Here is a 69728-nt window from a genome sequence, read left to right on the forward strand (position 1 = left end):
GCCTGCCAATACTTTTATTTCACATTTATTTTTGCACTTATAAGTACACTAAATATATTTGCATTGATAACTGTTGTGACTCAGGAGATGTCTGCTATGACTCAGCAGATGTCTGCTGTGAGTCCTTTCGGGATCAAGATTCATTATGCAGCTGGGGGTGGGTTTGAGGCAAGTTTGGAGATAAAAGGATGGATGCTGCCACGCCCTAGTGGCTGGAGTCAACGTTCCTTCGTGTGTTCCTGGTTTGGTACAACATTGCTTGAGTATTAATCGTGATTTATGCTTGTTACACTTGGATAAGTGCTTTGGTGTTTCATGTAAACCTGATTCGTGGAGATGGTGGAAGAAGTGCAGTGCTTGTAAGAGTTTTTGTTTTGAATTCTTGTCGGAGACTTGTATTTATGTTATTTCTGGGCTCGAAGCCAGTTTGAACTGAGAACTGATAAAGAAAGACTTCCTTTTAAGTTGCCTGCCTGCGTTTGTTAACAAGCCATGAAGGTGGGGACAGAACAGATAACTGTTTGCTTTGCACATAAGCCTTTACTTCTCTGAATAGTTTTTTTCTTCTCCCCCCCCTCCCTCAACAACGCTCCCCGCCCTGCCCTGCACACAGGTGAGGTCCTGAGAGGGGACCGCATTGTCAACACGCCTTTCCAGGTTTCCATGAACGTAGAAAAGAAGTGCGAAGTGTTGTGCAACCACCCAAACAAGCCCGTTGTGTTGACGAAGGAGAAAAGCCAACTGGTGGTGGAACGGATCCAGGAGGAGTATTATGTTCACCTGTGAGTCCTTTTGACCTCTAAACAAGCCAGGGTGGGTGGGTTGCTACTGCCTTGCCTTCAGTGGGGCCGCGGGGAGCTTTGGAGAGAAGGAGAGGCAGTGGGTCTGACTCCCCAGGATTTGTCCCTGCAGCATTGCCGACAACTTGCCGGTGGCCACGAGGCTGGAATTCTACTCGAACCGTGAAGAGGAAGAGAAGAACAAGGAACGAGACCTTCAGTTCGAACATGGCTACCGACTTGGGTTCATGGAGAAGAACAGGGTAGGGGTACCAGGAATCATTTTGAGGGGGGGGGAGTGGGAGCCATTAACGAATGCCGGATGTTGTCTTTCGCTCTATCCCTTGATTCTCGGTAGTCCTCGACTTAGCGACAAATTTTGGCCCCAAATTCCGAGACCAGGATTTCTGTTGCTAAGCAAGGAGGGTTTTGAGTGAACTGTGGCTGTGTCTATGGCTGTTTTGCCATGGGTTGTTGAGCGAACCGCTGCAGTCGTTAAGAGGATCGTGCGGTCGTTAACTGAATCTGGCTTTCCCCAATGCGTTTTGTCAGACGCCAGCTAGGAAGGTGACCTGCAAGTGTAGAAAGTACCTGCCAATGGCCAAGAGCCTGAATTTTGGTCACACAAAAAGAAGAGAGCTGGAAGGGACCTGCCCAGTGACTCCAGGGGGGAAAACTGCCCCACAGTCTACTCCACATGGCCTTTCTCTGGGGTTTATAACAATTTGCCATAGCCAACTCGCCGCGGGACATGAGTGACTCCATGACATTGAATTAAATTGTCTGATTGCCATGAGTTGTCCCTTTCCCCTGTTCCGGGCTCTCTAATGCGTATCTCCGTGTCGTCTGTTCCAGTTCTTCCTGCACAACCACCTGTCCTTCATCCTCTACTACCACCGAGAGGAGGTGGAGGAGAATCAGGAGCCCACCTACCGGGTGGTCCGCTTCGAGGTCATCCCACAGAGCATCGCCCTAGCAGGTAAGAGGGCTGGCGGCTCTTCTCGCTTGGGTCTGAGCTGCCCTGATCCCACGCAGGTAGTCCCCCAGCTTATGTCCACAGCTGAGCCCAAAATTTCAGCCGCTAAGTGAGGCAGGGGTTAAGCGAGTTTTCCCTCATGACCTTTCCTGCCAGGTGTCAGGCTTCCAACTAAGAACTCCATAGAAAGTGGAACTCCCGAGGCAGACAAAGAACATTTCCTATTCGAGGTATCATAGCAACAGCAATAGCAGTTAGACTTATATACTGCTTTATGGGGCTTTCAGCCCTCTCTAAGCGGTTTACAGAGTCAGCATATCGCCCCCACAGTCCGGGTCCTCATTTCACCCACCTCGGAAGGATGGAAGGCTGAGTCAACCTTGAGCCAGTGAGATTAGAACCGCTGAACTGCAGATAACAGTCAGCTGAAGCGGCCTGCAGTACTGCACCCTAACCACTGTACCACCTCGCCTCCATCATATTGGCACAAGCTGGTGAAAACCGATTCTGAGATTTCCTGTGGTTTTTCACCTGGTTAAAAAGTGAAAGTTCCCCCTTTCCCCAAACAATTGGGGAAAGGGGGAATAACGCCACATTGCCCAATCAAGGTGCTAGCTGGTTTGCCTGGAGACGGGACTCCTCCTCCTCCTTCCAGCCACCTGTGGGAATGTCCTTGGTTCCCACAGGAAACTATTTTTGTGTTTGGCTATATCTAACTACCGTCTTTTTCGGAGTATAAGACGCAACAAGATTTTGAAGAGGTACATTTAAAAAAAAAAGGTTTTGCACGCTTCAGGCCTCCCAAACCTTCTGCATGCCTCGGTTTTTTTGTGAAAAATGGGGCATGCAGAAAGTTTGAGAGGCCTGAAAAGTGCTCCTGGGGGCTGCCCCCCCCCCCAGTGAGCAAAAAATTGCCAATTTTCTGCTCATTTTTGCCCTCCCCAGCCCCCAGGAACAATCTGGAAGCCTCCTAAAGCCTCTGCACGTCCATTTTTGCGAAGAGCGCAGGGTTTCAGGAGGCCAAAAATATTGTATTCAGTGTATAAGATGCATCCAGTTTTTCGCCCTCTTTTTTTGGGGGGGGGGGGGAAGGTGCGTCTTATACTCCAAAAAATACGGTATATGCTCCTTTTCACTAGCAGAGGCATTGCGGGCCGATCCTTTGCTGTTTTCAGGCCGGTCCCACAGGCCAGATCTAAGGACCACACGGGCCGAATCCAGCCCGCAGGCTTTGAGTTTGACACCCCTGAGAACCCTAGCAGAATCAGGCATTTGCCAAAATTTGGATGCTCTGAGCCCAAGTTTTTCTCCATCACTGGCCCATCAAGGACGGGATGAGACAGCGTTGCCTGTTGGGCGAGATGCTTTGAGGAAGTCTTGGATTCCCCTGGATTGGATCCTTTGGCCATCCTGAACCCTCTTCTTTGCTCCACAGATATGAAGGCCGACGAGAAGGGCGTGTGTGTCCTGCCCGAAGCTGCCAGCGCCTCCGCTCAGGAAATTGACCCCAATAAGGCCAATGAGCTTTTCTTTACCTATTCTGTGCACTGGGAGGTGAGTATGGAAGCTGGGGAAGAGATTTTCATCCTGCCTTCATTACTCTAGAACAGTGTTTCTCAACCTTGGCCACTTGAAGATGTCCGGACTTCAACTCCCAGAATTCCCCAGCCAGCGAATAAGAGGCTCTTTTCGCCCTCCCCAGACTCCTATAAAGCCTCTGGAGCCTGGGGAGGGCAAGAAACGGCTTTAAAAAAGGCTGATCTCAGCTGGCCAGCGCGCCTCGCGTCCCCTGTCAAATGGCCACAGGTTTGCCATCCCAGGTATAGGATGTCCTGCTTGAGCAGGGGGCTGGATTGGAAGACCTCCAAGGTCCCTCCCAGCTCTATTCTAATTCAGAAATGTGTTTAATAAATAAAGCAAATGAACACACCTGAATCCCAAGCAACCCAGGGCTTAATGTCAGGGTTCCAAATAGCATCTAATCAGAGTCCGAGGCAAAGGATTCCTCAAAGTTCCCATTGATGAAGAGAGCCACGTTGGCACATCTGGGAAAACCTGAATCTGAAAGCTTCCCAGATTTTCCCAGTTAAAAGTTGAAAGATCTTAAGTTTGAGTTTAATTTTATTTATAGGCCGCCCAATCCCGGAGGACTCTGGGTGGTTTACAGCGAGGGAAAAATAATAATAAAAGAAAATAAGAATAAAAAAGACTGGTTAAAACAACACAGATACATTCATTTCGGTTGGGGCTGGACCTCAACGATGAGGTCAACAGCCCCAGGCCTGTCGGAATAGCCAGGTCTTGACAGCTTTTCTGAAGGCCATGAGGGTGGGTGAGGTCCGGATTTCTGGGGGTAGTTCGTTCCAAAGGGTCGGAGCAGCCACAGAGAAGGCTCTCCTCCGGGGAGCCGCCAGCCGGCATTGTCTGGTTGACGGCATCTGAAGGAGGCCCACCCTGTGGGATCTTACCGGCTGTTGGGAGAAGTGTGGCAGTAGGCCACACAAGATCTTTCCCCCATCCCATGGTCCAATCTCCCACTGCCACGCTGGCAGCTTCCACCCATCCAGTTCCGGCCAGGTGCAGAGACAAAGGATGACCTTGAGTTTCTAAGAAGAATGTTGTTATAGCTGCATATCATCTAGCTTCGTACAATCCCCCTCTCCCATTTTCCCACAGTGGGAAGTGTGGCAGGCCTGAACTCCAAAAGGAAATGATGGCTTGCAGGCATGACGGGGAGCCTCCCCTCAGAGGAAAAGGATGCTGGGAAGAGCTTTGCGGGCACCCGTTGAAGCAGCCGTCCCTGAATCGGGAAAGGCCGCTGGGCCAACCTGTGGCAGAGCCCCTTCCCATCCAGCTCATCCCTCCTTCCCCCCCCCCCCCCCTCTTTGTTTTGCAGGAGAGCGACGTCAAGTGGGCCTCCCGATGGGACACTTACCTCACCATGAGTGACGTGCAGATCCATTGGTTTTCCATTGTGAATTCCGTGGTGGTGGTTTTCTTCCTTTCCGGTGAGAAGGAAATCAGGCGCACTTGAACCAAGTTGATTTGACCCGGGCACCTTCATTGGGCCAAGGGAATTTGTCTCCGGTCCTAAGAACTTGTAGTGCGACGGAGAGAATAATACTGTCAAGCGTAAACGAGCAGCATTGACAAATTCTCCCATCAGTCAGTTGCCAACGGACGTTTTACTCGGAGCAGCTTCCATCCCTGATTGATTGATTGATTGATTGATTGATTGATTGATTGAGAGTTTATTTATATGCCGCCCTTTTCCCTGGGGGGACTCAGGGCGGCTTACAACTCGAAGGGGGGGGGGAACAAACATTTAACACGTAAACAGTACATAATTAAAAGCACAACATTCATACCATTTGGGTGGGTTACAGTCTTTAGCCCCAGGCCTGACGGGATAGCCAGATTCTGAGGGCTGTGCGGAAAGTCTGGAGGGTGGTGAGGGTACGAATCTCCACGGGGAGATCGTTCCATAGGGTCGGAGCTGCCACCGAGAAGGCTCTCCTCCGCGTAGTTGCCAGTCGGCATTGACCGGCTGATGGAACTCGGAGGAGGCCTAATCTATGGGATCTAATTGGTCGCGTGGAGGTGATTGGCAGTAGGCGGTCTCTCAAGTACCCAGATCCACTACCATGAAGGGCTTTATGGGTGACAAGTAGCACCTTGAAGCACACCCGGAGATCGACAGGTAGCCAGTGCAGCTCGCGGAGGATAGGTGTTATGTGGGTGAAGCGAGGTGCACCCACAATCGCTCGCGCGGCCGCATTCTGGACTAGCTGAAGTCGCCGAATACTCCAAGGGCAGCCCCATGTAGAGCACATTGCAGTATTCCAGCCTAGAGGTCACAAGGGCACGAGTGACTGTTGTGAGAGCCTCCCGGTTCAGGTAGGGGCGCAACTGGTGCACCAGGCGAACCTGGGCATTCGCTGGCTGGGGAATTCTGGGACTTGAAGTCCAGTCATCTTCAAGTTGCCAAGGTTGAGAAACACTGCGATAGGCAGACAGACATGCTAAATCCATTCCCTAAAGAACGTGTGTGAGGGAGGGGCCTTTGGGATGGACCGTTAAGCTGCAGAATTCCCCCCCCCCCCCATCACACAGACACACATGGCTGCAAAGCCACGGAAATCAAGCCGGCTTCCTCTTATCTCGGTTTCCCTTTTTTTGCAGGCATCCTCAGCATGATCATCATCCGGACTCTCCGGAAAGACATCGCCAACTACAACAAGGAAGACGATATTGTACGTTCACCTTTGATGGGGCTCCTTCTCGGGGGGTTCCAAAAGTGCTTTGAGGGAGGGGCTGGGGGGTGGTGGCCCTCCCCGGGAGAACTGGCGTCTCTTGAATCCGAGGCCATCACCTGGAGGCAGCAGCGGAAGGAAGGATTTGGTTTTAAGACTGACGTTGTGGCTCAGTGGCTAAGACGCTGAGCTTGTCGATCAGAAAGGATGGCAGTTCGTGGTTCGAATCCCTAGCACCACCGCGTAACGGAGTGAGCTCCCGTGACTTGTCCCAGCTTCTGCCAACCTAGCAGTTCGAAAGCAGGTCAAAAATGCAAGTAGAAAAATAGGCGCCACCTTTGGTGGGAAGGGAACAGCGTTCCGTGAGCCTTCGGCGTTGAGTCATGCCGGCCACATGACCACGGAGACGTCTTCGGACAGCGCTGGCTCTTTGGCTTTGAAACGGAGATGAGCACCGTCCCCTAGAGTCGGGAATGGCTAGCACATATGTGCAAGGGGAACCTTTATCTTTTGAGGTGGAAAGAGCTTGTGTCTTGTAGCAGCGAGTTCCTTAGGTTAATGACCAGCACTATGAGAGAGAGAGAGAGACAGAGTGGAGGAAGAGAGAAAGAAAAACAGAGAAAGTGAGAAAGAGAAAGAGGAAAAGAAAGAGAAAGGAACAAAGAAAGAGAGAGAAAAGGAAGGAAAGAGAAAGAGAGAGACCCTTAGGAATTTGGAATGAACGAATGTGCAGGTAGTCCTCGACTTACGACTATAATAGTTGTATGTCATGACAATCATAAAAGGGGGATCACCTATATGACTGATACGTTTTCACAGCCTATTTGCAACAGCCGTTAAATGAACACTGCGGTCGTTAAGCAGCTCATGGTTCGCTATGGGGTGTTTTTCCTGATAGCCAGAAGTGCAGGCAGTCCTCTGTCTACAACGTTTCATTTAGTGACTATTTGAAATGAACAAAGGAAATGAAAAAAAACACCCTGATTTATGACCCATCTTCACACAACCATTGTCACGCGATACTTGGCAACCGACTCATATTTGTGACTTTCCCAGCCAGCTTCTGACCAGCAAAAGCCAACGGGAGAAGCTGGATTCGCTTAACGACCGAACAGTGATCTGCTTAAGAACGGTGGCAAGAAAAGTGGTAAGACCAGGCAGAGCTCACTTTACCTCCGTCACGCTTAACGACGGAAACGTGGGGCTCCATTGCGGTCCTGTGTTGAGAACCGCCTATGAACTGTCTTTGGCGAAAACATCATAAACCTCTCGGCCACGTAACTGTGAGACGCTGCCTACGGAGGCGAAAGCCGGCTGGTGGCCGTGTGCCTGAAAAGCAACAGCTGGACAGTTGTTGGGACTTCAGAACTGGGCCCCAAAGTACTGAAGCCGCCTTTAACCAGGGAATCTGGTTTCCCCAATTACTTTGCTTGTCGGGAGGTGACAAAAGTTGATCACGTCATAAATACGAGTCAGTTACCAAGCGCCGGTCGTTGCCGTGACAAATGGTCGTAAGTGCCTTTTTGCCCCAGTGCCGTTGTAACTTCGGTCGCTAAGCAGAACAGTTGTAAGTGGAGGACTACCTGTACTTCCGGGGCCGGGGGGTGTCTCTTGTACTTTCCGTGGTCACTGTGTGAGTGGCTGTAAGTCAAGGGCTGCGTGCCTTGGGCGTTACAGATTAACAGAGTTGGAAGGGGGCCTTGTAGGTCATCTAGACCAACCCCCTCCCCCCCCCCCCAGCCAAGGTTCGAATCCAGTTCGGGAGTCTCTAAACAAAACGTCCACGTTTCTTGCAAGGAAGGGTTGCTTCAGGGGCAGGCAGGCTGGACTGCCACAGGTGTGTGTGTGTTGTGTTTGTGTGTCTGTGTAAAAAGGGGGAGATTTGTCTCATCGTGTGGCCCCCTTTCCCCCCCCCCCCTTTGCAGGAGGACACCATGGAGGAGTCGGGGTGGAAACTGGTGCACGGGGACGTCTTCCGGCCGCCGCAGTATCCCATGATCCTCAGCTCCCTCCTGGGCTCTGGCATCCAGCTCTTCTGCATGATCCTGATCGTTATCTGTGAGTACGGCCCAGCGGGCACCAGCGTTTTCCCCGCGTGGGAAGCCGAGAGGGGCAGGGGAGGCCTTGATGCGCAGCCTCTCCTGGTGGCACAAAATGGCCCGCTCGACTCCTCCTCCTCCAGCCACACCTGCCTGCTCTCCCTTGACCAACGGATGCACTAGCGCTGCTTCTAGGAACGCAAGCAGGATGATGCGCCTTCGTCTCTTTCCTCTAAACCCCAGCTCAAGCCTTCCTTTTCTCCCAGTGGCCCTCTTGGCTCCCACACCCCTCTCTGAGCCTGTGCGTCCTCCTTCTCTTCCTTCTCCTCCTCCTCCTCCTGCCTTTCTCTGTTCTGTTTCTCTTCTCTAGTCCTATTCTTTTCCATTCCATATCCCGATTCTATTCTTTCTTGTTCTGTTCCCCTATTCTATTCTATTCCATTCCATTCCATTCTTTATTCCTTATTCACTTCTCTCTCATTCCATTCTTTATTCCTTATTCTATTCCATTCTATTCTAATTCTATTCTAATTCTGTTTTATTCTAATTATTTCAAATTCTATTCTGCTTTATTCTGCTCTATTCTATTCTATTCCATTCCATTCTTTATTCCTTATTCACTTCTCTCCTCTCCCATTCCATTCTTTATTCCTTATTCTATTTTATTTTATTCCATTCCATTCTATTCTAATTCTGTTTTATTCTAATTATTTCAAATTCTATTCTGCTCTATTCTATTCTATTCCATTCCATTCCTTATTCCTTATTCACTTATCTCCCATTCCATTCTTTATTCCTTATTCTATTCTATTCTATTCCATTCTATTCTAATTCTCTTTTATTCTAATTATTTCAAATTCTATTCTGCTCTATTCTATTCCATTCCATTCCTTATTCCTTATTCACTTCTCTCCTCTCCCATTCCATTCTTTATTCCTTATTCTATTTTATTTTATTCCATTCCATTCTATTCTAATTATGTTTTATTCTAATTATTTCAAATTCTATTCTGCTCTATTCTATTCTAGTCCATTCCATTCCTTATTCCTTATTCACTTATCTCCCATTCCATTCTTTATTCCTTATTCTATTATATTCTATTCCATTCTATTCTAATTCTCTTTTATTCTAATTATTTCAAATTCTATTCTGCTCTATTCTATTCTATTCCATTCCATTCCTTATTCCTTATTCACTTATCTCCCATTCCATTCTTTATTCCTTATTCTATTCTATTCCATTCTATTCTAATTCTGTTTTATTCTAATTATTTCAAATTCTATTCTGCTTTATTCTGCTCTATTCTATTCTCTTCCATTCTTTATTCCTTATTCACTTCTCTCCTCTCCTCTCCCATTCCATTCTTTATTCCTTATTCTATTTTATTCCATTCTATTCTATTCTAATTCTATTTTATTCTAATTATTTTAAATTCTATTCTGCTTTATTCTATTTTATTCTATTCTATTCTCTGTGTTCTACATTCTATTCTTATTCTAGTTCTCCATCATCGAGGTCCTGGTTCTCCCAAAGGTGCTTTTTTTTCCCCAAGAGACAACTGGACTTTCTTGTTTTTTCTTTCGAAGACGTTTCGCTTCTCATCCACGAAGCTTCTTCAGCTCTGACCGGATGGTGGGGATGGGAAGGATTGATACTCCTTGCAGACAAAGCTGGTCATTTGCATCCTTTTCGAGGGCCCTTGAGGCCACGTGGAGGTTTATCTCTGTCCTCAGGGTCACCTGAGTGGTGCAAATGGTTCCTGTAGTCTGCAATTTTTCCTATGGAAGTCCATTCCTAATCCCACCCCATTCCAGGGGTCTTCATCCCAAATTGCATAGCTAAAAGTTTATAGAGATTCTCCATCATCCAGGTCACGGTTCTCCCAAAGGTGTTGTTTTTTTCAAGAGACAACTGGATTTTCTTTTCTTTTTTGAAGCCGTTTTACTTCTCACCCAAGAAGCTTCTTCCTCTTTGACAGGATATAGTGGGGAAGGGAAGGATTTATACTCCTTGCAGACAAAGCTGGTCATTTGCATCCTTTTGGAGGGTCCTTGAGGCCACTTGGAGGTTTTTCTGTGTTCTCAGGGTCACCTGAGTGATGCAAATGGTTCCTGCATTCTGCCATTTTCCCCCCCTCTGGAAATCCATTCCTGCTTCCACCCCATTCAGCAGACAGCTGGTCATTTGCATCCTTTGAGAGGGCCGTTGAGGCCACTTGGATGCAAAGGATAGAAATGACCAGCTGCCTGCAAGGAATATAAATCCTTCTCTTCCTCACCATCCAGTGGGGAAGGGAAGAAATATCCTGAAATGCCAGCTTCTCCGTGCCATGTTTGAAGGGCAGGTGGCTTGCTAGTAGGATTAAAACCGTGGGAACAGATTCCGGCCTGCTGGTGGCTTTATACAACCCCCAAGGCCAGCAGCCTTTTGTGCCCTGAGGCTTCCCTCTTTTCTTTCCAGTTGTGGCCATGCTGGGGATGCTGTCCCCCTCCAGCCGGGGGGCCCTGATGACCACCGCCTGCTTCCTCTTCATGTTCATGGGGTGAGTGTCCAGTTGCTGCCTAGCCCCTCTTCTTTTGGGACGGGGGGAGGAGGGGAGTCTGGAAAGGGACGGGAGGTAACCCTGCTTTCTTCCTTCCCCTGCCCGGCACGTAGGGTCTTCGGGGGCTTCTCGGCCGGCCGCTTATACCGCACACTCAAAGGCCATCGGTGGAAGAAAGGCGCTTTCTGTGTGAGTGGAGCTGCTGCCTCTGGATGGGGAGGGGGAGGGATTTGGGGTGGGGGCACAGGGGGCTTTCAGTCAGGACAGAAAGGTGGGGTCTAACTTGGCTTGGACAGGGAGAGGAATTCTCTTGGGGAAAGCTTGTTGCAAGTGATGGTAGGTTAAGATTATTCCAACCAAAACAGGAATTAAGAAATTCACCAATAGAAAAGAATATTTGTGAGGATTCAAGTGTGCCTTCTGAGCTGGGTTGTTTTCATGATCCAGCTAGGAAACATCATCAGTGCTAGAAGGGAGTGAAGAGGAGGAGGAGGAAGGAAGAGAGGAAGGAAGGAAGGAAGGAAGGAAGGAAGGAAGGAAGGAAGGAAGGAAGGAAGGAAGGAAGGAAGGAAGGAAAGAAGGAAAGAAGGAGGACGGTGAGGTCCTTGGTGCTCTCTGAGCTCAGTTGTTTTCTTGCAGATGTTTCATGACTCAACTAGGGAACATCATCAGTGCTAGAAGGGAGTGAAGAGGAGGAGGAGGAAGGAAGAGAGGAAGGAAGGAAGGAAGGAAGGAAGGAAGGAAGGAAGGAAGGAAGGAGAACGGTGAGGTCCTTGGTCCTCTCTGAGCTCAGCTGTTTTCTTGTAGATGTTTCATGACCCAACTAGGGAACATCATCAGTGCTAGAAGGGAGTGAAGAGGAAGGAAGGAAGGAAGGAAGGAAGGAAGGAAGGAAGGAAGGAAGGAAGGAAGGAAGGAAGGAAGGAAGGAAGGAGGACGGTGAGGTCCTTGGTCCTCTCTGAGCTCAGCTGTTTTCTTGTAGATGTTTCATGACCCAACTAGGGAACATCATCAGTGCTAGAAGGGAGTGAAGAGGAAGGAAGGAAGGAAGGAAGGAAGGAAGGAAGGAAGGAAGGAAGGAAGGAAGGAAGGAAGGAAAGGAGGAGGACGGTGAGGTTCTTGGTCCTCTCTGAGCTCAGCTGTTTCCTTGTAGATGTTTCATGACCCAACTAGGGAACATCATCAGTGCTAGAAGGGAGTGAAGAGGAAGGAAGGAAGGAAGGAAGGAAGGAAGGAAGGAAGGAAGGAAGGAAAGGAGGAGGACGGTGAGGTCCTTTGTGCTCTCTGAGCTCAGCTGTAATCTTGTAGATGTTTCATGACCCAACTAGGGAACATCATCAGTGCTAGAAGGGAGTGAAGAGGAAGGAAGGAAGGAAGGAAGGAAGGAAGGAAGGAAGGAAGGAAGGAAGGAAGGAAGGAAAGGAGGAGGACGGTGAGGTCCTTTGTGCTCTCTGAGCTCAGCTGTAATCTTGTAGATGTTTCATGACCCAACTAGGGAACATCATCAGTGCTAGAAGGGAGTGAAGAGGAAGGAAGGAAGGAAGGAAGGAAGGAAGGAAGGAAGGAAGGAAGGAAGGAAGGAAGGAAGGAAGGAAGGAAGGAAAGGAGGAGGACGGTGAGGTCCTTTGTGCTCTCTGAGCTCAGCTGTTTTCTTGTAGAAGTTTCATGACCCAACTAGGGAACATCATCAGTGCTAGAAAGAAGTGGGGTGAAGAGGTGGCGATGGAGGAGGAGCCGTTCTGGGGTCCTTGCCAGATTCCCTTAACACCCTTTGTTACTCATTTAACAACTGTGGTGATTCGCTTAAAAACTGTGGCCAAGAAAGGTTGCAAAACGGGGCAAAGCTCACTTAACCAACGTCTCCCTTAACCACAGTAATTTGGGGTTCAGTTGAGGTCGCACGCCAAGGCTACCTGTGTTGGGGGAAGAAGAATCGGAGCTCCTGATACAGAAACGGGGGTTGGGGGTGACGCCAGAGGGCCTCATCGCATGGAGCCCACTAAACCTGCTTTCTTCTTTTCCCTCGCAGACGGCAATGCTGTATCCCGGGGTCGTCTTTGGGATATGCTTCATCCTGAATTGTTTCATCTGGGGCAAACACTCCTCGGGAGCGGTAAGCCTCTCCTTGCTACCCCCTCCCTCCTCTGGGGTTTACTCCTCTGAGTGTTTGGGATCTGACAGAGAAATCTCAAAAGGCAGCTGGATTTCCTTTGTTTCTGCTGGAAGACATTTCGCTTCTCATCCAAGAAGCTTCGTTGGTTCTGGCAGGATGGATCGTTTTTCTTTGCGGTCATCTGGTCATTCGCACTCTCTCTGAGAGCTCCTGAGACCATCTGGGTTCAAATTGAGCAGACCTCTCTCAACGGAGGGAGAGGACACCATCTATCTCTAGTCTACCACCACAGTTCCAAGAAGGCTCCACAGTCGCTTGCACCACTCAGGCGACCCTGAGGACAGAGATAAATCTCCAAGTGGCCTCAATGACCCTCTAAAAGGACGCAAATGACCAGCTGTTTGCACAAATCCAGACATTTCTCTTCTCATCCAAGAAGCTTCTTCAATTCTGACTGAATGGGAGAGGATGGAAAGATTTATATTCCTTGCAGACTGTTGGTCATTTGCATTATTCTATTATTTTTTGCACTGGGAGGTTTATCTCTGTCCTCAGGGTCACCTGAGTAGCGCTCCTGGTTCCTGTAGTCTGCAAATGTAGTCTGGAAATCTGTTCATACTCCCAGACCATCCGAAGGGTGTTCTTGAAAGAAAAAAGAAAAAAACAGGAAGTCCAGTTGCCTCCTGAAAAAAAAAACCTTTGGGATAGGATCTGGATGATGACGGAGAATCTCTACAGATCTTTAGCCGTACAATTTGGGATGAAGATCCTTGGAATGGGGTGTGAGTAGGAATGGATCTCCAGAGGGGAAAAATTGCAGACTACAGGAACCATTTGCACCACTCAGGTGATCCTGAGGACACAGATAAACCTCCAAGTGGCCTCAATGACCCTCTTAAAAGGATGCAAATGACCAGTTTTGTCTGCAAGGAATATAAATCCTTCCCTTCTCCACCGTCCAGTCAGAGCTGAAGAAGCTTTTTGGATGAGAAGCGAAACGTCTTCGAAAGAAAAAAACCAGAAAGTCCAGTGGCCTCGTGGGGAAAAAAAAGCCCCTTTGGGACAATCGTGACCTGGATGACGGAGAATCTCCATAGAGGACTCAAGGACTTCAAATGCTCGTTTGCACCCTCCCCCAGAGTCATTGAGGCCACTTGGAGGTTTATCTGCATTTACCTGTGTTTAAGGTCATCTGAATAGTACAAATGGGTGTGGAACCTTGGAGCGGCTGAAAGGAGTGCATTCACACCCATTTGCACTGCTCAGGTGACCCCTGGGGGCACAAATAAATCTTCCAAGTGGCCTCCATGACTCTCGGAGAGAGCGCAAATGACCAGATGACTGCACGGAATATAAATCCTTCCATCCTCCTCTGTTCAATCAGAGCTGAAGAAGCTTCTGGGATGAGAAGTGAAATGTCTTCAAAAGAAAAAACCAGGAACTCCAGTTGCCTCTTGAAAAAGCCCCTTTGGGAGAACCAGGACCTGGATGACGGAGAATCTCTACAGACTTTTAGCTATGCAATTTGGGATGAAGACCCTTGGAATGGGGTGGGAGCAGGAATGGATTCCCAGAGGGGAAAAATGCAGGCTACAGGAACCATTTGCACCACTCAGGTGACCCCGAGGACACAGATAATCCTCCAAGTGGCCTCAACAACCCTCTAAAAGGACGCAAATGTCCAGCTGTCTGCAAGGAGCATAAATCCTTCAACCCCCCATTATCCAGTCAGAGCTGAAGAAGCTTCTGGGATGAGAAGTGAAACGTCTTCAGGGAAAAACGAAACAAGTGCAGTTGCCTTTAGAAAAGTATATCTTAGTTGAGCTTGTGGGGTGCCACAGACAAGGTGGTGGGGACGGTTCGGTGGTGGTGTGGCCCACCAGCAGCCAGCAGAGGAAAGAGCAGAAGGATTATGGGGTATGAAATGATGATGATGATGATAGCAATAGCAATAGCAGTTAGACTTATATACCACTTCATAGGGCTTTCAGCCCTCTCTAAGCGGTTTACAGAGTCAGCGTATCGCCCCCAACAACAATCCGGGTCCTCATTTCACCCACCTCGGAAGGATGGAAGGATGAGTCAACCTTTGAGCCGGTGAGATTTGAACAGCCGAACTGCAGACAGCTGAAGTAGCCTGCAGTGCTGCATTTAACCACTGCGCCACTTCGGCTCTCTATGATGGAGTGACGCCATTGTAGAAATGAAGACCACAGTCGTAAGTCGAATGCCGCAATCGTTAAAGCAACTGACGCAGTCATTAAGCGAACCGATGGGCTGTTTTTGCCGAGAATTACGAGTCATTGCCAGTTTCCAGCCAAAAATACATCGTAAAATGAGGACATGTGACTGCAGTGACGTAAATGGGGGTTGATTGTAGAACACCCGAAGTTCAGAGGTCAGAAGGGGGGAATATAACTACCCCCAAGGAGTTCTGTCCTGTCTTATGTCCCATACATTTTTTTTTAGACAGCAAAAGCTTACTTTCTCTATTTTGCATGGCTCGACACCGAGTGTTGTGGCTCACCAGTGGCCATCGGAGCTGGCAGCCGATTCGGACAGTGAGGAGGTTGGGGAGGAAGGTGGGCCAGTCCTGGAGGCTGGGAAAGGCTCGGACGAGGGCTCTGTGTCGGAGGCAGAGAGGGGACCAGGGCCGTCTGCCAGTTATCAGCTGCCTTCAGAGTCAGAGATCAGTGAGGCAGAAGAACAGCTGGAGCCTGTTCCCAGTGTGCGCATGCACAGAGTTGCCAGACGAAGGGAACAGCTAAAGAACAGGGGTCGACTTGGGAGGAAGGCCACAGGTGGACGGTGAATGGCCCCTCCCAGAGAGAATAAAAGAGGAGCGAAAGGGGAGTGGAGTTTGCAGGAGACAATTAGTTCCCTTCATTGGTTCGTGACTCTCCAAGACTCCTTGCCAAGTTTTGCAGAGATCGGCCTGGCAGCTTTCCAAGCCAGATAAGGTCTGTGACCGTAAATCCTCCCTCGAAAGACTTTGCTGGATGGGAAAGAGCAGAATTCACAGCCAATTAATAAAAGGGGTTTTTGTTGGTACCAGGGAAGCCTCGGCCAAGAAAACCACAGCCTGAACCTTTCCTAGCAGTGTGAGGGGAGGGGGGGGTTGTTTGTAGCTGGCGGGGGAGACTCCGCCTGGCCGCTGTCTGAGGATTGGCGTCTCGTTTTCCAGGTCCCGTTTCCCACCATGCTGGCGCTGCTGTGCATGTGGTTCGGCATTTCCCTGCCCCTGGTGTACCTGGGCTACTACTTCGGCTTTCGCAAGCAGCCCTACGACAATCCCGTGAGGACCAATCAGATCCCACGGCAGATCCCGGAGCAGAGGTGGTACATGAACCGGTTCGTTGGGTGAGTCTTAGGGGGCCGACGTGATTGCAAGTTGGGGCCAGGAAGTAGAATAGCTGTCATAAAAAAAAAGCCAGTTTGGGATAGTGCTGCAGGGGACGGCCTAAGAGCCAGGAGCCTGGGAGTTGTAGCTCCAGCTTAGGCATCAAAACTGGCTGGGTGACTTTGGGCCAATCACCAGGAGAGAGAGAGTTCTAGTCCCACTTTAGGCACAAAAGACGGTTGGATGACTTTGGGCCAATGACCAGGAGAGAGGGAGTTCTAGTCCCGCCTTAGCCACAAAAGACGATTGGGTGACTTTGGGCCAATCACCAGGAGACAGTGAGTTCTAGTCCCACCTTAGCCACAAAAGACAATTGGGTGACTTTGGGCCAATGACCAGGAGAGAGGGAGTTCTAATCCCACCTTAGGCATGAAAGATAATTGAGTGACTTTGGGCCAATGACCAGGAGAGAGGGAGTTCTAGTCCCACCTTAGCCACAAAAGACGATTGGATAACTTTGGGCCAATTACCAGGAGATTGGGAGTTCTAGTCCTGCTGTAGGCATGAAAGCTGGACGGGCCGATCATGCTCTCTCGGCCCTGCCCACCTCACAGGGTTGTCGTTGTGGGGAAAACAGGAGGAGGGGAGCACAGGAGAGATGCTTGTCACCTGGAGCTATACATGAAACGGCGGAATAAAAAAATCTCACAATTACAATAATAGTAGAAAGGGTTGCTTTCCTAGCCTGACTCTACCTAGCTGGGTGCTGAGTTCAAGAAAGCCTCCTGCCTTTTAAATAATGGGATAATAAATTAGCAGTTGACGCAGTTGAGGGATCCCTTCCAACAAGATCTCCTGCCTCCATAATGACTCTCGCCTTCCTCCCTTCCTTCCTTCCCAGGATCCTCATGGCTGGAATTCTGCCTTTCGGAGCCATGTTTATCGAACTTTTCTTCATTTTCAGCGTAAGTCCTATGGCCCCCAACCCCCTCCGGTCGTCCCCCAGCTGATTTGAGCCTCTTAACACAAAATATTCATTGCCCAGACCCACAATTCACAACCCAGATGTGGTGCTTCCTGTAACCCCATTCAGACCATTTGTCTGTAGTGGTGTAAGGTTTCCTGTCTAGAGAGAGGGTTGAAGACCTCCAACTCTGTTGTTCTGTTCTGTTCTGTTCTATTCTTATTCTATTCTATTCTATTCTATTCTTATTCTATTCTAATTCTATTCTTATTCTACTCTGTTCTGTTCTATTCTAATTCTATTCTATTCTTATTCTATTCCAATTCTATTCTAATTTTATTCTCTATTCTATTCTACTCTACTCTGTTCTGTTCTATTCTAATTCTATTCTCTATTCTATTCTCCTCTGTTCTATTCTAATTCTATTCTATTCTTATTCTAATTCTATTTTAATTTTATTCTCTTCTCTTCTAATTCTATTCTAATTCTATTCTAATTCTATTCTAATTCTATTCTTTCTAGTCTCTTTTCTATTCTACTCTGTTCTATTCTAATTCTATTCTAATTCTATTCTAATTCTATTCTATTCTTATTCTATTCTAATTTTATTCTTATTCTAATTCTATTCTCTATTCTATTCTCTATTCTATTCTACTCTGTTCTGTTCTATTCTATTCTAATTCTATTCTATTCTTATTCTATTCTCATTCTATTCTAATTTTATTCTCTATTCTATGCCACTCTGTTCTGTTCTATTCTATTCTAATTCTATTCTATTTTCTATTCTATTCTACTGTGTTCTATTCTATTCTAATTCTATTCTTTGAACGGCCACTAAACGCAACGGCTCTAAGTCGAGAACTACTTGTATTAATAAAATTAGCTGAGATAGGAGCCAGCATGCAATGGGAGGATTTAATCCTCTAAGGACCTCCAGCATGGAGCTGCCCCAACAGGACCCCAGACCAACCAGTGGAGACAGCATTTAAGGTCCTCCCTGGAGGCCAAGGTGGTGGCTACGGCTCTCGCCTTGAGGGGCACGCTGTGTGTTCCAAGATCCCAGAGGTTGCCACCAAGAATAGGGGGGTCAACATCCTATTCTCCAAAGCCCCTTGAAGGCAGGACAAGAAGAAGCAATGGATGGAAACTCACCAAGGACGGAAGCAACCTGGAACTCAGGAGAAACTTCCTCACAGTGAAGAGAATTAACCAGTGGAACTGCTTGCCACCAGAGGTTGTGGGAGCTCCTCCATCCCTGGAGGTTTTCAAAAAGAGACTGGACAATTGTCTGAAATGGTACACGATCTCCTGCTCAAACGGGGTTGGACTAGAAGACCTCCGGGGTCCCTTCCCACTCTATTATTCTAGTCTATGTTCTATGATTAGGGGACTGGAGACTAAAACATATAAAAAGAATGGTTGCAGTCTAGTCTAGTGAAGAGAAAGGCCAAGGGTGACATGATCGGAAGAGTTCCAGGATTTGAGGGGCTACCCCAAAGAGGAGGGGAGTGGTTTCAACCTATACTCCAAAGCACCAGAAGGCAGGACCAGAAATAAGGATTGGAAACTAATCAAGGAGAGAAGGAACCTCGAACTAAGGAGAAATTTCCTCACACAGAGAACAATTAACAAGTGAAACAGAAGTTGCCTCCAGAGGTTGTTGATGCTCCATGTTGTGGCCTGCCAGTGGCCAGCGGAGCTGGCAGCCGATTCAGACAGTGAGGAGGTTGGGGAGGACGATGGGCCAGTCCTGGAGTCTGGGGAAGGCTCGGGTGAGGGCTCTGCGTCGGAGGCAGAGAGGGGGCCAGGGCCGTCTGGGAGTTATTTGCTGCCTCCGGAGCCTCCAGAGTCGGACATCAACGAGGCAGAGGAACAGGTTCCCCCTGTTCCCAGTGTGCGCATGCGCAGAGCTGCCAGAAGGCAAGAACAGCTAAGACAGAAGGGACGACTCGGGAGTAAGGCATGGAGGTGATTGGCCCCTCCCATAGGACGTAAAGGAGGAGCAATGGCACATGAACCTTTGCAGGAAGCAACTTGGTTCATGCTGGTCCGTTTTACCTTCTGAAGCTCCGTTCTGACTCTGTGCTCCGTGTGGCCTTGCAAAGCTAACTGCCAATCAGGCCTTTGGCAGCCTTTCAAGGAAAGTAAAGCTGGGTGCTTATCAGCCTTATCCCGAAAGACTTTGGCAGACTTCTGTAGGACTCTTTGCAAACTATTTGGGACTCATTACGGGCTGTGAAGGAACATAATTCACAGCCTTTGAAATAAAAAGAGGGTTTTTGGGACTTAATTGTGTGCGTTTTACTGTATCAGGAAGCCTCGGTCAGAACCCTCCCAACACTGGAGGTTTTCAAGAAAAGATTGAACAGCTATTTGTCTGGGATGGTATAGGCCAGAGGTCCTCAAACTTGGCAACTTTAAGACTTGTGGACTTCAACTCCCAGAAATTCTGGGGATTGAAGTCCACAAGTCTTAAAGTTGCCAAATTTGAAGACCTCTGATCTAAGTGGTGAGATTGCAGAGGAAGGGATTACAAGAGAGTAATCCTGGGGAATTCTGGGGATTGAAGTCCACAAGTCTTAAAGTTGCCAAGTTTGAAGGCCTCTGGTATAGGCTCTCCTGCTTGAGCAGAGGGTTGGACTAGAAGACCTCCAAGGCCCCTTCCTACTCTCCTATTCTGTTCCAGAGGACCGGGGCCACAGCCGAAAAGACCCTTCCAGAATTCCTTGGCCTGCTGGAACCTCAGCAGGCTCCTTCCACTAGAGTGGGGCAAGCCACTCCCATTGGGGGGGTGGGGGAGATGGTTCCTCAGGTAGCCCAGTTCCATGCCACAAAGGGCTTTCAAGGTGATAACCAAATGTCTGTCCCTCTTCGGTTTTTCAGGCCATCTGGGAGAATCAATTCTACTACCTCTTTGGCTTCTTGTTCCTGGTATTTATCATCCTGGTGGTCTCCTGTTCCCAGATCAGCATCGTCATGGTGTACTTCCAGCTCTGTGCCGAGGTAAGGGGGAGAAGGCCAGGGGTGGGTGGGAGATTTCTGGGGGAACCCAGCTCTATGACCCACCCAGGCTCTTGGGCCTCTGAGGTGTAGGGATGGTTCTGGGTCCTGCAGAGGTGTGTGTGTGTGTGCGTGTGTGTAAAGTTTCGTTTCAATGTAGGGCAATTAGTGCACATTTGACAATAAAGTTATTCTGTTAAGTCTGTCTATTGATTGGGATGCAGAGAAGGAAGTCGGGCAGAGGAGGAGGACTGTGAAGTCCTCGGTGCTCTCTGAGCTTGGTGGTTTCCTTGCAGATGTTTCATGGCCCAACTAGGGAACATCATCAGGGCTAGAAGGGATGGGGGTGAGGAGGAGGAGGAAGATGGGGAGGAGGAGGAGAAAGAAGAAATGGAGGAGGAGGAGAACTGTGGGGTCCTTGGTGCTCTCTGAGCTTGGTGGTTTTCTTGCAGACGTCTCGTGATCCAACTAGGGAACATCATCAGTGCTAGAAGAAAGGGAGGATTTGAAGAGGAGGAGAGAGGAAGAGGAGGGAGGGAGGAAGAGGAGGAGGTGGACAACTGTGGAGTCCTCGGTGCTCTCTGAGCTTGGTGGTTTTCTTGCATGACCCAACTAGGGAACATCATCAGGGCTGGAAGGGAGGGGGGTTTGCAGGGAGGAGGAGGAAGATAACGACTGTGGGGTCCTTGGTGCTCTCTGAGCTGGGTGGTTTTCTTGCAGACGTTTCATGAACTGACTAGGTAACATCATCAGTGCCAGAAGGGAGTGGGGGTTTGCAGGGAGGAGGAGGAGAAGCTGGAGGCGCTGGCAGAGGCAGAGGCCTATGAGGTCCTTGGTGCATAATGTGAATCTGTCTTTAGCAATCGTACTTAGACTTACCTACCGCTTCACGCTGCTTTCCAGCCCCCTCCGAGCGGTTTCCCGAGTCAGCCTTTTGCCCCCAACAATCTGGGTCCTCGTTTTACCCACCTTGGAAGGACAGAAGGACGAGTCGACCGGGAGACAGTCAGGATCGAACTCCTGGCAGTGGGCAGAATTAGCCTGCACTCTGACCACTGTACCACCAGGGCTCTTGACTTTGGTTCTCGGAAGGGTCCCAAACGGCCATCACGGGACCCCCGGGAAGCGGCAACCGTCCTAAATACATGCCAGTTGCCAGGCGCCCGAATTGCGATCATGTAACTCATGGGGATCCCGCAGCGGTCGTATCCGCGAGTCCCTTTTTTTTCAACAACCTTCGCAACTTCAAATGGTCGTTAAGCTAATGGTTATAAACTCGAGGAGTGCCTGTAATGGAAAGGTGGCTCTGCTCATTTTGGCAGGATTACCGGTGGTGGTGGAGGACGTTCCTGGTGTCTGGAGGATCCGCCTTCTACGTGCTCATCTACGCCATCTTCTACTTCGTGAATAAGGTACTCTCGGCTTCTGCTTCGCCGTCTCTTGCGTTAGTTGCTGTTACGTCATGTTGTTTTGTATTACTCTGTTTTCCCCAAAATGAGACAGGGCCTCCCCACTCCCCTAATTCTTCCTCCTCTAAACTCTATGTAGTAATAGAAAGTTATAGTTATTGTTATGAAGTGCACAGTCACTCATGCCCTCGTCCTTTCTCGCCTGGACTACTGTAACGCTCCCTACATGGGGCTGCCCTTGAAGAGCACCCAGAGGCTTCAACTGGTCCAGAATGCGGCTGCGCGGGTTGTCATGGGGTCACCTAGGTGCTCCCATGTTACACCCCTTTTAGGCGGCCTGCACTGGTTGCCGGTTGTCTTCCGGGTGCGATTCAAGGTACTAATTATGACCTTTAAAGCTCTCCATGGCTTAGGCCCAGGGTACCTGCGAGACCACCTACTGCCACCGGTAGCCTCCCACCGTCCAGTGCGATCCCACAGAGTTGGCCTCCTCAGGGTGCCGTCGGCCAGACAGTGCCGGCTAGCAACCCCCAGGGGGAGAGCCTTCTCTGTGGGAGCCCCTTCCCTCTGGAATGAGCTTCCCCCGGAGCTTCGTATAATCCCCGACCTCCGGTCCTTCCGACACACCCTAAAAAGTTGGCTTTTCCAGCAAGCCGGCCTGGCCTGAACAAAACAAATCAAATTATTGATTACTTTTAATTTTAATTCCTTTAAAAAAAAATGTCAATTTTAATTGGGTTTGGGATATCCTGTTTAATTTCTTCTTAACTTTTGTATTATGTGTTTCTTTTAATGTTGTACGCTACCCTGAGTCCTTGGGAGAAGGGCGGCATATAAATCGAATAAACCTAAACCTCAGTGTATAAGTGGGATGATTTGAACACTTTGGTATAATTGTATGTAGTGACCATTTTATATTAGAAAGATCTTTGTATATTAAATGGACCAATGATGATGTAATGAACAATTGATATACCTATGATTTGAAATACTTAACCACTATATGGATTAATAATTAATAATGGAGAACTATTCTTCAAACTCTGGGTGTTTGGTGACATTATCGTCAATTGGAAATATGAATGTATATTATAAATTAATGGGAATTCTTTGTTCTAATCTCCGCTTTTTCTCCTTGGAGATTGGTGATATTATAACACTTTAAAGACTCATTGTTATTTGATAGATAATTATGAATTCAAGGAAATAAGGATTGTTACAAATGAAAGAATATTAATGGTAATTTGAACACATGATGCTCAGTGACAGCGAAATATTCAGTTATGTTTAGTGCAAAACCAGTGATGTTATTCTTAATCAAGTTTTTTTTCTCCTTGCTCTTGTTTTGTATGTGTTGTTTTGTTTTTTAAGAAAAAGAATAAAAATGTATATTTAAAAAAAAAAATTAACTCCATTTTTCTTCTCCTCCAGCTGGACATCGTGGAATTCATCCCCTCCTTGCTGTATTTCGGCTACACCGCCCTCATGGTGCTCTCCTTCTGGCTCCTGACAGGGACCATCGGCTTCTATGCAGCCTACATGTTTGTCCGCAAAATTTACGCCGCGGTGAAAATAGACTGAAAGACGCCCGGCACACACCCCGAGGATGGCACGGATTCACTGCCAGGCGTTGATTTGCTCCTAAGGAAGGAATCTGGGAAACTTTTTTTTCTGCTTCTCCCAAGGAAGAAAAACAAAATTCCTTCGGGAGCAGGACACGGGAAATTAAAAAAAACACAAAAAAACAACAACAATAACAAAAAATCCAACTCTTGGAATGTAATTTTTGGCACAATATCCGTGGAATCGGGGATCTCCTGGAGGGGGAAGGGTGTATAGATTCTTTATCTTTTAATCCTACACTAAGGGATTCTTTTTTTAAAAAAAAAACCAAACGCCAGTCCGTCTCTTACAACGAATGTTCCTCCCGTTCTACTTTTCGACCGTCACTCGCCATTGTAACGGCCATTATAGAGTCCAGGAGGAGAGATTCTCCCATCGCCGTGCCGAAGGTGCCGGGCGCTGCAGTGCCAGGCGGACACAGGAAACTGGTTTGCTGGCATTTTTCCGGGGGCTCACCTGGTTTCAGGAACTCTCTCTCCGGGGGCTGCAGGTGTGCCGTTTCCGAGCGAGATAATGTGCAATTTTTTTTCAAACTGTATAATCTTCTCACCTGCCCGACTTGGGACTCTCTTCGTGCCGGAAAAAATTCGGTGGAAACAGCGACGGCGTCTCCCGTTTTAAAAAGGGGAAGAACGATAAGGGATGTGGGACTGTCGCTCTTGAACCTGTCAGTGGATCGGAGGACGCAGCTCTGGGGAGATTTGGGGGGGGGAGGGGGACCTTTCCTCCCCAAAACGATGATGAGACCCTGAGCCAAAAAAAAAACCCCCTGCGACAAGCAACATTGCCATGTTCATGTGCCAAGAAGTCTATGGCTCAAAAGGAAACTGGCAGTTGGGGCGGGGGGGAGCGAGGGAAGGACTTGGGCCATGCCCTTCGTTTTCGAAAAGAGCCCTCGGTTCTCCCAGGTATTCCTAAAACCATGCTCCCCTGCCCGGCACCCCTCTCTCCAGCCAGCCCTTGGCAAGAGCCACGTTCTTTTCCCCCGTTCAGCCGCTGTCCTTAAAAATGAGAAATTCAGTCCGTCACTTTTTTTTTAATCGGTCTCTCCGCAGACGCCGTATTTGGAACACACAACCTGGGGATGGATTCACACCCGCTCCTCCCCCCCCCCCAATCTTATCCTGATGTTGAACGGTGACACTCCCCCACCCCCCCCACCCCCCAAAAAATTCAATCTGGGAATCTCTCAATTTTGCTTTGAGTGCTGGAGTTTTGCAAAACCAATAAATCAAATCCATCACCCCAAATCGAATTGCTGGAAAAAAAAACCACTAAAAAGATGCTCGCCAAACTTTCTTTTCCTGTGTGAACAAGAAGGTGGGTTTACTTTTTTTTTCTTTTTAAACACTGCTGGAAAAAAAATCAAGCTGTGGTAAGGTTTGCCCCCCTTCCTTCCCCCCCCCCCAGACCTAAAAGGGTTCACAGAGTCTTTTCATCCGAGGATTTTTCTTTTTTAAATGTGAGCATATCTTAAAAAGAAGTTTAAAAAAATGTAATTTCTCACCGATTACGAGCTCTTTCACAGCCCTTCCCTTCCTCTGCCACCCCCTCCCCAGTTTTTGCCCGGCCATGATGGATGACCAGTTTGTCACGAGTTCTCCCCGAGGCCCAAGCAAGGGAATTTGGACAGGCTTCCTTGTGGCGGTGTCCATCCCCTCGCTGACCATCACCGAGGTCACATCAGCCTGACCCAAGCTTGAGCCGAGGGATTCCGGGTTGGGTATGAACTTTGGTTTGATTTGAGTGGGTCGTTTTCCCCTTGCCCCCCACTGGAACTGCTCCAGCCACGCTGTATTTTTACTGTACTGTTTTGAGCCCAAATGTAAATAAATCCAGCGTTGTCCGGTGTCCCTTTGTAGAGATATTCGTGGACCTTCATCCACGATCCGAATTTGGAGACGTGATTCACTTATTCCCCAGTCTTATTACAGAATGCAGAAATGGGGAGACCGTATCCTGGTTTTTGTAGAAAGGGGAGATTTTGCTTAATCGCTAAAGTTAGCGTTTTGGGGTATTGATGGATAAATGACATTTGCACCTTGGAGTAGGGTGAAGAAGTTGCTTTCTACAGGGGTACCAACAGGTGATCTAATGCAGGGGTCTCCAACCTTAGCAACTTTTAAGACTTCTGGACTTCAACTCCCAGAATTCCGCAGTTAGCAAGCTTGGGTACTTTTAAGACTTTAAGCCAGGTGGCCCGAGGAACTCTGGGAGTTGAAGTCCACAAGTCTTAAATGTGACCCCTGCTCTAAGCAATCCCCCCCCCCGTTAAATTTAGAACATGAATGCCATTGTATCGTATTGAGAAATGCTTCTTTTTGGAAATGCTGAATCTCCGTAGTATTCAGGAGTAAATTCAGGCTGCAAAGGGAATTTGGGGGTCTTTCGATTGAGAAACACTGACTTATATACCACTTTCCAGTGCTTTCCAGCCCCTTCTAAGCGGTTTACAGAGCCAGCCTCTTGCCCCCAACAATCTGGGTCCTCATTTGACCCACCTCGGAAGGATGGAAGGCTGAGTCAATCTTAAGCCAGTCAGAATCGAACTGCTGGCAGTTGGCAGAGTTAACTTGCAACATGGCATTCTAACCACTGGGTCACCATGCCTTCCTTTCCTCCCTCCTTTCTCCTTTCTTTTTCTTTCCTTCACAAGGAATAGCCTTTACACTTATGTACCACTTCACAGTGTTTTTCCAGCCTTCTCTGAGCTGTTTAGAGTCGGTCTATTTCCCCCAACAATCTGGGTTGTTTTACTGACCTCGGATGGAAGGCTGAGTCAACCTTGAGCCTGGTGTGATTTGAACTGCCGAATTGCAGGCAGCCGGCAGTCAGCAGAAGCAGCCTGCAGTACTGCGCTCTAACCACTGCGCCACCGCGGCTGCCTGGATTTATGCTGGTTTAACGAGGGAATGATTGTCCTAGAATTTTTGATTTTGATCAGGTTTTGATCGAGATTGGGATATCTAGCCTGCTTTGGACGATCAGAATGATATTCACACGCTCTTTCCAAACGGTCCTTGGCTTACGACTATATGTGGCCCCAAAATTCCCACTGCTGAGTGAGACATGGGCTGTTAAGGGAGCCGTGCTCCATTGTACGACCTTTTTCGCCCCAGAATGACTGCGGCTGCATAAGTGAGGAACACGGTTGTTAAGCCGATCTGGCTTCCCCTTTGACTCGGATGGTCACAAAAGGAGAACATGTTTCTTTCCGCCCCTCTCTCTCTCTCACACACACACACGGGTCACTGTGACCGTCATAAATATGGGCCAGTTGCCAAGGGCCTGAATTTTATATGACCACGGGGAGGCCGCAGTGGTCACAAGTGTAAAACAATGGTCTTAAGTCACTTGATTCAGTGCTGTTGTAACTACGCGCAGTCGCTAAATGAACGTCTGTGTTTGACTTGCACAAAGGAAGATGAGGACGGAGACTTTGGGTCTCATAAATGTGCCCATCAACCCAACAACCTTACAGGCGGATTCTCGACTTACGACAGTTCATTTAGTGACCATTTGAAGTTACAATGGTACTGAAAGAAGTGGCCTATGACCGATTTTTACCCTTGCGACCGCTTCAGCACCCCCCCAGGGTCATGTGATCTACATTTGGATTCTTTTGACAACTGGTTCCTATTTATGACCGTCGCAGGGTCCCAGGGGGGGGGGGGTCACGTGAGCCTTTTGCAACCTTCTGACAAGCAATCAATGGGGAACGTGGCCAGAAAGTCATGAAATGCGGCAAAGCTCACTTAACAAATGTTTCACTTAGCAACGTATGGGCTCAACTGCGGTGATAAGTCAAGGACTACCTGCATTTGGTTTTCTTCCGCAGTGGTTAACACTTTGGCTGCAAATAAAGGGCTGCAAAGCCTGTTGTCACCCCTTCCCCCGACAAGGAAGCCACAACCGTGTGTATACCCCGTGTGATTGTGTAGCCTGATAGCAACTATCAGCTGCAAAAAGTGTGCGTGTGCGTTACAACTGAAGCAGCCATTCCACTCCTGGCCGGTCAGTTCCGTTTGTGCAAAAGCCAGCCTGGAATTTGTTTCCATTAATTCACCCCTGGCTTCTCTTCTATTATTTCTTCTTTTTTGTTCTGTTGTTCTATTCTTCTATTCCGTTCTAATTCTATTCCTATTCTATTCTTTTCTATTTTCTATTCTATTCCATTCTATTCTTTTCTCTTCTTTTCTTTTCTATTCCATTCCATTCTTTTCTCTTTTCTCTTCTTCTATTCCTATTCTGTTCTAATTCTATTCCATTCTATTTTCTATTCTATTCCATTCCATTCTTTTCTATTTTCTATTCTTTTCTATTTTCTATTCTATTCCATTCTATTCTTTTCTATTCTTCTATTCCTATTCTGTTCTAATTCTATTCTTTTCTATTTTCTATTCTGTCCTAATTCTATTCCATTCTATTTTTTTATTTCTATTCTGTTCTATTTTCTATTCTTCTATTCCTATTCTGTTCTAATTCTATTCCATTGTTTTTTTATTTCTATTCTATTCTGTTCTATTTTCTATTCTTCTATTCCTATTCTGTTCTAATTCTATTCCATTCTATTCTTTTTTATTTCTCTATTCTGTTATATTTTCTATTCTTCTATTTTCTCCATTCCATTCTTCTACTCTATTCTGTTCTAATTCTATTCTTTTCTGTTCTATTCCACACCACTTTTTCTGTTCTGATGTTCCATTTCACATCTACTATCCTATCCTATCCTAAATTCTATTCAGCGAGGCAGTTTTGCAGAGAATTTTTTAAAAATCCTTTTTCAAAACCTGGTTTGGAGACTTCAACCCACTTCCCACTGTGCAAAGGCCGGGACGGTTCTCAACCTGCAACTGTTTGTTTAGTGCCTGAAGTTACAGCTGGTCCTCATTTTTATGACCTGATCTTGATTCTATTCCTCTGTTGATGCAGTCTAGGATTGTGTTGGCTTTTTTGGCAGCTGCTGCACACGGCTGGCTCCTATTTAAGTGGTTCTCCACTAGGACTCCAAGATCCCTTTCGCAGTTACTCCTGTTGAGCAAGGCACCACCTATCCTCTCCCCGTGCATTTCATTTTTCTTACCTAAATGTAGGACCTTATCTTACCCAAATTCCGGTTGCTGTATTGGTGGATGCTACTTAACGCAGCTAGTAATTCCTGCACGACTCCGGGGAGTGGGGGCGAGGGGGGGGAGAATACAGGAGGCATCATACTTCAAACGTTTTAATAAGCAATTTCATTTAAAAAACAAAGACACCCTTCTTTCATTTTAAAACTTAATTCTGTAAGACAAAAAAGGAAAAGGAAAACCAAACTGAACAGTGATGAGCTGTTATGTTTTGCTAATGGCACTTGAAAATCTTTCCTTTTTTTTCTCTCCCAAAAACCAGGACTTGGGGGGGGGGAAAAAGGCTCTACAATACTCCGATAAAAAGAGGTCATTTGCTGTGTTTAAGAGGGAAAAAGTGCTCGGTTGGGTGAGGAGTTCCACGTTGGGCAGGAGGGACAGAGAGTGGGTGGACGCTGATTAAAAAGAAACACACACACACAAAATTCCTCTACACAATAAAGCCAGCTGTGTAAGCCGTTATTTCTCAACCTGGCCCGCTTGGAGAGGGGTGGACTTCAACTCCCAGAATTCCCCAGCCAGCTCTGCTGGCTGGGGAATTCTGGGAGTTGAAATCCACCCCTCTCCAAGTGGCCGAACATCAGAGTGTGATCCAAAGGACTGAATTCCTAGTTCCTCTTCAAATCAAGGTGAGAAACACCTGTATATATATAGATATATTCATTTGACACACCACATCGGTCATTCTTTTTTCCTTTTAACCCAAACCACAAACTCTCAAGAAAATTTACACGAGGGAATTTCGAGAGCCGGCCCAAAGCGAAGGCAGAAAATTGGTTTCCCAAATTCGTCTTTTCAAAAGATGGGAAGAACACACACATTTTATTTTTGGAGGACTGCAAAGTTGACAAGAGCAACCTACTTGGGACTAGGGGCAGGGATGATGAACCTTTTAGACATCGAGTGGCCGAAAGGGAGCGCATGCACGCAAGAATGTCCCGGAAGAATGGCGGCCAAGTGGGCACGCGCACAGCAGGAAATGAACTTCCAGTTTCCGGCGTGCGCATTCACAACCACCAGCTTGTCTTCTGGTTATTGGCGCAAATGTGCGCACAACGATCACCTAGCCGGTGTACATGTGCACAGTGGAAATCCAAAGACCAGCTCTTATGGGTTTCTGGCCCTGCCGCAAAAAAACAGCTGACCGTCGGGCGCGCATGCGTGCCAGAAAACCAGAAGAGGAACGGGCAACGCTGTGTCTGCCAGCTGATACGGCTCCGCGTACCGCTTAGGGCACCCGTGCCACAGGTTCGCCATCACAGATCTAGGATAACTCGGTGCAGCCAACTCGCTATGGGTCATGAGTCACACCAGCATTGGAGAAACGGTGGGAGGGAGGATGCAAAAGGAAGGACCAAGGTGAAATGTGAACGACAAAAATTAAAACGTATTTTAAATTATTTTAAATACTGAAAAATGGTTGTTATCCTCCCACGGTGAATTGGTTGCGCCCAGTTGGCCCCATTCCGAGACATCTTTGGCCTGGCGTCTTTGGGATGAACTTCCCAAAGTAGGAAATGAGATAAATCATGGTGGGAAAGCTGGATTCGTTCCCACGGAAGGTGCCGAGGGGAGAGGGAGCGTTTGGAATCGGTCCGTGGACCAGCTGTGAGCCGATCACAGAGAGGCAGAAAACGTGGTTATTTCTCAGGATTTTTTATCAGTCTCAACGCCGATAAGGGGGACGACGTCATCCAAAATAAATTCATATTCCCCATACTATCAAAATGCAGGAAGTCTTCAAACAAAGCCATCTGTGTGTGTGTCAAATAAAATAAAGTCTTAGGGGAACAAATAGCCGAGAGAAAATTGCTCTCTTATTACAGAGTTCACTTAAAACACTTTCCCCTTGGTGGGGGGGTATTTTCCGTTTAAGTTACTGATTCCCATAGATCACTGGAAAAGCATTAGGGCTACGCAGGGCCTCCTTTCTTATGGGGGTGGGGGGTGGGGATTCAAATTAATCCCACTGGCGGTAAGAGAAGAATTTAGGAAGCTTTTTCCTACAACGGGTATAACCCCCTGAATCCAAGGCATATTCTGAATTACAGAAGGGAAGGATGAAATGCAGGCGGGAAAAGAGGTTTTTGCTCTACAATCTTGAATAATTTGCTCCCTTAGGAGGGAGAAGGGGAAAAAAACAAACAGAATTGCAAACTTTTAGCCAGCCGAAGAGAAGAGACGAACGATGGGTTAGAATTTAGTATATACACTGGGAAGAAGTAACCAAACGGCTCACTTACGCTAACTGCTAAGCCAAAAGGAAGGAAGGAACTCTTGTAAAATGCCGTGATTTAGCGCCACAGAAGGAAGAGTAGTGGGGGTTAAGTACAGCAAAGCCGGCAAAAACAAAATTGGGGGGCAAAAATAACACCCGAGACAAGAGCTAAACCTGACACCAAGAGTGCAAAGTAGCACTTATACTTATCTACCGCTTCAGTGCTTTCCAGCCCTCTCTTAAGCGGTTTACGGAGTCAGCATCTTGACACACACCCACACCCCCCAGCAATCGGGGTCCTCGTTTTTCCCAACCTCGGAGGGAGGAAAGGACGAGTTAACCTTGAGCCGGTGAGAACTGAACTGCTGGCGGGTGGGCAGAGTTAGCCTGCAATGCTGCCTTGTAACCACCGGGGGCCTCCATGGTAACAATTCTCCTTAATATAAAGCAGTGTTTCTCAACCTTGGCCACTTGAAGATGTCCGGACCTCAACTCCCAGAATTCCCCAGCCAGCGAATGCTGGCTGGGGAATTCTGGGAGTTGAAGTCCGGACATCTTCAAGTGGCCAAGGTTGAGAAACACTGATATAAAGGTAAGAAGGCAGAAAGCAGATGAGATGAGATGACCGAGTAGGAAAAAGGGCAACCAAAAAACCCCCTTAAAACCTTGGCCAGGGTGATCAAGTATGACGACTTTACTTCCTGTGGACTTCAACTCCCAGAATTCCTGAGCCAGCCAGGTCTTCCCTTGCAGAAGAGCGTCCTAAGGAACATGCAACACTTTCTTGGATTGGCCAGGCACAACTTTATGCTCTCTATCCTTTAAAAGGCTACACCTGCAGCCACCTGAAAACTCTCTTTAAGGCTCCCAAGAGGCTAAGTTCCTTTTCCTTTCCCCATCATTTCACAAAATATGTTTTTATGGGCCACTCTACAGAGTCGCCACTTTTCTTTGGAAAGTTACCGCCGGCTCAGGAACTCTGGGAGTTGAAGGCCACAGGTCGGCCACCCCAGCGGCCTGATCCCAAGGATCTGACCCTATCGAGTCTTCCAGGACATAGACAGGATCACCCCATGGTGAGGGATCTGTTGTAACAGTGTTTCTCAACCTTAGCAACTTGGAAGATGTCCGGACTTCAACTCCCAGAATTCCCCAGCCAGCAAATGCAAATGCTGGCTGGGGAATTCTGGGAGTTGAAGTCCGGACATCTTCCAAGTTGCTAAGCTTGAGAAACACTGTGTTGTAACTTCCAGGCGCTTGGGGGGGAATGAAGGCGCCATCTTCTTCTTCAGGAGGAAGAGGAGAAGACGGCGGCCACCCCATTTGAGAAAATAGCTCCATGGCGATAAAGCACACGCCAGGGAAGCCAGTCCTACTTAAAGGAATGAGAGATGTTTTCCCAAACTAACGTTGGGAGCAAATCCAAGGATGCAGCTTAAGAGTTTTGTTTTTTTTTGTAAAAATGGCTATTTGGAAAGCACAATTAATTAAAGGCCGGTTGGTTGCCGAATCACACAAAGTTTAAATAGAATTTTTTCCCCACTTTATGGTTTAAACCAGGGGTGTCAAACTCGAGGCCAGGGGACTGGATGCAGCCCGCGGGGTCCTTTAAGATTTGGCCGACGCGGCCGTCCTGGAAACAGCAAAGGACCGCCCTGTGGCGTCTCCCGAGCTCCGTTTTCGCTGGCAAAGGGTTGCGGGAGGCATTGCAGCCGAAAACGGAGGTCAAACGCAGCCCTGACGTGGCCGTCAATGAAATCAAGCTTGACATCCCTGGTTTAAGGCTTCCTTGCCAGCAGGGGAGAGAGAGCACCTGTAGATTAACATGTAAGCCCATCCCCAAAAAAGGAAATGTCCCCAAATGGCAAGCCAAGAGCTCCCCAACTTTTGCTGCTGCGAGGCAAAAACGTCAGGCCAGGTGCAAATGTCTTCTCTGAAGATCGGAGTTTCCCTGCCTTCCACAGCAGAACTAATTCTCCTTTTAAGTGCTCATTAGCCAGCAGTGAAATTGACTTAAAAAGTCTTAGTTCATTTTACTCCAGGGAGAAAATCTGTGAAGTCCTCTCTCCTTCTCCCTCCCAAACTGGGAGCATTTTGGTTCAAAACTGAAGAGCCGCTTAGATAGGCCAGCAACGGTCCCGTTTCCCCCCACCCCACCCCGCACGATGGAGAAATATTATTCTATTTTTCCCTCATTCTGTTTGTTCCTACCACCACCACCCCAAAACACCGTGATTGGGGAGGGGGAAACCCACTTTATTTTCCATAACAGAAGTTCTTCCCTCGCAGAGGTCTGCTCTAAGCAAAATACAAGCCGCAAACACATTTCTTGGATTGGCGAGGCACAATTTTATACCATCTATTCTTTAAAAGGCTACACCCGTAGCTACATGGATAAAGACCCTCTTTTAGATCAACCTCATCAAAAGACTAAAACAAGTTTCCTTTTCACTGCCCATCATGCCACACAAAAGCCAAACGAAACCCCCAAAAAATATTTGCGGGCCACTCTTTTATATCTTTGGAAAAGTATTGCCTGGGGATTGGAGAGTAGATCAGTAGTACTTATGAATATTTGACCTTACAGCTCTCTTGTTAAGAAAGATGACTGGCGCTTGGGTCTTCCCCCGACCTTCTCTGGTATGATTTCTTTCACTTAACGTCATTTTTACTACTGTACAGTAAAGAGATTTGGCTGGCAGAAGATCAGGCCGGTTAAAACCCAAACCGCTGCTATCCTTCCAGCATCGGTGTTGAAGCTAGGGCGGAAATAAACGCAACTTTCTTCTTTTTCCTAACGAGAAAGAGTCGTCTTTCGATGCAGGCAGGAGCCTTCTGCCTTTTTGTTTTTTGAATTATTCTATCTTTGGTTGGGTGGTGAGACGAAGGGGACAAGCAAACCCCAGAGGAGGAAGGTTTAGGATCTGGAGCGCTCTCTGGCACGCAACGTTTGCCAGAAACGACCGAGCTGAAGGCCAGAGAAGAGACAGCAAGTGCTCGAAGTTGCAAACTAAGCCAGCGAATAGCTTTATGTCGAAGTCCAACGGCATCCTGAAGAAACTGAAATGTGGAATATGCTCTTTATTTTTTTCTTCTTCTTCTCGTTAAGTTTTGAGGTAGGGATATGAGGATTGCATAAGAGGAAAATGTGCAACTATATCTGGGGGAAAAAAAAGAGTAACAGGAAATGCAACCGAGGTATTTAAAAATACTGAAAACCATCAGGAGACGGCCAGGCACCCTTCCAGTGCAAGGCACACGCTGAAAAACTCAGAAAGGCAATGTCTTTACCACGAAGACCAGGAAGCAGGGCCTGTGGAACTCAGGGCCACATGCGATTGCTGAGGTAAGTCTTATACGAAACATGAAAACGGGAGCGTGAAGGACACGCTCTGAGAAAGGCAGGGTTGCCGAAGCCTAGCATAGAAGGCCTATGAGGGCAGAAGGGATTCTCACTTAGGAAGCAGCCGAGAAACGAAGACGGGGAAGGAGGAGGCGAGGGTTTCAAAGCAATTGCAAGGACGAAGCGTCTGGCGTGGACAGGCAGGGAGAAAGAGCATCAAATGCAACCGGGAGGCATTATTGCAGAGGTCACCTTAAGGTATCTGGGCAGGTAGGCAGAGCCAGGGGAGGCCCCGTGCTCCGCTCCCTGCCTGTGAGGTAAAAAGGGGCCGGTGGGGGGGATACCCCCAAATGCACGGAGGTGGACCCTCCCCCAAGGGAGGCCTCGGGCAGCCCCTGGAGGGGCGCGAGAGAGTAAGAGCAGAGCATCATGAGGTATTCACTGTAGTAGACATCATACGAGAGTTCACGCAGGAGACTGCGGGGAAGACAGAGAGAGGGGGGCCAACTTTGTAACTTGCACAAGAGCCCCCCAAGCTGGGGAAGGGAGAGTTGAGGGCGAGAAGGGGGGACGTGGAAGTCACTGTAATTCCCATATTTAATCCCCCCCAGGGTTAAATTAAGCGACAGGTTACATTCTGAGTAAGGCTCACTTTCCTGCCTAAGACAGGGGGCGAATCCTGCCACCCCTTCCTTCCGAGGGGACACGCCGCAGCCCCGGGGAAGATGGGGGGGCTCAGCCGTCTCTGGGTTAAGACCAACGGGACGTGCCAAGAAGCCTGCAAACGGATGAAGGAGGGACAGACAGCAGGGGTCCCCCAACCCTTGGGCTGCAGCCTGCTACCTGAGCCATTCACAACCAGCGGCTGAGCATGTGTGCATAGCCCCCCCCTTGCGTGAGCAGCGGGCGAGCGTGTGCATGCATGCTTCATTTTCACACACAGCGGTCACGCGTGACAAATGCACACACATGCCAGCTGCTGGCATGGAGCCACTTAGGTTTGGGGAACTCTGCACTACGGGAAGAGCATCAGAGGATGTGGCTCTCTTGCCGCTTCCGCCGTGTCTAACTGGCCCATCGCTTGCCAAGGCGAGCCAACCAGGAACGGCCCCTGGTCAGCCAAGAGGGCATCTCCGCAGCCCCCCACCCCCACCCCGCTTCTCTTTTGCTTTCTTGAGGGAAGCAAAGGTTGCGGGTGGCGATTCTTATTTTTGCTCTGTGCCGAGTTCAGATTGTGAGGGCTGGAAGCTCAGCGCTTGGGCGCCTTGAGGAGGGGGATAAAAAGGGAGCATGGGGGCTCTGGAGCTTAGAGGGGGGGGGGGAACCAGCCTTGCAGGAAGGAAAAAGGGGCATGGAAATGAAGAGGCTGATGTTACACCCTCCGCTCACCCAGCCCCCCCCCCTCAAAAAAAAGGCAACCGGACTCCCCCTAAGAAGCCGAAAGCGAAGCTGCCTCACCTCTGCGTGTTTTCCCCACGGTTCCTTCCTGCAAGGTTGGCCTGCTCATGTGGTGGGTGGGGCTCCGCGGGGGGGCACGGGTGCTGCTGGTGAAAAGGCGAACTGCACCCTCACTACCCAGAAATGGGCCAAAGGCACCACGAAGCTGGAGCCAAGGATCTTCCTTGAGCCCCCAAAGGCCACACGGGATCAGCCCTCAATCGGCGTGCTTTGTCTTAGAACGGACAAGGAGATTTTTTGGGGGGTGGGGGGAATAGGGGGAAAAAAGAAAGACATCTCGGCAGGACAGGATGATGGGCCTCCCTCCTGGTCAGTAAGTCTTTTCAGGAAGAGGCCTTGGATGGAGGGCTGCTCTAGTCAAAACCCTAACACAGTTCTGGCGAACCTTTTTGGCACCGAGAGCCGAAACGGGAGCGCGTGCACAAGGGACTGCCGGAAACTGGAAGAGCAGTTTCCCAGTGCGCACGCGTGCACTGGGAAGCCGAGCTCCCAGTTCCTGGCACACATACATGTGCAAAGAGCTGTTGGAGCACCAGAAAATGGAAGCTGAGCTTCCCGGCGCACACTGATTTTCTGGTTTCCGGCGCTCCCGTGCACGCGAAGGCCAGCTGTTTGGTGCGCACATCAGAACCTGGAAGAGCAACGGGCGAGGGCTGGTGTGCCTGGAGAGACGGCTCCGCGTGGCACTTCCGGCACGTGTGCCAGAGATTTGCCATCACTGCCCTAACGTCTTTTGGGAAGCCCTCTTCGAAAACAAAAGCCCAGATATCACAGGGAGCCTCTCCTGTCGGGAGGATCCTTCTGATCTGCTCAAGAGATCTGGGACGGGAATAATAACAACAGCCACCAACCCTCTAAATTGGCAACGGCGGAAGATGCTGCCAGTCAGTTGGATTTCCCCACAGGGGAAGATATGGAAGAAGAAGAAGAAGGAGGAGTTAGTAGTAGCAGTAGTAGTAGTGAGGTGAAACCGGAGCGAGCCAATTTCACGGTGTAAACAGTGCCTTCGCTGTGCCCGAGACCCCGAACGGCGTCTGGGGCACCACCTGATTCATAACAGTGGGGGGGGAAACGGTCGAAGAGTAAACGTGATCCTGAAGGGATTCATTGGCTCCAAGGAGGAGGAGGAGAAGTCTCGATTTGCGCAGGCGGGAATCGCCGGAAGTGGCGGGTGGGGGGAAGAGGAGAGGGGAAACGGACATTCCTGCCACACCGACCGAGGGAGACGCAACATGGCGGGGGGGGGGTGAGTTGGGCCCTGGCCTGGAAGAGGCCTCCGCTTCAGCTCCATGGAGCAAGGCTGGGGGGCAAGGGGGGGGGGAGAGAAACTCCCGTGCGGTTCCTGATTACCAACAACGTAGAAAGAAAGAAAAAAATAAAAGAGAATACCTGAAATTCTATTCACTGCAACCTACTTTCCCTGTCCAGGACTGAGGCGTACACAGTTCCAATCCTCCCTCGAGGTTTTTCCCCCCTCCCTCTTTTTTCACTGGAAAGACAACGAAGCCGAGCGCGATGGAGGTAACAACCCCTCCACCCCACCCCGCCCTCCCACCGCCACTGATCCACGTGCCCGGAGGAGCTCTGCTTCCACCCAGCGCTCTTCTCACTGGAATGCTTGGTGGAAACGTGGCAACGTAGTGGCCCCCAAGCCCGGGGAGAAGACCGAGGGCAAGGGATGCAGCGCCCCGAAGCCGAGCGAGGGCCCGCTTCCCGAGGAGGGCTCCTGGGGCGGCAGAGTGGCCAGGAGGGACTGGGCCTCCCCCTGGGAATAACCCATCACCAGGCCCCCCGAGGAGACGGGGGGGTTGCAGGAGGGGAGGTTCAAGGGCAGGAAGCCCAGCAGGTGGGAGAAATCCATGTTAGCAGCACAGAGGGCTTCTGAAAGGAGAGCCGGGCTCTTGGAGAGGAGCGTCTCCTCCAGGCTGGTGGGCTGAGGGGGGGAGGAGGAGGAGGAAGGCTCGCCGGCGATCAGCGAAAGGCCTCCGGGCAGCTCGGCCAGGCAGCTGTCCATCTCCGCTTTGGGGATCTTGTCGGGGAAGTATGAGGTAGATCCGAGCTGGTACTTCGGGGGAGGCTGCTGAGGGGAGGAGGGCTCCAGCGGGTAGCTCATCCCCATCGGGAGAGGGTTGGGCACTAGCGAGGGGGGCATCCCTGAGCCGGGCATGGCCGGGACGTGCGCCCCGTACATGCCCATGGGGAGCATGCCGGGGAAGCTCTTGCCGCTCATCACCTCCCTGGAAGCCATGCACAAGACGGGGCTGAGCTCCTCCTTGACGGCCACGGCCGAGCTGCAGCTGAGCAGGCCCAGCATGTCCACCGGTTCCGCCTTGATCTTCAGCAGCTCCTGCGAGTGGCTCTTCTTCATGTGGCGGGTCAGGTGGTCCTTGCGGCCGAACCGCTGGGCGCAGTACTGGCACAGGAAGTCCTTCCGCCCCGTGTGCACCACCAGGTGGCGCCGCACGTCCTTGCGGGTGTAGAAGCGCCGGTCGCAGTGGTCGCAGGGGTGCTTCTTCTCCTTGGCGCTGCCCGAGGGCCGCCGCGAGTGGGCCTTGAGGTGCTCCAGCAGCGCCTGGGTGCTCTCGAACATCTGCAGGCAGACCTTGCAGCTCAGGTCGCCGCTGGCCGCCGCGTGCATGGCCAGGTGGCGCCGGTAGCCCAGCTTGGTGTTGTAGTTCTTGCCGCACTCGGGGCAGTGGAGGGATTCCTTGTTGGGGTCGTGGGTCTGGAGGTGGTTGCGCAGGTGGTCCTTCCGGTGGAACATCTTCTCACAGTACATGCATTGGTGGGGCTTCTGGGCAGAGTGGGTGGCCAGGTGCCTTGGGGGTGGGGGGGAGAAACAAGAGAATGTTTGTAGCTCAGTGGAGTGGAGGAGATTAGATTAGATTTGTTTTATTTATATGCCGCCCTATTCCCAGAGGGACTCAGGGCGGCGAACAACTCAAAGGGGGAAAGGGAACACAAAGTACAATACAAGTAGTTAAAATAGCCAAGAGTCACACAGCCACACAAGTCGAGAGGGGAAGGGAACTCATCAACCCCAGGCCTGCCGGCACAGCCAGGTTTTAACGGCTTTTCGGAAGGCCTGGAGAGAGGTGAGGGTCCGAATCTCTGCGGGAAGTTCGTTCCAAAGGGCCGGAGCTGCCACAGAGAAGGCCCTCCCCTCGGGTAGTGGCCAGATGGCATTGGCTGGTAGACGGAACCCAGAGGAGGCCAACCCTGTGTGATCTAATGGGTCTTTGGGAAGTAATTGGCAGCAGGCGGTCTCTCAAGTACCCAGGTCCAATACCATGAAGGGCTTTATAAGTTAAGACTAGCACCTTGAAGCGTATCTGGAGACCAATCGGTAGCCAGTGCAGCTCGCGGAGGATAGGTGTAACGTGGGTGTACCGAGGTGCACCCACAATCGCTCGCGCGGCTGCGTTCTGGACGAGTTGAAGTCTCCGAATGCTCTTCAAGGGCACATGTAGAGCGCATTGCAGTAGTCCAGTCTTGAGGTCACGAGGGCGTGAGGAGAATAAGATGGGGGGAGAGGGGAGAGGAGGAAGAAAAGAAAGAGGGAGATGAAAAGGAGGAAGAAAAGGAGGAAGAGGAGAAAAAGGAGGAAGAGGAGGAGGAGGGAGGAAAAAAAGGAGGAAGAGGAGGAAGAAGAGGAGGAAGAAGAGGAGGAGGTCCGAGGTTTCCTGTCTGAAATGGTACAGGGTCTCCTGCCAGAGCAGGTGGCTGGACTAGAACAGTGTTTCTCAACCTTGGCAACTTGAAGATGTCCGGACTTCAACTCCCAGAATTCCCCAGCCAGCATTCGCTGGAACACTGGACTAGAAGACCTCCAAGGTCCCTTCCAGCTCTATTCTATTCTAAATGAGGAAAAGGAGGAGGGGAGGAATAGAGGTGGAAGAAGACTGAGGGGTCCTTGGGGGTCTCTGAGCTTGGCTGCTTTCTTGCAGACATTTCACAACCCAACTAGGGAACACCATCAATGCCAGAAGGGAGCGGGGTTTGATCTCTCACATCATCTAGAGCTGATGTTGGTATCTAGTTGGGTCATGAAAAGCCTACAAGAAAGTAACCAAGCTCAGAGCCCACCAAGGACCCCAGAAAAAGGAACAAGGAGGGCAAGTGTGTATTGCTGATACTCATACTTCATTCATTCATTTTCTTCAGCCACCCAACTCAAACCAGGGCGGGTTGAGCTCCAGGAAGTAGCTGCCACCCTGCTGCGAAACGCACCAGTTGCAAAACCCAAGAACCAACTGGGTACCCAGCTGGAAGACTTTCCCATAGATTCACTTTCTGTGTTCTAACACTTCCCAAGAATTAATTTTGTGATGGCATAACTGATGACCAAAAGAAAAAGAAAAAAAAGAAGAAGGCTTGGAATATTGTGTCCAGTTTTCTGAAGTTGCTCCAGAGCAGGGATCTCCAACCTTTGCCACTTGAAGACTTGTGGACTTCAACTCCCAGAATTCCTCAGCCAGCAACCTTGGCCCCCTTTAAGCTGAGGAATTCTGGGAGTTGAAGTCCACAAGTCTTAAAGGGGGCCAAGGTTGGAGACCCCCTGCTCCGGAGTCCCTCAAAGTATACGTACGTTGGCTTAACAACCACTGCAAAAACAAGGAAGGCCGTAAGGCCGGGGCCAGTCACATTGTGACCCTGTTGCGACCGTAACTGCAGGATTCAATTGCAGTCGTAACTCAAGGACTGACTAGAGTCTTTAAATAGCCACGTATTCTTTTATCTATTACGTTTTTGTATTCCAGCCCTCTGCAAGGTGACTCTGGGCAGCTCAGCCTACCTGCCAATATTCCCCCCATTCCCTAACCCAAGCCAGGCGAGGATTTGAACCCAGGGCCTGGCCAGTTCTAAGCTCCCCCCCACCTCCGTTGCAAGGGCCTTACCTGTAGAGCTTGTACTTGGAGGCGAAGGCCTTGCCGCAATGCAGCTGAGGGCAGCAGTACGGTCTTGCTTCCGGGCTGGCTCTCAGCTTCTCCACGCCAGGGAAGGACGCTTCGGACAGCTCATACTGGCACTTCCCCGGGCACTCGCTCTCTCGGGCTTTGGGCCTGGCCACTAGTTTCCAGCCCACCTCCTCCTCCTCCTCCTCTTCCTGCTTGACATCTTGAATCCAATTGGGAACACTGGTGAAGAACGCGGTCATGGCAGGCCTGACATCAGGGGAGGGCCACACCGAGGAGAAGGGCTGCCCGTGGGCATCTCACTGCTCCAGTTGCATCCACCAAGGCTTTGCAAAAAAATAATAACCTCAGTAGAGATCCTGGAAGGAGCAAAGGTAGAGAGAAAAAAATGATGCACCATCTACACATCTCATAGAGACAGTCCTCCACTCGCGACCATGAGCCCAAACCTTTCTGTTGCTAAGCGAGACGGTTGTTAAGAGAGCGTTGGCACATTTTATGACCTTTCTTACCATAGTTGTTAAGTGAATCACTACAGTTGTTAATAGCAATAGCACTTAGACTTATAGGCCACTCAGCAATGCTTTCCAGCCCCCTCTAACAGTTTGCAAAGTCGGCCTCTTGCCCCCAAACAATCTGGGTCCTCATTTTACCCACCTCAGAAGGACGGAAGAGAAAAGAAAATTTAGGAATAGGAGATTAGTAAAATGAAATATCTTAAACATGGCAGTAGTACGTATCTAATCAAGATGTGTGGGAACTATATTAATATTTTAAGTGTGCAAATTATACTAAATGCTTACTTTATAAAGAACTGAATGTGAAGACACCTGTTATTTATAGAAATAGATGGAAAGGAAATAATAAATTTGGTTTAATCTCTAAAGGGAATAACAACATTGTCTATGTATATAATAAAAATTAAAAGTTGGAAAATATGAGAAGAAAAGAAAAGCTAAAAGGGAAATGGAAATACAATGTAAAATGAATTATGTATATGTGAAATGTTAAAAGGGGAAAACCGGACAATACTCTATTCACAAGAGAATTTTAATTATGTAACAAAAAAAAAAAAAAAAAAACTTTCCTTAAAAAGAAAAGGACGGAAGGCTGAGTCAACATTACAATACAATATAATAGCAGATGGAAGGGACCTTGGAGGTCTTCTAGTCCAACCCCCTGCCTAGGCAGGAAACCCTATACCATTTCAGACAAATGGCTATCCAACATCTTCTTAAAGCCTTCCAGTGTTGGGGCATTCACAACTTCTGGAGGCAACTTCTGTTCCACTGATACATTGTTCTAACTGTCAGGAAATTCCTCCTCAGTTCTAAGTTGCTTCTCTCCTTGATTAGTTTCCACCCATTGCTCTTCTTGTTCCACCCTCAGGTGCTTTGGACAATAGCTTGACTCCTTCTTCTTTGTGGCAGCCCCTGAGATATTGGAAGACAGCTATCATGTCTCCCCTGGTCCTTCTTTCCATTAAACTAGACATACCCAGTTCCTGCAAAAAATTATTAAAGGTTCTTTTCCTTTTATAGCCGAATTCAGTCCATTTATATTAATTGACAATAACTTTATTTCTCAATAACATTGAGCCGGTGAGATTCGAACTGGCAAATTGCAGGTAGCCGGCAGTCAGCAGAAGTAGCCTGCAGGACTGCATTCTAACCACACCCCCATTGGGGCTCATAACTTAGTAACCCGTTTGTTAAGTGAATTCTACTTTATGAACCACAGTGGCGCAGTGGTTAGAACGTTGGCCTCTGTTGGGGTCGTAAGTCGAGGACTTCCTGTATTAGCTTCTTGCAACCCGACACGCCCTGTTGCCTGAATACAGTCACATCTGCTCTGCTTTAAAAGAAGAGCCACAATCTGCAAAATATGCTCCTTGGATGCTTCAGAAACTGCAGGTCAGGTAGTCCTCAACTTACGACCACATTTGAGACCCGAATTTAGGTTGCTAAGTGAGAAATTTGCTCGGTGAGTCTTGCCCCGTTTTACAACATTTCTTGCCACATTTGTTAAGCGATTCACTGCGGTTGTTAAATTAGAAACACTGTCGTTAAGGGAATCTGGATGCCCAACTTCAGGTCGCAAAAGGGGATCACGTGACCCCAGGACCCTGCAACCGTCGTAAATGCGAGTCAGTTGCCAAGCATCAGAAGGTAAATCACATGACCATGGGGATGCCGCAACGGTTGTAAGTATGGAAAGTGGTTGTCGTTTTTTTCAGCGTCGTCGCAACTTCCAATGGTCACTAAGCGAACAGTTGTAAGTCGAGGACTGCCTGTATTCATGCAAAGGAGGAGGACTGGGTCATCTTTACTCCAATTCATAGCTAGGCATGCAGGTGGGACACACACGGAAACCCGCAATGTTTGTGTACCTGCTTAGGAATTTGGTGAGCAAACATGGAAACTTTTCACTCAGTTGCACCCGGTCCAAGTAAGTCAAACACGACAAGGTTACACAACCACAAAGAGGTGAGCCCAGACTCCCCACCCCCACCCCCAGTAATTTTCCTCAGAGCTTCCGCTATCCCCCAACGGGAGGGAGAGCTTCCCTCATTTAAAAGGCGGTAAATGTATATAGGTAGTCCTCGACCTACGACCCCAATTGAGCCCCAAAATTTCTGTTGCTACGCGAGACATTTGTTAAGTGAGTTTTGCCCCCAATTTACCACCTTCCTTGCCAGGGATGTTAAGCGAATCGCTAAGTTAGCGGCACCGTTGTAAAGTGACTCTGGCTTCCCCACTGGCTTCGGCCTGTCAGGTGGTCGCAAAATGGGATCACGTGACACACACCCCTCGCCAGGAACACTGTGACTGTCGTAAATATGGGTCAGTTGCCCGAGCGTCTGAATTTTGCTCACGTGACCACGGGGATGCTGCAGTGGTCATAACTGTGAGAAACGGTCATAAGTCAACTTTTCCCCGGTGCCATCGGAGCTTTGAAGTGTTATAAAGTCAAGGATTATCTGTACTATCCCTTTTGCTGACTCGGAGGTTTTGTTTACATGACACTGTAAAGTAGCGTTGGGTGTGTTGGGTGCCCCCAGGGAACTGAGCCGAAAAATACTACGGGTATTATTTTCCCTACCAGTCCACAGATGCGTTCAGCCTTCTGCTTGAGCCTATGCGCTTCGATCACGCATGTGGCCTACACACATGCACAGAGCATGAAGACGTGCCTAAATAGAGCCAGGGATTAGTGAGTAGGTCCACCCACCATTTCCACTTCTGGTTCGATTTAACCGGTCCAAACCGGCTGAAAACAACCTCTGACTATGATCCAGTGTACTCTAGAGAAGCACTTGGGATGAATGAAAAAGAGAGAAAGAGAAGGAGAGGAGGGAGGAAGAGAGAAAAAGAGAAGGAGAGAGGGTAGGAAGGAGAAGAAAGAGGGTAGGAGTAGGGGAGAAGTAAGGGAAGGAAGAAGGGGAAGGAGAGGAGGAAGGGAGGGAGGGAGAAAAGAAAAGAAAGAGAAAATAAGGTGCGAAGGATGGTAAACAAAGCATTCCAAATTATACCTTATAACCTCTTAAATGGAATAATAATAATATAAGAATGGCAAAGAAAAAGAATAACTATGTGAATGTATACCTAGAACTGTATGTAAGAGAATAAATGACAGTAAAAATATAAAGCACAATATAGGTAAATAATACTTGGTCATAAGTAGCTAAGTATAAGTAAATAAAGAATTGTACATAAAAATGGATAACGAACAAGGAGATTATGAACGCAAGATAGAAATGTATAGAAGGGGAAAACACTAACTGCAAATAAACCAATTCGGAACCGCTGTATGATTATACGATGGAACTTATTGTTCCTATGTTGTTTTTAAGTTATGTGTTTGTTTCTGTTGATGTGTTTAAAATAAAAATTAATTTTAAAAAAATCCCACGAATGAATCGTGAAAGGAATTCATCTCAACCGGTATTCTGTATCTCATAAAATCTCCTTTGTGGCAAACGGCTGCAAAATGTGCCTAATCTGTTCCATGGAAACATTTGTGGGCACGGGTGCATCGGTAGCTACTTTTCATCATTAAGACTACCTGTGGCATACAAAAGATAACAGAAGCACACAAGGAGTCTGTAGGACAGGAAACAGGAACTTCAAGAAGTCGTAGGGGCAGAGAGAAAGTATCACGGATTCCTAGGTTGCTATTTTGGGGAGGGGAAGAGATTAAGTGTCTGTTAGAAGAGAATCTTTCTAGCTCAGGGTTGAACTGTGGGGGTCCTTGGTTCTCTCTGAACTTGGGTGCTTTTCTTGCAGACGTTTCGGGACCCAACTAGGCAACACGATCAGTGTTAGAAGGGAGTGATGGGTTTGTAGAGAGGGAGAGGAGGAGGAGGAGAACTGTGGGTGTCTTTGCTGCTCTCTGGACTTATTTGTTTTCTCCTAGATCAATGTTTCTCAACCTTGAAGATTTGATGTCCTGTGGACTTCAACTCCCAGAATCCCACAGCTGGCTGGGGAATTCTGGGAGTTGAAGTCCACAGGACTTCAAGTCTCCAAGGTTGAGAAACACTGTCCTAGATGCTTCACCACCCAACTCAGTAACACTGTCAGTGCCAGAAAGGGGAGTTTGGGGGGGGGGGGGAGGAAGAGGAGGACTGTGGAGTTCTTGAGGCTCTCTGAGCTGGGCTGTATTTTTGCAGGCAGTTTTATGACCCAAATAGGGAACATCTTCACTGCTGAAGGAGAACAGGGAACAAATCCAGCCCCCTTATAGTACTATTTGGGTCATGAAATTTGAAGAAAATAACCAAGCTCAGAGAGCACTAAGGAGCCCACAGTCATTCTCCTCCTCCTCCTCACTCCCACCTCACATCTAGCACTCAGGATGTAGCCCAGCTGGATTATAAAGCCTCTTGTCACAAAACCACCAGGCGCAAAGGACCCACAGTCCCATTTCTCTTCTTCTCTTGTGGCAACAAAACCAATGAATGGATGCCATTTCTCTACTTAGATGGATGGAAGAGTTGTCCTCTGCTTGCCAGGACCTCAAGAGATCAAGCAGGGCATTGGCACAGATCCAGAGGAAGAGAAGAGGCCTTCCTGGTGGCTGATGGGTGAAACCTGAAGCATCCCAGCCCTGAGATATGGCTCCATCCAGGGCAACTTTCCCCAATCTTGACCACTGTGGATTCCAACTCCCAGAATTCTCCAGCCAGCATGCTTTAAGATGGAAATTCAATTCCCAGAATCCCCCACCCACCATGCTTTAAGATGAGGGGCCTTCATCTCCCAAAATTCCCCATCCAGGAGCTTTAAGATGGGTGGACTCCAACTCCCAGAATCCCCCATCCATCAGGCTTTTAGATGGGGGGGACTTCAACTCCCAGAATTCCCCCAGCCAGCATGCTTTAAAATGTGGTGGACTTCTCTCACTCTGGGAATTCTGGGAGTTGAAGTCCCCCCACCTCCAAGCAGCCACGGTTGAGAGAAACGGGTCCCGAGGAAGGCCAAAATGCCTCATATGCAACACACACCCCCCCCACATACACATCCACGAGGCCAAAGTAAAGCGACCCCAAGGGAAAATAAAAATATCCAAAGACCCTTCCTGACAATCTTCAGGGTTTTTTGGGGGGGGTGTCCCTCCCCCTTTGGCCTTAGAAAGGCGGGCGCCCCCCCCTCAATTCACGGGCACCCGAAATGTCCCGCCGAGACGTTCACGCAATGCGCATGCGTACTTGGGAGCTAGCCTCTTCCCCCCCCCCCCCCACACACACACGCCTCTTTCCCGCTTCGTTTCCGAGCTCACCGCTGCCGCCGCCGTGGCTCCCCTCCTGGCGCCTCGAGAGCCCGGAGGGAAGGGAGGAAGGCCCGAAGGTTGCCGTAGTAGCCAGGGGCGAGGCAGAGGCCCCATGGCGGGGAGGGTACCGGGAGGGAAGGAGGCGACGGAGGCGACCAGGCCTCCGGCCCAGCAAGCCTTTGGTTTTTTTTTCCCCCCTCAGGCGGGCTGGCTCGCGCCGCCGCTCAAGGCCTCCATGGCGCCACTTCCGGCCCCGACCGGAAGTCACCCCGTCCTGCCCTCCCTGACGCGCGGCGCCGGGCGGGAGGGGCGTGGCCGGGCGAGCCTGTTGCTATGGAGACGGCCCAAGAGGCCTAAATAGGCCTCGGCCTCCTCTGTAGGCCAAGGTGGCGATGGCGCTCGAAGCAGTCGGCGTCCTCCTGCTCTGCCTGGCCCTCCCGAGCCTGGGAGGCGCCGACGACGATGGCTGGGACCCGTCCGGATACCTGCTTTACTGCCCCTGCATGGGTGAGGCCCGGTTCAGCCGCTTCGCTCCCTTCGGGGCTGCCGTTCCTGCCCCTCCGCCGCCGGGTTGAGTGGACGGCATGGAGCGGGGGAAATTGCCCCGGCTCTCCTCGCTTTGCCCGCCAGCCCTGCACCGCCGGCCTCCGAGGGGACGCCTACCTTCGGGGGCTGTACTACAACTCCCATCATCCCTGGGAGTCCTGGCAAGGAAGGGCGATTAAGCCAGGATCTAGGGCACAGGTGGGGAACCATGGGCCTTTTATGACTGGTGGACTACAACTCCCATCATCCCCTGGAGTCCTGGTGGCAAGTGGGGGCAGTTAAGCCAGGCTTTAGGGCAGGAGTGGGGAACCATGGGCCTTTTATGACTGGTGGACTACAACTCCCATCATCCCCTGGAGTCCTGGTGGCAAGTGGGGGCAGTTAAGCCAAGCTTTAGGGCAGGAGTGGGGAACCATGGGCCTTTTATGACTTGGACTTGTGGCTTTTTATGAACTTGTGGACTACAACTCCCATCATCCCTGTGCACCTTGGGAATCCTGACAAGGGAGGGCCGTTAAGCCGGACCTTGGGACACAGGTGGTTGCAGTGTCCTGGGGTGATACAATTATCTCTTCTGACCTGACAGCCAAAGCAGACTCACTTAACAACCTGTTGCTAACTTAATAATTGCAGTGATTCACTTAAGAGCTGGAGCAGGAAAGGTTCTAAAATGGGGCAAGACTCACTTAACAACCATCTCGCTTAGCAGCAGAAATTTTGAGGATTCCCGTATCTGTAATTTCAGCCTTGTGGTTGAACTCAAAAAGCAGTCAAGCTCTTCATAAAAGCCTGTCTAGATTTAATGCTGCCCTTTCCTTGCCCAGTGAGTAAGAAATGATCCTTTCTGTTTTGTTCCAAGGGAGATTTGGGAATCAAGCAGATCATTTCCTTGGATCTTTGGCATTCGCTAAGACGATGAATCGGACGTTAGCTGTGCCTCCGTGGATCGAGTACCGGCATCACAGACCGCCCTACACAAATGTACGTATGTTATTAAATTTATATGTTGCCTGTTCTGACCCCCCTCTTCGCTCGTTCACAAACGACAGCCAGACAAAACGTCAAAGGAAATATCTTTATCAGTCCCGGCTCAAGCTGGCCGCGAGCCCAAAATAAACATAGATAAAGTCTCTGGCAAAAAGTTACACAGCAAATGCAAAAAGAAAAGTCTTAAAGCAAACCAGGTTTTCAGAAAGCAAATCACTTATCCAAGTGCCTCTTTGAATCACTAACTCGAACAGGAACGAAACTGAACTAACGAACGACGAACGTTGACTTCTGCAACTAAGGCGTGGCACCATCAGTCTTTTATTTCCAGGAGACGACTCTAACGAGCAACAGCTGCTCGTTATCCTGCATCCCGAAACAACTCACAGCAAGCTTCTGCTGAGTCACAACAGTTGCCCATCACTCCAAAGGTGGTTGGTTGGATAGGACTCAAGAGCTTTTGATATGTTATTGATTTTTATCCCATCTTAATTATTGTTTATAAATAATAAGTGGTGAGCGTACCTACTACTCCTTCCTCCTATTTTCCTTACTACAACCACCCTGTGAGATGGGTTGGACTGAGAGAGTGACTGATCCAATCACCCAGCTGGCTTTCATGCCTACAATGGAATTAGAACTCACCATCTCCTGGTGATTGGCCCAAAGTCACCTAGCCAGCTTTCATGCCTAAGGCAGGACTAGAACTCACCATCTCCTGGTGATTGGCCCAAAGTCATCCAGCCAGCTTTCATGCCTAAGGCGAGACTACAACTCCCTGTCTCCTGATGACTGGCCCAAAGTCACTCACTCGGCTTTTGTACCTAAGGCGGGACTAGAACTCCCCGACTCCTGGTTCCCAGCTTAAGTGGCTCTGATCTAACCGTGAAGTTCATTGCAAGCTCCCTTTTTAAGATCCAATACTCATTTCAAGACTGTATCCAACCTGCCCCTTTGTCCTCCAAAAATAGGAAGGGGTCATCTTTTTTTTTATTTCACTACGACGTGGGTTTGCTATGGTTAATAATTAATAATTCAGTGTATTTGTGTAAATGTGGGATCCTTTTAATCGCAGCTACACGTTCCTTACCAAGAATACTTCAAGCTGGCCCCACTCCTGGAATACCACCGAGTCATTAGCTTGGAGGAGTTTATGGAGAAGCTGGCACCCACCCACTGGCCCCCTGGCAAGAGGGGGGGCTATTGCTTCGAAGCGGCAGCTCAGAGGAGCCCTGACAAAAGGACTTGCCCCATGAAGGTAGGAGTTGTCCCCACCCACCCCCTGCAACTTCTGAGGATCTGGGGGAATTCAAGAACTTTTCTACTTAAAAACGAAGATAAATGTAAGGAGTCCTCGACCACAATTGAAGCCCAGAATTTTCATTGCAAAGTGAGAAATTTGTTAAGGGAGTTTTGCCCCATTTTATGACCTTTCTTACTACAGTAGCTACCGTGTTTTCCAGAGTATAAGACGCACCTTCCCCCCCCCCCCCAAAAAAAGAGGGTGAAAATCTGGGTGCGTCTTATACGCTGAATACAGGATTTTTGGCTGCCTGGAACCCCACCCCCTTTGCAAAAATGGATGTGCAGGGGGTTTGGGAGGCCTGCAAAGTGCTCCTGGGGGCTGGGGAGGGCAAAAACAATTGCAAAACATATCGTTTTTTGCTAGTTTTTGCCCCCAGCCCCCAGGAGCATTCTACAAGCCTCCCAAAGCTTATGAATGTCCCATTTTCACAAAAAAATGGCCCATGTTTTGCTTGTTTTTGCCTTTCCCAGCCACTAAGAGCACTCTACATTCCTAAAGGCTATGCCTGCCCTGTTTTTGGCAAAAAACGGGCCCATTTTCACAAAAAAACAGACCGTTTTTTGCTCATTTCTGCCCTCCTCCCAGCCCCCAGGAGCACTTTGCAGGCCTCTCAAACTCTCTGCATGCCCCGGTTTTCACAAAAAACAACTGCAAAACCTTTTTTTAAAAAAATTTACCTAATCTTGGTGCACCTTGTACTCTGGTGCGTCTTATAGTCTGAAAAATACGTTAAGTGAATCACTGCAGTTGCTAAGTTAGTAACCTGCTTGTGAAGTGAATCCGGCTTCCCCATTGACTTTGCTGCTCAGAAGGCCGCAAAATGGGAATTGTGGCACTGCAGCCGTCATAAATATGGGTCAGTTGCCAAGCATCTGAATTTTTGTCACGTGACCCTGGGGATGCGGCAAACGTTGTAACTGTGAAAAACGATCATAAGTCACTTTTTTTCTCAGTGCGGTTATAACTTCGAACGGTTGCTTCAATGAACTGTTGTAAGTCGAGGACTGCCTGTAATTCTTGGTTTCAGAATGATGATTCTTGATTGGCCATTGTGCCCCAAACCACACAGGTAGTCTTCAACTTAACAACCACAACAAAGGCCAAAATTTCCTAAACAAGGCAATTGTTGAGTGAGCTGTGCCCCAGGATATGACCTTGTGTGCCAGAGTTGTTAAGCGAATCGCTGCAGTTGTCAGAAGCCAGGTGGAACAGTTACGGAGGAAGGTCACATGACCTCAGGATGCTTCGACTGTCATAAGTACATGTCAGTTGCCAAGCACTTGAATTTTGATCACATGACCAAAGGGATGCTACAATGCTTTTAAGTGTGAAAACAGGCCATTGGTACTAAATCAGTGTTTCTCAACCTTGGCCACTTGAAGATGTCTGGACTTCAACTTCCAGAATTCCCCAGCCAGCGAATGCTGGCTGGGGAATTCTGGAAGTTGAAGTCCGGACATCTTCAAGTGGCCAAGGTTGAGAAACACTGTTTTAAGATATATTATGTCTGCTGCTGCATTCCCCCAGTCAACTTAAATAAGATATCTCATTAAAAATAATAATAATAAGATGGCCTTTGCTCTTGACAATTTCACGTTGCCTTGTGAATTTCTGGGAGTTGAAGTCCAGACATCTTCAAGTGGCCAAGGTTGAGAAACACTGTACTAAATGAATGGTGGGGAGTTAAGAACTATCTTTTTTAAAAAAAATAGTTTTTACTAAACATTTGTACCTTTAAAAACAAAAACACAACAAGAAGAAAAAAAGAAAAAAACAAGACATACATAACAATAAGAATATAAATAATTATACAGCCTTGTGTATCGGCATTTATGTTTAGCCTTTGTAGTTCTCCATTGCCTTCCTATCCATTCTACCTTCTCTAACAACATTAACAGTAGTACTAACACTTGTAATAATATTAATCGTTCATATCACCATTATATTTACATTGTAGTCAATACTTTAAGTTTGGTAGTAATTCTCGTATTTTTCAGAGTATGACACACCTTTTTTCCCTCAAAAAAGAGGCTGAAAATCTGGGCGCATCTTATACACTGAATACAGCATTTTTTGCCTCCTGAAACCCCGTCCCTGTCACTCCTTTTTCAACCTCCCATTTGTTTCCCTCTGCAGGACGGGAATCCCTTTGGGCCTTTCTGGGATCAATTTGCGGTGGAGTTCGATAGGTCGGAGATATTCGGAGGCCTCTCCTTCAGCGCCTTTTACAAGGACAGCTGGAACCGAAGGTAGCAAAGTTGGGAATTGCTCACGGGGCAGGATCCTGGGTCGACAATTGCATTTTAGTGAGAGTAGAGAGGTGCACATCCTGCCCCTCCTCCCTGAATAAATGTTACATATTTATTCCCGCCTACCAGACATCTGGAAACCAGCCCTGGTACACGAATGAGCCCCATTCACCACCCAGGCTGTTACAACACGAAACAACAACGGACACACAGCCAGCACCAATCAACACCAATCTACCAATCCTGATACAGCCACACAACCAATCATTCCAAAGACGGCAGCTCCGACCTATACCTGTGAAAATCTACACATATATATAGTCTCCCTTTATTTATCAGCACAAATGCAACATATATATATATATATGTGTGTGTGTGTGTGTGTGTGTGTATCTATATATATCTATAGATAGATAGATAGATGATAGATAGATAGATAGATAGATAGATAGATAGATAGATAGATAGATAGATAGCGTGACCCGACAAATGCGCGAACGTCAAAAGCGTGCCGACAAAACCGCGGCGCTAAAACTGCGATGTCAAAAGCGCGCCGACAGAAGCGCGATTTAAGTTAAGGTTAGGGTTAGGTTTAGGGTTTGGTTTAGGGTTAGGGTTACAGTGCGCTTCTGTCAGCGTGCTGTTGTCGGCGCACTTCAGCGCGCATTCGTCGGCGCGGTTTTGTCGGCGCGGTTTAGTCAGGCGCGCTTTTGTCGTTCACGCATTTGTGGTGGAACCGATGATAGATAGATAGATAGATAGATAGATAGATAGATAGATAGATAGATAGATAGATAGATAGATAGATATGCTGGTCTTGTTTTTTTATTATTTTTTTGAATAGACACAAGACACACACAACAAACACCATAAAAACTTATTCCATTACAGATTATAAAAAGTATGTCAATTGGTTACAAAGAACGTTCGTGCATCCCTTCCACAGTCATTACCTATAATCCATATCAAATTATATATTTTACATCAAATATATTTATATATATATTACTATCATCATACCTCATCCTTCATATGACTATAGTTTTAACATCCCTTTATAACAAATATTCCAAAATTCAAAGCAAAACCACATAATGGCATTCCATTGTCTATTTTCAATATCATCCAACAACATTCTATCTTTGTGAAACGTTCTAAATAAAAATTAATTATGTTTGATAACAAAGTTTCTAAACCTCCTTTCTTAATCACTGTTTACAATTTATATCCAATTTCAATATTATAGGCTTTCATACATAACAACATTTCTAAACTTCCTTTCATGGTCACCATTTAAAAATTTATACCAAATTTTCTCTTGTCAAACCAATACATATGTATACATTATATCATTATCAATTACCTAGCTATATCCATTATCACTTCATTTTTAACATAATGCTCTAATTTTAACTATTTAGCTAGTATTTTGTTAATAGTTTTCATGTCTCAACCTGTGTCTTTCCAGTAGCAGTACAGTCTTATTTCTTTTGCCTTATGTGGGATTAATCTGGTTATTTCCTTAATCAACTTTGTGTGGACTTCTCTTCGCACCTTGTTGCTTGTTGCATGTCTTAAAAATTCTCGAAACCCTCCATCAGCTTCTTTAATCAGCTTATCTTTGGTTATCAATAGTTCTTTTGTCAAAGTTCCTCTCCTTAAATCCATCAATTCTTCTCTTTTTTCTTCTTCTATACCTTGAAATCTGGGGTATAGCTCCTTTCCATCTCTCTTCCCTTTCCATGTTCCATTCTTTCCATTTCCAACCACGCACAGATCACTGTCAATACATCCACAGTTATCTTGCCTCTTTGTTCATTTTTCCCTTGGGTTTTTGAGACTCTAACCTCCATTTTTTTCCATTAGCTGGCTATCTTCATCAAATTCTGTTATATTACCAGCTATATTTTCCAATTTCTTCTCAATTCTCTCTGATGTTTCTAATAATTGTTGAATTTCAAACATAATCTGTTGTAATGTTATGGCTTCTTCTTGGTATTGTGTCATTGTCCAATTTATAAACACTGCCACTCTAGTTGGAAAACAAAGCTTTGTTTTTCACTTCTCTCTCGCTGCCAAAGGGCACCTGCATAAAAAAAACCCATCTTATCTCTTTGCAAGCTAAAACCTTTGAAGTCCAAGGTCAAAATGATCAAAGAAAAGAGAGAGAAAAATATTTCCGGAACTCAGCCTCCAACCTCCAAGTGGCAGTGTAACTTCTTTTCCCTCTGATGTTACTGCTCTCTTTATATTCCTTTTATATCCTCTTTATATTTCAAGCTTAAAAGAAACAAGGCTCTTCAATAGAACGAAAGAAAAAGAAACTCATCCAAGCCAGTATTGTGAAAATAAAAAAAAAGATTTAATCCATAGGTTAAAAAAAAGAAGAGAATATGTAAACACAACAACGGATAGAGTGGATGGAGGGAGGAGTAGAAGGAAAGATAGGAAGGAGAGGATAAAGGAGAGGAATAGGAGAAAGGGAAAGGCAGAGGAAGAATGGGAGGGAATGTAAGAGTAGGAAAGAGGGGAGGAATGGGAAGAAGAGGGGAAAGGTAAAGGGGAGGAAGAGGAAGAAGAGAAGGGAAAGGAGAGGAGGAAGGAAGGAAGGAGAGAAGAAAGAGAAGAAAGGGGTAGGAAGGAGGGAGGGAAGGAAGGAGAGAAGAAAGGAGGGAAGGAAGGAAAGAAGAAAGGAGGGAAGGAAGGAGGGAATGTAGGAGAGAAGGAAGGGGGGAAGGAAGGAGGAAAGGAAGGGGGAGACGCAGGAGAGAAGGAGAAAAGAAAGGAGGGAGGGAAGGAAGGAAGGAGGGATAACAATTAAACAATTGTAGTTAAATGGAGGTATAATGATGGTAATATGTATAAATATCTGAGTTAAAATACTTCAGTTAATATGAATTATGCTTGATGACTGTGGAAGAGATCCACGAAAGTCTTTTGAAACCAACTGATACACTTTCTACAGTATGTAAAAAAGGAAGATTTTATGTGTTGTCTTTGTTTTGAAAATAAAATAAAATAAAAAATAAGGGAAAAAAAGTAGTAGAAGAAAAACCAATATTTTCACTTTAAAAAGTAGGAAGAGTTTGCAAAACTTCCATCCATAGAAGACAATTTTAAAAAAAGGATAACTCACTGTCCAAAATAGCTTAAATTCGACGCAGGTGCGTGAGCGATAGTGGAACAGCCGCTCGCGCAACTCCCCCTCCAGCCGTGCAGAGCGCCATTTACTGCCATTTCGAAGGCGCCAAGCCGCAGGAGCTGGGCGGCGGCGAACAGGCGCTCGCGCAGCTTGGCGATACCCCTAGGTCAGTGAATGGCGCTGCGCCCGGCTGGAAAGGGGGTTTGCCGGGTGGCTGCTCATGAGTGTGGTCGCTTCATGGCTGCGGTGCTGCGACAGCCATTCGCCCATGAGGCTGTGCCTGGCTCTTTGGGAGCCCGCTCACAACAGAGCAGCCGCCCGGCAACCCCCCCTCTTCAGCTGGGCACAGAGCCACTCACCAACCTAGCGGTATGCTGAAGGCACTAAGCAACGCAATCACCTTTGCCTCCCCCCCCCCCCGGTTCCCACGGCTTGGCACCTTTGGGATACCGCTAAGTTGGTGAGCGGCGCTCTGCCTGGCCAGAGGTGAGGGGTTGTCCAGGGGGCTTATTTGCGCGGGAGGGCTTATATTTTTGCCCACCAGAAAAATGTGGCCTTATTATCAGGACATGTCATAATTTCAGGGAAACACGGTAGGAAGAAAAGCCCACCTCCATCCCATAGTCCCCTGCTTTTTAACTGGTTTAACTCTCTTTTATTTAATATTTAATGTCTTAATCTTTGTACCTCTCTTTTAAGCCACCTAGAATCACTTGTTAGTGAGATATGAGTGGCATATATGTTTAATACGGCACCGGTCAAAAAGGGGCTGAGAAAATATATACAGACCCTTCCCATCCTGGATATAAATTGTTTCAACATCCCCCTCCCCCCTCGGGACAGCACTGGAAGGCAATTAGACACAAAGGCAATTTCTCCCCCCCCCCCCCCAATCACTTTGCTGAACACTTAAGCCTCACAGTGTTATTTTATGTCTAAGTATATTTACCCATGTTCTGTGGTTGTATTATTATTACTAGCTGATAACCGATAGCCTGGCACTTGCAAGGTATTTATTTACCCCCAACCCTCCTTCCATGAATGTCGCCTCAATTTCTAATGTTGGATTTTTCCCCCTTACCAGAGGGGAGCCCCCTTGTGGAGTACTGTGAAGCCGTTACCATGGCAACCCCACGAGCGCTGTACAGCAGAAGCCATTTTAGGGCAGTACGGTAGAAGCCATTTTAAGGCACAACAGGCTGTATCTTAACAGAACACCTCCCCCCCGAGGAGTGTTAGGGGTGTCTTACCCCCACAGTATTTGTTTCCAGAGAGAAAGTCATCTGTGCACCAAGTTTGGCTGAAATTGCTCGAGGCGTTCCAGAGTAATGCAGGAACACACACACACACACACACACCACACACAGCCATTTTTATAGAGAGCGAAGAGATTTCCTTCTCATTCTTCTCTACAACCCCCTCTTATTGGTATCCTTATTGTGATTATTATTACCCTGGTGCTTTTCATGTACAATGGGACACAATTTCTTTGTCCAATCACGGCCAATAAAGTATTCTATATATTAAAGGTAAACAAATTCCCATGCTTCAGAGATCTCTTGTCCACTTGATTCAGACTTTCAGCCAGTCTGGAAGCTCTTTTTTTTCCTTTGGTCATCGAGAGAAAGGACAGATAATGAAGTTTTTCTTTCTTCTAGGTTTCCCCCCTCTGAGCATCCCGTTCTCGCCCTCCCGGGTGCCCCGGCAAAGTTTCCTGTCCTGGAAGAGCACCGGCCCCTGCAGCGTTACGTGGTTTGGTCCGATAAGATGGTGGAGAAAGGAGAGTTCTACATCAAGTCCCTCCTTAGCAGACCCTACGTGGGGATTCATCTGCGCATGGGTTCAGACTGGGTAGGTGTGACCGACAGAGAGAATCTGTCCCCCGTGACTGTGCTGGTTTTTGGCGGCCACACTAATTCCAAAAGCCCAAAGATTGAATCAGGAAGAAAGAGACTGGACAGAATGGTCGAGGGCTGTGATGGCTAACCTTTTTATTGTTGCGTGCTGAAAGTGTGGGCATGTACGCACCCCAGCACATGTGACACACCACACCACGCACCCATAATGCAATGCATGTGTGACCCACCCACTCCTGCATGCCTCGTGCATGTGTGCCCTTGCCCTGTTTTCTATTGACAGAATAAAAGGGAGATTGGATATAAATTGTAAACAATGATTAAGAAAAGAGGTTTAAAAACTTTGTGAAATTGGTATAAATTTTTAAATGGTGAAAAAAGGGGAAAAAGTAAGTTAAACACAGTCAAACTAAATGACTGATGATGTTAATAATGTAATAATTTGCATTGACAGGATAAAAGGGAAATTGGATAAAAGTTGTAAACAATGATTAAGAAAAGAGGTTTAAAAACTCTGTTATTAATTAATTATTAACATAATTAATTTTTTTATTTTGAATGTGTTATAAAGGAATAATGTGATTGGATGATATTGAAAATAGATAAGGGAATGCCACTATGTGGTTTTGTTTTAAATTTTGGAATGTTATAAAGGGACGTTAAGACAACTATAGTCATATGAAGGATGAGGTATGATGATAGCAATTATATATAAATATATGTGATGTAAAGTAGATAATTTGATATGAATTAAAGGTGATGGTGGTGGAAGGGATGCACGAACACTGTGTAACCAATTGACGCCCTTTCTACGATTTTGTAATGGAGGATGATTTTATTTGTTTTTATTTAAAAAAATAAAAAATTGTGGGGAAAAAACAAAGTCCCGATGCCTCTTGAAAAAAAGCACCTTTGGCACGGTCTGTGCCGTCGCTAAATGAGGGTGTCGTAAGTCACGGAACTACGAAATCATGGATTTCTAATAACATCGATACAAAGACTGTTCACCAGCGCTGATATTTTTCCCTTCGTTCTGTCTCCCGTTAGAAAAACGCCTGCAACCTGCTGAAGGAGGACTCTGCGGGGTCGCATTTAATGGCGTCGCCTCAGTGTGTGGGCTACGATCGCAACACCGCCGCACCCCTGACCATGGATATGTGTTTGCCGGATCTGAAAGAGATCAAGCGGGCCCTGAAACTGTGGGTGGAGAAGATAGAGGCCAAAGCTGTATACGTGGCCACCGACTCGGAGCCCTACACCAAAGAGATACAGCAACTTTTCGAAGAGAAGGTAATCTCCGCCTCCAATCGAAGGAAATTCTGCTTCTCTCTACCAGTTGTCAACTCCTAAAGTTGCCATAATGAGGGGGGGGGCATTCCACGCATACCTTCGGCTAGAGTCGGATCTCCGATTATATCGCAGCAGGCTTGGGAGGGGTGCACCTCATTGGGAAATGTGATTTCTGACACAGACTGAGGGGAGGGAAGGAACAGGGCCAAAGTTCAGCTATAACTCAAATAAGGCTTAGATCTGACTGCAATACGGTTTTGCCGAAATGGTGCTCCTAATAAATGACTGGCTTTCTTTTGAAACTTGGCTCGATACTCATGAATCAATTAGGGCATTTTTAGGAAACCTGACACCAGTGTTGACAATGGTATACAAGTAGTCCTCGATTTACTACCACAATTGAGCCCAGAATTGATGTGGCTAAGAGAGACATTTGTTAACTGAGTCTTGCCCCATTTTATGACCTTTCTTGCCACCATTGTTAAGTGGATCACTGCACTTGTTCAGTGACTCCGGCCTCCCCATTGATTTGGCTCGTCAGAAGGTCGCAAAAGGAGGTCACAGGAGACCGCCACTGTCATAAATATGAGTCAGTTGTTAAGCTTCCGAATGTCAATCACGTGACCCTGGGGACGCTGCAACGGTCATAAGTGTGAACGATGGTCATAAATCACTTTTTTTTTAGCACCTTTGTAACTTTGGTCACTAACCAAACCATTGTAAGTTGAGGTGTACCAGGTCAGCTAAAAACAAAACTCAGCATTTGGAGTCCGGATCGTGCCCCAAAAGTTAATTTTAATGTAATTTAGATGCAGCCGAACTTCTGGCAGTATACATAACAACATGAAAAACAACACAATAATGAGAAAAGAATTAAAAAGTAAAAACCAGGGGCAAATCCATCCACACACCATCTAGACAAATGACAATTTCTTTTCCCCATTCATCTTGGATGAATTATTAAGAGCATAAACTTTGGGGGCAAAATAATTCTTTGGAAAAGAGACTAAATAAAACTCCAATAAGGAAAAAAAAAAGCTTTCACATTTGGTATTGGGAAGCCAAATAGTTACTCAAATTAAAAATAGTTTGGCCATTATAGGAAGTTATAATGGGGGGAAATGAATATTATCGTATACACAGCACCAGGGATCAGCAGATGGGGACCTCCATACCTCACACTTGTGGTTTATTTGTGGTCCTTTATCTCCAAGAAAAATGGCTAATAGTCCAGGCTAGAAACTAGGAGACAGCGAGTTCTAGTTTCACTTTTGGCACAAAAACCCGCTGGGTGACTTTGCATCAATCACCAGGAGATGGCGAGTTCTAGTCCTGCCTTAGGCATGAAAGTCGGCTGGGTGACTTTGGGCCAATCATCAGGTGATGGGGAGTTCTAGTTCCGCATTATGCATGAAAGCTGGCTGGGTGACTTTGGCCCAATCACCAGGAGACGGAGAGTTCTAGTCCTGCCTTAGGCATGAAAACCAGCTGGGTGACTTTGGCCCAATCACCAGGAGATGGGGAGTTCTAGTCCTGCCTTAGGTATGAAAACCGCCTGGGTGACTTTGGGCCAATCACCAGGAGACGGGGAGTTCTAGTCCCGCCTGAGGCACGAAAGGCAGCTGGGTGACTTTGGGGCCAGTCACTCAGCCCAGCCTACCTCACAGGGTGGTTCTGGTGGTTGCAAATGAGAGGAGGAAATTGTCTGAGATATATTGAGCACCGAGTTATTTATAAAAAGTAAGAAAAGAGGGGTATAAATAAAATTTAAAGACAACGCATTGTGGCTGTTTTCTCATCGCAGGTAAAAGTGGTCCATTTGCAGCCCGAAGTGGCCCAGATAGACCTGTACATCCTGGGCCAGGCCGACCATTTTATCGGCAACTGCGTTTCTTCCTTCACCGCCTTCGTGAAACGGGAGAGGGACGTGCACCGGAGGCCGTCTTCCTTTTTCGGCATGGACTACCCCCCTCAGCTGCGGGATGAATTATAACCCACGGAGGACGATGGGCTTCGGGGGTCTCGGGGAGGCCCAACTGGGCTTTGTGCAAAGCCTCATTGGAAGCAGAGCTGCAGCTGATCAGTTCTGCAGAATCATCTCGGTGCTGTGTTTATTTTTTTTCCCCCCTAAAAATATTCTGAGCTGGGAGAAGAAGAGCAACTTCTTGGGAAATCCCATATTTTTTCCCTTCTCTGCTTGAATCAAGGAATTCTCTGAATACATTTGACTTCCCTCCTTCCCTTCTCGCAGCCGCCTTACCTCAGAACGAATGTCTGGACTGGTGCCGCCTTTAGCGCACAAGTATTTTACGCCCGGCACAATCAGTTCCCCCAAAACGTTCTGGAGCTCAGCGAGTGGCAAACAGAAGACGATTTAATTCACCGTCATCAGGGATTAACATTTGGCAGGTTTTGGTTTAACTTTTTCCAGATTGTATTTAATCTCCATCCCCTCCGCTTGAAGTCTACGAAGCCTAACTCTGAATTTCCTGGGATCCGTAACATGATTTTGTATCTTCAGAATTAATTAGCATTGAAGCCTCTTAACGAGGAGCGGACTGCCAAGTACGTATATTTTTTTAAATACATAGTTCGGAATAAAAGTGAGGTATTTTTGAAGGGTTTTGTATTTTTACAGAAATCACAGTCTAAAAGCCGAAATAAAGTCGTCTTTTCTAAAATAAAGCATTCTCGTTCTTTACTTTTGCTTTGGATACGTCAACCCAGATTTTCAGAGTTCTGGATACAAGGAGTCCTCGACGTACAACCACAGTTGAGCCCAGAATTTCTGTTGCTAAGTGGACCATTGCCTTTTGCCCCGTTTTACGACCTTCCAGAATATTTTGAATTCCAGCCAGGATATTTCAGAATTTTAAGGTTTCCTAATCTGGATATTGATCCATTCCCCCCCCCCCCCCAAAAAGGAGGAGGAAAAAAGAAAAAAAGAGTCTGATAGCCACTGCCACTCTAGCCTTCCAAGCCTCTTTTGTGTGTGTGTGTGTGTGTGTGTGTGTATGTATGTATATATATATTTTAAGTTAACTTAAGCACGTTCTTCAAAGTACTCTTCAAAGAAGAAGGGTTCTATCTTTTTCTTTCCTTTTCCTTCTCTTACCAAAATATTTTCCAAGAGCATCTGCAAAAAACAATTCGTGCCCTTGACTCTATCAGATTTTGTAAGCAAGTTGCAAACCCTTCAGTTACAAAGTCATTAAGATCAAAGAGGAATGAACAAAAGGATACATTGTTTCAAAAAAGAACTCCAGACTCTGGCTTCCAAATGGCAGATTTCGACTTTTTCATACTTGTCTCAAGCTTGTGGAAAACATGGAACCTGGAAAACAATGGAACCTTTAATTGTCTTTGATGGAATTTAATAACAAATGGTAGGAAGAATTTGTTAAAATAAAGAGAGGGTTTTAATTCAAGCCAAAAAACAAGGTGATAAAAAATAGAGGGGAAAAAAATCAATCCATTCACGTCAAGCGGAGAAACAGGAAACGTTACGGTCACTTCAATCCACAAAATATTGTTACAAGAAAAAGCAAAAACTTTCCAAGGCAGTCCAATAAGAATTAAATTCGCTGCTTTATTCAAGGACTAATTTATCTTTTTTTTTAAAAGTAAAAAAAAAGTAAAAAAAAGTTTCTTTGGGCAATCTTTCTCAGAATAAAAAAAATCCTCACCTGATGGACTCACTTTCACTTCCTTCCCTGCGGAGCTGTCTCCGACTTCGTCAACCTGGGGGCTGCCTGTTTGCCACTGGCTTGAAGTGCTTCCCTTGGGTCAATCAGGGACTTTGCGATGTCCCTGAGACCAGCAAGGCTTTGTCTTCCTGTTCACCGTCTCTACGGGACGGTTTAGGTCCTGCTGGACCGTCCAGTGGCAAAAGTGTCAACGGCAGTCTCAGACTGTCAAGACCGCACGATGTATTGTCGCGACGTTGGATCCTCCTTCCAGGGTATGTCTAGTTTAATGAAAAGAAGGACTAGGGGAGACATGATAGCAGCGTTCCAATATCTCAGGGGCTGCCACAAAAAAGCGGGAGTCAAACTATTCTCCAAGGCACCTGAAGGTAGAACAAGAAGAAATGGGTGGAAACTAATCAAGGAAAGGAAGCAACTTAGAACTAAGGAGGAATTTCCTGACAGTTAAGAACAATCAATCAGTGGAACAGAAGTTGTCTCCAGAAGTTGTGAATGCCCCAACACTGGAAGTCTTTAAGAAGATGTTGGATAGCCATCTGTCTGAAACAATATAGGGTTTCCTGCCTAGGCAGGGGGTTGGACTAGAAGACCTCCAAGGTCCCTTCCAACTCTGCTATTGTAATTGTACCTAATCAATGTCAGAACCAAGTGTCTTTGAGAAGTCCATAATGCTTGGCAAATGGAAGGGAAGAGAAGAAGAAGATGACCAAGGTGGATGGAATCAGTTACAGTGGTGATCTGAGCACCATTAGAAGACTTGGTTGAAGTCGGATTGTCTTGGAGAATCTGCCTTGGAGAAAATCTAAGTGATTTCTAAGATTCAACGGTGGGAAATAATCAACCAATCAATCTGAAGACCCAGATCTCTGGAGAAAGCCGTAAATGTTGGCCAAGATGAAAGGAAGGAAGGAGAGGATGACTAGCAGTGAGACTGAGGGACGATGGATGGATGGAGACACTATTAGGAGATCTGAAGGACCAGTTCCAAGTGGGGAAAAAGACACTGGAAACATGGAGGCTGCTTGGAAAGATGGTTTTAATGGTGGACAGGATCCCATGGCTTGAGCTCCTGGACAGAAAAGGGGGATCACACATGCTTCCAGATGTTGGATGAAGAAGGAGAGAGAAGCAGAGATGATGAAAATCCCAGGTTTTATGCCCTCTCTGGCCTTTGATCTTCAGCTTGTATTCTGATTGGTTGTCAGACTCCCATGGGAGCCATGCAGGGGCAACTCTCTAGGCTGTGTTTTGAATCCATGTTTGCCATCATGCCTTAATCCCATCATCCTGGAGCTGAAAGGGGATATATTTGTTATGTAGAATAGACTGGCTCAGGCCCTTTAATGGCCCATTGACAAAGGAGGGGGCTATTAGGAGGGAGTCTGTTTCCTGCCTAAAAAGATGTTTCTCCATTTCTGATCCAGGGAAATCATAATATTCTGCCTTTTTTCAACATTCCCCAGGATATTTCATTTTTCTAGCAGAGGGGTGGGTTTTAAAACTTCCCGCAGCTTAAAGTAGCCAAGGTTGGAGACCCCTGGTTAGTATGACTCTGGGGCTAGATCAGGGTTAACAGACTTCGGTTGTGGGGTGTGGGAACTGACTTAGAGTGTTTCTGTTTACATAGCAACTCTAGGAGAAGTCCTCTTCTCACTTGGGCCCCAGGCTCTGGCCGTCCTTCTACAACGTCTCCCAACGGGCCTTGATCTTGAATTTGCTGCTCCTTCCTCAGTTGCGACAGGAGCATCTCCATCACCACGGTCTTCACTGCAAAGAGTCGACAAGGGTTACGATCATCGGCGCTGGGTTCAAAAGAAAACAGCAGGAATGATGGACTCCTAATCCTGTTGTATCTAACACAAGGAAATTCGGTGCATAGAAAAGTAAAAGTCTTACACTTAGGTGGGAAAAACCAAAAATACGCATACAGGGTGGGTGAAACCAGGTTTAATAGCAGTGACTATGAGAGGGATCTTGGAGTCTTAGCGGACAACCAGCTAAATATGCAGTTGCAGCCAAAAAAGCCAATGCAATACTCAGTTGCATTAACAGAGGGATCAAGGGAGGTACTAAGACCACACCTTCCAATCTCTCAGGGGTTGCCCCAAAGAAGAGGGAGTCAAACTATTCTCCAAGGCACCTGGGGGCAGAACAAGAAGCAATGGGTGGAAGCTAATCAAGGAGAGAAGCAACTTAGAACTAAGGAGAAATTTCCTGACAGTTGGAACAATTAATCAGTGGAACAGAAGTTGCCTCCAGAAGTTGTGAATGCCCCAACACTGGAAGTCTTTAAGAAGATGTTGGATAGCCATTTGTCTGGAACAGTATAGGGTTTCCTGCCTAGGCAGGGGGTTGGACTAGAAGACCTCCATGTTCCCTTCCAACTCTGCTATGCTATGCTATCCTATCCCAACCTATTCTATCTTTTGAGGAGCTGAAAGGAGAGATACCCACCATATTCCAGCTCTTCCTGGTCTATTTCGGGTTTCGCGGTTTTCCCGAACTTCCGACTGTTGAGATATATCACATGAGACGTGAAAATGGTGAGGAAAAGAAGCCACAGCAGCATCTTCAGGTCCAACGAGGCATGCAGCTCACCGAGAATCCCTGCAGTAAGACCGGTGCAGGATTGAACAGATTAACAGAGTTGGAAGGGACCCTGTGGCTCTGTGGTGGCAAACCTGTGGCACGCGTGGCAGAGGTGGCACGCAGAGCCCTCTTTGCTGGCATGCGCGCCATCGCCCCAGGTCACAGCTCCGTGGCGTTTCTTTCGGGAGCTTCTGTTTCCCCTCCAACCGTGTGCGCTCACATGCCAAAACTGAAAGGTGTGTCCTTTCCTTTTGGGCATGCACACACATGCAGTTTGGGCCCTTGTGGTCTAAAAGGATGCAAACGTCCAGCTGTCTGCAAGGAGTATCAATCCTTCCCTTCCCCACCATCCAGTCAGAGCTGAAGAAGCTCCTTGGATGAGAAGTGAAACATCTTTAAAGAAGACACAGATAAACCTCCAAGTGGCCTCAATGAACCTCTTAAAAGGATGCAAATGATCTGCTGTCTGTAAGGAATATAAATCCTTCCATTCCCCACCATCCAGTCAGAGCTGAAGAAGCTCCTTGGTTGAGAAGTGAAACATCTTTAAAGAAGACACAGATAAACCTCCAAGTGGCCTCAACGGCCCTCTTAAAAGGATGCAAATGACCAGCTGTCTGCAAGGACTATCAATCCTTCCCTTCCCCACCATCCAGTCAGAGCTGAAGAAGCTTCTTGGTTGAGAAGTGAAACATCTTTAAAGAAGACACAGATAAACCTCCGAGTGGCCTCAACGACCCTCTTAAAAGGATGCAAATGACCAGCTGTCTGCAAGGACTGTCAATCCTTCCCTTCCCCACCATCCAGTCAGAGCTGAAGAAGCTTCTTGGATGAGAAGTGAAACATCTTTAAAGAAGACACAGATAAACCTCCGAGTGGCCTCAATGACCCTCTTAAAGGATGCAAATGACCAGCTGTCTGCAAGGACTATCAATCCTTCCCTTCCCCACCATCCAGTCAGAGCTGAAGAAGCTTCTTGGTTGAGAAGTGAAACGTCTTTAAAGAAGACACAGATAAACCTCCAAGTGGCCTCAACGACCCTCTTAAAAGGATGCAAATGTCCAGCTGTCTGCAAGGAATATAAATCCTTCCATTCCTCACCATCCAGTCAGAGCTGAAGAAGCTTCCTGGATGAGAAGTGAAACATCTTTAAAGAAGGCACAGATGAACCTCCAAGTGGCCTCAACGACCCTCTTAAAAGGATGCAAATGTCCAGCTGTCTGCAAGGAATATAAATCCTTCCGCTCCCCACCATCCAGTCAGAGCTGAAGAAGCTCCTTGGTTGAGAAGTGAAACATCTTTAAAGAAGACACAGATGAACCTCCAAGTGGCCTCAACGACCCTCTAAAAGGATGCAAATGAACCAGCTGTATGCAAGGAATATAAATCCTTCCCTTCCCCACCATCCAGTCAGAGCTAAAGAAGCTTCCTGGATGAGAAGTGAAACATCTTTAAAGAAGGCACAGATAAACCTCCAAGTGGCCTCAACGACCCTCTTAAAAGGATGCAAATGTCCAGCTGTCTGCAAGGAATATAAATCCTTCCATTCCTCACCATCCAGTCAGAGCTAAAGAAGCTTCCTGGATGAGAAGTGAAACATCTTTAAAGAAGGCACAGATGAACCTCCAAGTGGCCTCAACGACCCTCTTAAAAGGATGCAAATGTCCAGCTGTCTGCAAGGAATATAAATCCTTCCATTCCTCACCATCCAGTCAGAGCTAAAGAAGCTTCCTGGATGAGAAGTGAAACATCTTTAAAGAAGGCACAGATAAACCTCCAAGTGGCCTCAACGACCCTCTTAAAAGGATGCAAATGAACCAGCTGTATGCAAGGAATATAAATCCTTCCCTTCCCCACCATCCAGTCAGAGCTAAAGAAGCTTCCTGGATGAGAAGTGAAACATCTTTAAAGAAGGCACAGATAAACCTCCAAGTGGCCTCAACGACCCTCTTAAAAGGATGCAAATGTCCAGCTGTCTGCAAGGAATATAAATCCTTCCATTCCTCACCATCCAGTCAGAGCTGAAGAAGCTCCTTGGTTGAGAAGTGAAACATCTTTAAAGAAGACACAGATGAACCTCCAAGTGGCCTCAACGACCCTCTAAAAGGATGCAAATGTCCAGCTGTCTGCAAGGAATATAAATCCTTCCATTCCTCACCATCCAGTCAGAGCTAAAGAAGCTTCCTGGATGAGAAGTGAAACATCTTTAAAGAAGGCACAGATAAACCTCCAAGTGGCCTCAACGACCCTCTTAAAAGGATGCAAATGAACCAGCTGTATGCAAGGAATATAAATCCTTCCCTTCCCCACCATCCAGTCAGAGCTAAAGAAGCTTCCTGGATGAGAAGTGAAACATCTTTAAAGAAGGCACAGATAAACCTCCAAGTGGCCTCAACGACCCTCTTAAAAGGATGCAAATGTCCAGCTGTCTGCAAGGAATATAAATCCTTCCATTCCTCACCATCCAGTCAGAGCTAAAGAAGCTTCCTGGATGAGAAGTGAAACATCTTTAAAGAAGGCACAGATAAACCTCCAAGTGGCCTCAACGACCCTCTTAAAAGGATGCAAATGAACCAGCTGTATGCAAGGAATATAAATCCTTCCCTTCCCCACCATCCAGTCAGAGCTAAAGAAGCTTCCTGGATGAGAAGTGAAACATCTTTAAAGAAGGCACAGATAAACCTCCAAGTGGCCTCAACGACCCTCTTAAAAGGATGCAAATGTCCAGCTGTCTGCAAGGAATATAAATCCTTCCATTCCTCACCATCCAGTCAGAGCTGAAGAAGCTCCTTGGTTGAGAAGTGAAACATCTTTAAAGAAGACACAGATGAACCTCCAAGTGGCCTCAACGACCCTCTAAAAGGATGCAAATGTCCAGCTGTCTGCAAGGAATATAAATCCTTCCATTCCTCACCATCCAGTCAGAGCTAAAGAAGCTTCCTGGATGAGAAGTGAAACATCTTTAAAGAAGGCACAGATAAACCTCCAAGTGGCCTCAACGACCCTCTTAAAAGGATGCAAATGAACCAGCTGTATGCAAGGAATATAAATCCTTCCCTTCCCCACCATCCAGTCAGAGCTAAAGAAGCTTCCTGGATGAGAAGTGAAACATCTTTAAAGAAGGCACAGATAAACCTCCAAGTGGCCTCAACGACCCTCTTAAAAGGATGCAAATGTCCAGCTGTCTGCAAGGAATATAAATCCTTCCATTCCTCACCATCCAGTCAGAGCTAAAGAAGCTTCCTGGATGAGAAGTGAAACATCTTTAAAGAAGGCACAGATAAACCTCCAAGTGGCCTCAACGACCCTCTTAAAAGGATGCAAATGTCCAGCTGTCTGCAAGGAATATAAATCCTTCCATTCCTCACCATCCAGTCAGAGCTGAAGAAGCTCCTTGGTTGAGAAGTGAAACATCTTTAAAGAAGACACAGATGAACCTCCAAGTGGCCTCAACGACCCTCTTAAAAGGATGCAAATGTCCAGCTGTCTGCAAGGAATATAAATCCTTCCGCTCCCCACCATCCAGTCAGAGCTGAAGAAGCTCCTTGGTTGAGAAGTGAAACATCTTTAAAGAAGTCACAGATAAACCTCCAAGTGGCCTCAACGACCCTCTTAAAAGGATGCAAATGTCCAGCTGTCTGCAAGGAATATAAATCCTTCCATTCCTCACCATCCAGTCAGAGCTGAAGAAGCTCCTTGGTTGAGAAGTGAAACATCTTTAAAGAAGACACAGATGAACCTCCAAGTGGCCTCAACGACCCTCTAAAAGGATGCAAATGTCCAGCTGTCTGCAAGGAATATAAATCCTTCCATTCCTCACCATCCAGTCAGAGCTGAAGAAGCTCCTTGGTTGAGAAGTGAAACATCTTTAAAGAAGACACAGATAAACCTCCAAGTGGCCTCAACGACCCTCTTAAAAGGATGCAAATGACCAGCTTTGTCTGCAAGGAATATCAATCCTTCCCTTCCCCACCATCCAGTCAGAGCTGAAGAAGCTTCTTGGTTGAGAAGTGAAACGTCTTTAAAGAAGACACAGATAAACCTCCAAGTGGCCTCAACGACCCTCTTAAAAGGATGCAAATGTCCAGCTGTCTGCAAGGAATATAAATCCTTCCATTCCTCACCATCCAGTCAGAGCTGAAGAAGCTTCCTGGATGAGAAGTGAAACATCTTTAAAGAAGGCACAGATGAACCTCCAAGTGGCCTCAACGACCCTCTTAAAAGGATGCAAATGTCCAGCTGTCTGCAAGGAATATAAATCCTTCCATTCCTCACCATCCAGTCAGAGCTGAAGAAGCTCCTTGGTTGAGAAGTGAAACATCTTTAAAGAAGACACAGATGAACCTCCAAGTGGCCTCAACGACCCTCTTAAAGGATGCAAAGGACCAGCTGTCTGCAAGGAGTATAAACCCTTCCCTTCCCCACCATCCAGTCAGAGCTAAAGAAGCTTCCTGGATGAGAAGTGAAACATCTTTAAAGAAGACACAGATGAACCTCCAAGTGGCCTCAACGACCCTCTTAAAAGGATGCAAATGTCCAGCTGTCTGCAAGGAATATAAATCCTTCCCTTCCCCACCATCCAGTCAGAGCTGAAGAAGCTTCCTGGATGAGAAGTGAAACATCTTTAAAGAAGACACAGATGAACCTCCAAGTGGCCTCAACGACCCTCTTAAAAGGATGCAAATGTCCAGCTGTCTGCAAGGAATATAAATCCTTCCCTTCCCCACCATCCAGTCAGAGCTGAAGAAGCTTCTTGGTTGAGAAGTGAAACGTCTTTAAAGAAGACACAGATAAACCTCCAAGTGGCCTCAACGACCCTCTTAAAGGATGCAAAGGACCAGCTGTCTGCAAGGAGTATAAACCCTTCCCTTCCCCACCATCCAGTCAGAGCTGAAGAAGCTCCTTGGATGAGAAGCGAAAAGCCTTCAAAAGGAAAAAAAAACAGAGAGTCCAGTTGCCTCTTGAAAAAAAAAAGCCCCTTTTTGACGGAGAATCTCTACAGGATCTTACGTTCAAAAGATGAAATAAACCACGATTCACTCAACCTCCAGGACTGCTTACACACCACTGCCTGAACCAAACCTACCAGTTCTTCACAAGCCCGAGTGCGAAGAATTTTTTAAAAAAAAGCAAGCCATATTTTAAACAGGTTGAGTTATGGATTCTTCTGACCAATTCCAGGTTGTTGTGTGCTTTTAAATTGTGTATTGTTTTGTTCGTCTTTTTTATTCCTTATTTGTACCCCTTCCCTTGACTTGGATTGTGAGCTGCCCTGAGTCCCCTTCGGGGGGAAAAGGGCAGCATATAAATGAAATAAATTCAATTCAATTCAAGGCTAGAAGAGAGCCTCTTAGCAGAGTTCAACTCTCGTAGTTCACCTCTTCACCTGCAATGCAGAATTATCCAGGGAGATGATTTTGGAGTCCTTAAATGAAAGGGGGGAGAGAGAGAGAAAAAAATCAAGCCATTACCTGTCTGGTCTCTTCTGCTTGGGCTCTGCGGGATACCTAGTCAGGAAGGTTTCTTATTAACCCTGGAGGAGGAAGCGTGGGAGCTATCTCAGGGAGGACAGGTGCAATGGGTTGCTAGGTGGGAGGAAAAAGTACAGTATGACCACCTGTAACCTTTGGAGATGGACGTTTGGACCTTCTTCATCTTCCTCCAGAAAGGGTCACGTTGTCTGTTTTCTGTTTTTTTTAATCGCAAACCTTTGTACAGGTTGCAACTGTAGGAAGTTATCACCCAGCCCTCTCCCAGGAAGAAAAAAAAATGAAATATCCTAGGAAATATTGAAAAGGCAGAATATTTCTCTGGATGTGAAAAGGAAGAAACGTGTTTTAAAAGACAGAGTAGCTGCCTGCAGCTTCCTGCCCATCCCCACTTTGTCAATGGGCCATTAAAGCCTGAGCTAGTCCACTTTACATAATAAAGAGTTCTCCCCTTCAGCTCCAGATGGGATTAAGGCATGATGATATTGGCCCTTTACCCAACTCCCCACATGGCATCTGAGAGCTCAACCCAAAGCACAGCCTAGAGTGTTGACCTTGCATGGCTCCCATGGGAATCTGATAACCCAAGACAAGATGAAGATCAAAGGCCCGAGAGGGCATAAAACCAGGGACTTTCAGCACCTCTGTCTCTCTTTTCTTCTTCACCCAACAACAGAACAACAGAAAGTTTGG

The 69728-nt window shown here is 47.4% G+C and overlaps 3 protein-coding genes across 4 annotated transcripts in view; 2 read left to right on the top strand and 1 right to left on the bottom strand.

Annotated features, from left to right (window-relative positions):
- TM9SF4 (transmembrane 9 superfamily member 4) overlaps nt 1-23793 on the top strand; it is a 39046-nt gene extending 15253 nt beyond the window's left edge. The window contains exons 4-18 of the mRNA XM_032218383.1: nt 614-782; nt 913-1042; nt 1635-1758; nt 3191-3309; nt 4652-4763; nt 5938-6008; nt 7934-8066; nt 10508-10589; nt 10703-10778; nt 12619-12702; nt 15887-16062; nt 16944-17007; nt 19890-20009; nt 21329-21418; nt 22847-23793. Coding sequence (XP_032074274.1) covers nt 614-782; nt 913-1042; nt 1635-1758; nt 3191-3309; nt 4652-4763; nt 5938-6008; nt 7934-8066; nt 10508-10589; nt 10703-10778; nt 12619-12702; nt 15887-16062; nt 16944-17007; nt 19890-20009; nt 21329-21418; nt 22847-22996 — 1700 coding nt within the window. The 3' untranslated portion in view covers nt 22997-23793. The remainder of the gene's footprint in view (nt 1-613; nt 783-912; nt 1043-1634; nt 1759-3190; nt 3310-4651; nt 4764-5937; nt 6009-7933; nt 8067-10507; nt 10590-10702; nt 10779-12618; nt 12703-15886; nt 16063-16943; nt 17008-19889; nt 20010-21328; nt 21419-22846) is intronic.
- Nucleotides 23794-32412: 8619 nt separating this feature from the next.
- Nucleotides 32413-46134, bottom strand: PLAGL2 (PLAG1 like zinc finger 2). Its single transcript, XM_032217401.1, has 3 exons — nt 45884-46134; nt 40085-40461; nt 32413-38005 (listed from the first exon to the last, which is right to left on the bottom strand). Exons 2-3 carry the CDS (start codon nt 40342-40344, stop codon nt 36793-36795), a joined length of 1473 nt encoding a protein of 490 aa, XP_032073292.1. The 5' UTR covers nt 40345-40461; nt 45884-46134; the 3' UTR covers nt 32413-36792.
- A 33-nt stretch (nt 46135-46167) lies between these two features.
- Nucleotides 46168-59934, top strand: POFUT1 (protein O-fucosyltransferase 1). Of its 2 annotated transcripts, none has more exons than XM_032217402.1 (7): nt 46168-46381; nt 47280-47401; nt 48483-48665; nt 50850-50962; nt 55763-55955; nt 57008-57250; nt 59055-59934. In XM_032217402.1, the coding sequence occupies exons 1-7, from the start codon at nt 46267-46269 to the stop codon at nt 59241-59243; spliced, it is 1158 nt and encodes a 385-aa protein (XP_032073293.1). In that variant the 5' UTR covers nt 46168-46266; the 3' UTR covers nt 59244-59934. The 2 variants fall into 2 exon arrangements, with proteins under 2 accessions (XP_032073293.1, XP_032073294.1); XM_032217403.1 differs by having other exon boundaries at nt 46299-46381; nt 47284-47401.
- Nucleotides 59935-69728: the final 9794 nt, after the last annotated feature.

The sequence above is a fragment of the Thamnophis elegans genome, chromosome 5, assembly GCF_009769535.1.
Source record: "Thamnophis elegans isolate rThaEle1 chromosome 5, rThaEle1.pri, whole genome shotgun sequence".
Classification (NCBI taxonomy): domain Eukaryota; kingdom Metazoa; phylum Chordata; class Lepidosauria; order Squamata; family Colubridae; genus Thamnophis; species Thamnophis elegans.

Bases quoted from the DNA above. Each gene is read 5' to 3' on its own strand.
- PLAGL2 (XM_032217401.1), bottom strand. From the start codon at position 40,344: ATGACCGCGTTCTTCACCAGTGTTCCCAATTGGATTCAAGATGTCAAG. The intron at 38,006-40,084 runs GTAAGGCCCTTG...CCCACCCCCAAG, and splicing joins TCCAAGTACAAGCTCTACAG to GCACCTGGCCACCCACTCTG.
- POFUT1 (XM_032217402.1), top strand. From the start codon at position 46,267: ATGGCGCTCGAAGCAGTCGGCGTCCTCCTGCTCTGCCTGGCCCTCCCG. The intron at 46,382-47,279 runs GTGAGGCCCGGT...TTTTGTTCCAAG, and splicing joins GCTTTACTGCCCCTGCATGG to GGAGATTTGGGAATCAAGCA. The intron at 55,956-57,007 runs GTAGGTGTGACC...GTCTCCCGTTAG, and splicing joins TGCGCATGGGTTCAGACTGG to AAAAACGCCTGCAACCTGCT.